The sequence below is a fragment of the Mobula hypostoma genome, chromosome 19, assembly GCF_963921235.1.
Source record: "Mobula hypostoma chromosome 19, sMobHyp1.1, whole genome shotgun sequence".
Classification (NCBI taxonomy): Eukaryota; Metazoa; Chordata; class Chondrichthyes; order Myliobatiformes; family Myliobatidae; genus Mobula; species Mobula hypostoma.
In genome coordinates, this window is record NC_086115.1 from 41,347,763 (window position 1) to 41,419,851 (window position 72,089).

The 72,089-nt window shown below is 41.6% G+C and overlaps 1 protein-coding gene across 1 annotated transcript; it reads right to left on the reverse strand.

The window, feature by feature from the left end:
- Positions 1-1,063: 1,063 nt before the first annotated feature.
- On the reverse strand, positions 1,064-34,737 carry valopa (vertebrate ancient long opsin a). Its single transcript, XM_063071761.1, has 5 exons — positions 34,407-34,737; positions 19,476-19,686; positions 10,700-10,817; positions 7,542-7,781; positions 1,064-1,282 (listed from the first exon to the last, which is right to left on the reverse strand). The coding sequence occupies exons 1-5, from the start codon at positions 34,636-34,638 to the stop codon at positions 1,064-1,066; spliced, it is 1,020 nt and encodes a 339-aa protein (XP_062927831.1). The 5' UTR covers positions 34,639-34,737.
- Positions 34,738-72,089: the final 37,352 nt, after the last annotated feature.

Genomic DNA, 72,089 nt, shown 5'->3' on the forward strand with positions numbered 1-72,089 from the left:
ATTGATGCTTTGCTACACACTTGAGTGCTCAGTGGGGGATACCGATGCGTTTTTTGCTGGTGGTGGGGGGGGTGGTCATTGCTCTCTGCTGCTTATGTGTGGGAAGGGGGAGCTGGGGGGAGGCTTTGGGGTTCTAACATTTAACTATCATTCATTCTTTGGAATAACAATAAACTAGAATAAACTAGAACTTGAACTTGGTACCTTTGAAGTGTGTTGAAAATGAGATGAGGGTGGGTCTAGTGAAGCCTGCTCTGTAGCTAGCTCCAGAATGTACTGTTTTCAGAAACTAACCCCAAAATACCATTTGAACCCTTTTTCTCTTTTTCCTAATGAATGATTGCTTAATGTTAGATTTCAAATGGCAGAATTGGTATCAAATCAACATTGCAGATCTGACCACCTTGAAAACTTCAGTGCAGAAACTAATACTGCAGTAGTCAAGCATTTGGCTGACTCACATTATATTTGAATGTATGCTTCAGCTATCATGTTCATACTCAATTAATGTGAATAATTGATCTTCATTTCATGGTACACAATTCAGTAGCTTGAATCTATGATTTCATGTCACACTGAGTTCAGAAGTCTTTGCAAAAGCTAGGAAGCGGTCTGTTGGCTTGTACTCAATTCATAAAATAATGTTCTGATCTGAAAAGCTAATTGCTCCTTTTAGTCTAAAATATATGATATTTTCAATCCAATACCTATTATGTCATCTTAAAACTCTTGTAATAATTGAAGCTGCAGTTTCTACTTTGAAGGGTGTGTACAAAAGCAGAAGAATCACTTCAACCACCTAGTTCCAAATAGCAACAAATTACATCTCTACGTGAAAATTATGATTAACAGATTAAGCAGCAAACATGATAGAACCCTCTCTTCTACAACTATCGACAAATCTACACATTGCTTCATTATATGAAGCTTTATTATTGGCATGGTCAATGTTTTCTTTGTGAAAGAAGTGAATATTGAAAACTTGGATTACAGATCATTTTCATCCAATTTGCAGATAATGGATTACAACAATTTAATGCAGTGTGTTACTGGTGCCTTGCATTTAAACTGGGCAAACTTCATTCTCAGGTGATAGCAGCTGAGCAAAGGTATCACGTTTGCTACACTCTTCATGTTTTGTTGTATTAACATAAGAAGTCTTCACTCTTGCAACAGTGGACATTTTGCTCTCATTATTGTTACCACCTTGCCTTCGACGGTCTGCTGTTGGGTTGGTGTCAGATTCACTGAGGCTGAACATTTGCAGGACACATTGCCTAAACTGGATGAAGATAAGAAAAGATCTGTAAATCAAATGTAAGAAAAGGTTCAATAATTGCTGTCTGAATTTTGACCTTTATACTGTACTGTTATTCTGCCAAACATGAAAGCAAATTGAAAGAGGAAACAATTGCTATAGCATTTGTGGAGGAAGAAAGAGTCAGTTTCTAGTTGGTGAATGTTTCTCCAGAAGAAATGCATACATTTTCATCAAAAACAAACTTTAACATTTGCTATGAAGTTTTCTTTCTGAAAACATTACTGCCTTATTAGGTGGGAAAAAGTGCTTCTTTGGGTTAATAGTTGAGATTGATAAATAGAGTCCAAAATAAACTGGAAATACATATTAGATTGAAGATGACTATTAATACTTTAAGTTCTGATTTTTTAAGGCAGGTCTACCTTTTGTTTCTTGTTACAGAGTGTAACACAGTATGATTTGAGGTTACTTGTCAGCCACACAAATTGAGAATTTTTCAAAGATATCATGTAGAAATAAAATCCCACATCACTTTGCCAGCAGTTTCAATTTTACTTATGTTTAACTGAAGGTTTGAAAGATTTGCTTGAAAGATTTTATTGGATTTAGCTAATGCTTTGTGGCAACAGCATTACATCTTGCAATCTCTCTGAAGTACTCTGATGAATTTGCACTGCCAGGCACTTTTATGTTTCAAGGTTTCACACACCAGCTTTCAACTGAAAGGTGAAAAATTGAATTGCTTTCAGATCTGCTGCAGAGCCTTCCTATGACCTGTGACGACAAGCAGAAGGGAGCCAGCTAGGTGGGATCTGCTGTTGCAGAATTTACATATGCTGGTGCTTTGATGTTTTGACCTAGATTCATAATATATATATGCATCTATATTTTCGTTGTATTGAGACTGCAGTCTAGCATTATAGGAAATGGAAGGAAACGTTGAATTTCTGTCAGTGAAACAAGTTGTTATTATCACTGAGAGCCTTGAGGTGATGGATCAGAAACACACATGTGCACAACATAAAAGGTAAAAGATCATCTCCTGAACAATCCACCTTCCCCACGCTATCAAGCACTTCTTGCCCTATCTCTGGCAGGGTTTGTGGGTCTCACTCAGAAAAGCAGGAGGAAGTCTTACCCCCCATAGCCTACAGAGGAGAAGTCAACATGGGTCTCATCAACCACTTCAGAATGAGCAAACCTGGACTGGAAACAATTTGTTTGCATTCTAAGAAGAAGAGAAGATCCAGATGAAGATATGACTAGATTAGAGAAGATAAACTCCCTTAGGAGTTTGCAAAGATTCCACAGGACATGCAAATCTTTAACAAACCTCTATAGATGTATAGTGAAAATATATTGACTGACAGCCTGGTATGGAAACACCATGCCCTTGAATGGAAAATCCCACAAAAGGTACTGGATACAGCCCAGTCCATCACATGTTAAGCTCTCCCCACCACTGAGCACCTTTACATGAAGCACTATTGTGGGAAAGTGGCAACAACGTAGTCTTTTACACACTGGTTGAATGCTCAAGTTTTTGCAGTTTTTCATTGATTCTGTTATGGTTATTATTCTATTATGGATATATTGAGTATGCCCACAAGAAAATGAATCTCTGGGTTGCATCTGGTGATATATGCGTGCTTTGATAATAAATTTACTTGGAACTTTTACTTTCAACTGCCCACATTACACCTCAGTCTACTTTTATATTATCAGTTTCATTATACTTTCTGCATATGCTACAGTTTGACGGAAAAGGGTTCTATGTCATAGAAGGTGGAAAGGAAGTACACCTTGTGGGATGTTATGCAGCCTGAAAAAACTCAGCAGTTACACCTATCATAGGATGAAAAATTCTGACCATTTTATTTATCATTTGGAATAATGAATATAGGTTGGGAATGCAATGAAACAGCAACACAAGTATTTCTGCTGGACATCATGACCAGTCTGAACCCACAAAACAAAGTCCTGGTGGAGCTATACAGGTGTTAATTCAGAAAATCAGTAGTACATTTAATGGTACAGGTGTCCGTGTTTTGGATAAGGTCACGGAGGCAGAAAAGTAGGAGGAAGTCTTACTCCCAACAGCCTACAGAGGAGAAGTCAATGCCCTGACATGGTGGTGCCAAGAAAACAACCTCTCCCTCAATGTCAAAAAAACAAAGGAGTTGATCGTGGATTACAGGAGGAATGGAGACAGGCTAGCTCCTATTGACATCAATGGGACTGTAGTTGAGAGGGTGAGTAGTTTTACGTTCCTTGGTATACACATCACCAAGGATCTTAACTGGAATGTATATACCAGCTGTGTGGTGAGAAAAGCACAACAGCAGCTCTTTCACCTCAGACACCTGAAAAAGTTTGCCATGAGTCCCCAGATCCTCAGGACTTTCTACAGGGGTCCCATCAAGAGCATCCTGACTGCCTGTGTCACTGCCTGGTACGGGAACTGTACTACTCTCAATCACAAGGCACTGCAGAGAGTGTCGTGGACAACCCAGCGCATCTGTGGATGTGAACTTCCCTCCATTCAGCACATTTACAGCAGCTGCATAAAAGGGACGCCGAGGATCATCAGGGACTCCAGCTACCCCAACCATACACTGTTTCAGATGCTTCCGTCTGGCAAACGGTACCACATCATTAAAGCCAGGACCAACAGGCTCCGGGACAGCTTCTTTCACCAGACTATCAGATTCATCAATACACGTTGATCTGATTGTGTTTCTGACTGTACATTGCATCTGACTGTACATACATGTATTCAAGACAATTATGTATACCATCAGTGTTTGTACATAGTGACAGAGACGCAACATGAAGATTTTTACCCCCCGTATGTTGCGAAATGGATGAGAGAAATAAAAAAAAATCTAATTCTAATTCCTTGATACCTCCAGATATCTTGAATCTGTTGACCTCTCTATATGAAGGTAGATCATGTCAATAATAGGTTAGCAGTACACAACTTCTTCACAAACTGACATAGATAGTAAATCTGTAATAATGACTTCTTCAGCATAGCACCACAAAGAATATGTGAATATTAACTGAATTTCTTAAATGTAGACAAATAAAATAATCAATCTTTTATTGAAGTAAATGGCATAAAAGAACACATCCCGCAAATCATCCAGATATTTGCAGGCATTTCGTAATTGCTTCCAGTTCTGACTATTCTATCAGATGCCAAGCTGCCTTTCCCACACTACTGTCAATAGTCTTGATACCATTCAAAACTCTGCTGCTTACATTCGAACAAATCCCAAATTCCCAGCATTCTGTGTTTGGAGGTTAAACAACGTGTAATTTTTAAAACTGATTTACTGTAACTCAGGTATCACTTGATGGGCTAATTTTGAATGCAAATGAAATCAATTCTACCACTCATATTTGCTTAGCTAGATCAGTAAATTTTGACAATTCTGGACACTGCGTTTACCATATCTTGATGTTGTATTTTGCCACAGTGTCAAACTGTGCTGACTTGGAATATTCTCACTTTAAGAACTTGCCATGGTTCTTTCTTCCTTATACAAATGACAGTGTGTGACTGCACTCAACAGATAATGACTGTTGACTAAACTCACTGTTCCCACACTACCCACTTAGAAAATGACGGAAAATAGAGTGGGAGAGAGGTAAATAAAAGCTGTATGGGTGTGAGAGAGAGGAGAGTTTCACACAGGTAGAAGATTAAGTTTGCTTTTCCAGTCAAATTTTTAACATAAAGCAATCTATTTTTTCCAGTTAATTCACATATAAATAGGGAGCAGAAGTAGCCTATTTCAATATTTGACACAATAATTCCATTACGATTGTAACAATACACCATATTCTTTTCTAACCTTGGCAAGCACTGGCCCCCTTACTAATCAACTATATATCTAACTGTGCCTTCAAGGACTCTGCTTCTGTTGCCCATTGAGAAAAATAAACAGTTATTTTTACACCAAAACCCTTAGTTCTAGGCTCTCCCACTGGAGGAAACATAATCTCAACATGATTCTGTCACAATCTGCCAGATCTTTTATCTTTTGGGTATGAATCTATATTCTTCAAAAAAAATTCTTGGAGCTGGTGTGAAATTGTAAAATCCTTTATGATTTAATTCATAAAAGTGTTATTAAAATTTTTAATTAAACTGACACACAAGAAGGGTGATTAAGAAGGGTTATGGCAGCAGTCCCCAACCACTGAGCCGCGGACCAGTACCGGGCCGCAAAGCATGTGCTACCGGGCCACGAGTAAACGATATGAGTCAGCTGCACCTTTCCTCATTCCCTGTCACGCACTGTTGAACTTGAACATAGGGTTGCCAACTGTCCCATATTTCCCGGGACATCCCGTATATTGGGCTAAATTGGTTTGTCCCGCTAAGGTAGAGCATTCCTATGAAACCTTTCGTGCCGAAATGGTGTGAAGCAAAGAAGCAATTACCATTAATTTATATGGGAAAAATTTTTTGAGAGTTCTCAGACCCAAAAAATAACCTACCAAATCATACCAAGTAACTAACATATAGTAAAAGCAGGAATGATATGATAAATACACAGCCTATATAAAGTAGAAATAATGTATGTACAGTGTGGTTGGGAAGATTAAGCCAAAACCGACTTGTGGAAAAAAAACGGCATGTACGTGCATGTGTACAACACATATACGCGTCACGCATGCGCACACAGGTGCCCGCGCAAGGCTTCACGGTCATGGTAGTCTTTCTCCGGGTAAACACAAGTGTCCCGTCAACACACACAAAAAATGCTGGTGAACACAGCAGGCCAGGCAGCATCTATAGGAAGAGGTACAGTTGACGTTTCGGGCCGGGACCCTTTGTCAGGATTTGACTGCTACTTTTGTCCCTTATTTGGGAGTGAGAAAGTTGGCAACCCTAACTGTAAAAGACATGTTGAGGTGAGTTTAACCCCACTTGATTACCACCTCCCCCCCCCCCCCCACAAGGTCGGCCGGTCCGCAAGAATACTGTCAATATTAAATTGGTCCGCAGTGCAAAAAAGGTTGGGGACCCCTGCGTTATGGAATGGTTGTTTTTATTAGTCGAGGTACTGAGTTCAAAAGTCAAGAGGTTAGGTTGCAACTTTATAAAACTCTGGTTAGGCCAGATTTGGAGAATGCATACTGTTCTGGTTGCCCCACTATAGGAAGGATATTGAGGCTTTGGAGAGGATGCAGAAGAGGCTTACCAGGATGCTGCCTGATTTAGAGGGTACGCGCTGTCATGAGAGGCCAGATAAACTTGAGATGTTTTCTCTGGAGCGCCAGAGGCTGAAGGTATATCTGATAGAGGTTTACAAGATTATGAGAGGCATAGATAGTGGACACTTCGCTTCTTTTTCTCAGGGTGGGAGGGGGTAAGTTCAAAGGGGATGTGAGGGGTAAGGTTTTACTCAGAGAGTCATAGATGCCTGGAATGTACTGTCTGGTATGGTGGTAGAGGCAAATACATTGGAGGCTTTTAAGAGACGTTTGGACAGGTACATGGATGTAAGGAAGGTAGAGGGATATGCACATGGTATATGTAGAAGGGATTAGTGTTTGGGTGTTTTTGATTTGCTTTTTAGCTGGTTTGGCACAACACTGTGGCCAACTGGCCTGTTCCTGTGCTCTTCTGTTCCATGTTCTAAGTTTCTACAAAGTGCACGGGGATTTGTCAAATGACATTTGTTATGCTGTTATGTTGTTGTACCTCTTCAAGCCTTGTAGCGCATTGAGCAGCATTTTTGCTGTTTCCGTAGCAAAGTGACTGATTTTTACGAGGCCGAGTTGCTAGCTCGATGCTCAACCCAGCACGGATGGAAGGCGTGCAAGGAGCCGTCCAGATTCGAACCCACGACCATTTGTCTGTAAGTCCAGTGCTGATGCCACTATACCACCAGCTGGTGTATTTGTTATGTATTTTCTCCATTTTGGCAATAGTTATATGAAAAGTTGTCTATATCTTATTTGTATAAATGCACTTGTACCCATCATAATTTCAATTTGTATAATTAATATGTTGTGGTAGGGACATTAAGTAACATTTGGCTTTCCATATTTAACACCATATTCAAAATACTGTGCTACAACAAAGTGTGTGCAATAAATTTGCAAAATATTTTCGAATGCACATGGTGTAATCACTGCTGCACAGTTCTATCATTGTTATTTGTATAGCAGCAAGTTAGACTCTTATCACTGTTACTGACAGCATATATATTAGCAAAAGCAACCTTGTTTCACTGAAAGCCTGGGTGAAATAATATCGTACCTGTTTGTTCATAAACACATAAATGACTGGATTATAAACTGTAGCAGTTTTTGAGAAGAAAGCTGGTATTGCGGCCAGCCGTGGATCTAACTCGATGGCTGGACAGGCAGTCACAGTTATGGAGAAAGCAGCGTATGGGGACCAGCAGAAAAGAAAGGCCAGTATCATAACAATAACCATCCTGGTGACTTGTTTTTCTGGTTTTCTTGCTGCTCCCAGTCTCCCTTGTGTACTTGATACCTACAGCAAGAGAAGGTACAGTATAGTCAACTGCTCCATCCTTAAAGTTGTCTTGCATTTTGGTTATTTTTCTGTTTTCTTTAATTCACACAAATTTCAAGGCAAAAAAATCTGTAAACGCTTGTAACCTTTTTGATTGCAGATTTCATATTTTTCTCCATGTCAACTTTATTACGAGCCTTTTGAAATATTGGAATTTGAAACAGTGTAGGGAAGTGTATGGTCATGCACTTTGGTGGGAGGAATAAAGGCACAGACTATTTTCAAAACAGGGAAACAAATTCAGAAATCAGAGCTACAAGGGAACTTGGGAGTCCTTGTGCAGGATCCACTGAAGGTTAACTTGCAGGTTGAGTCTGTGACCAGGAAGGCAAATGCAATGTTAGCATTCATTTAGAGGACTAGAATAAAAAAGCAAGCATGTAATGCTGAGACATTATAAGGCATTGGTCAGACCACATTTGGAGTATTATGACAGTTTTTGGATCCATATCTAAGAAAGGACGTACCGGCATTGGAGAGGGTCCAGAGGAGGATTACGAGAATTATTCTGGAAATGAAAGGGTTAACGCATGAGATGTTTGAAGACTCTGGAACTGTACTTGTTGGAGTTTAGAAGAATGGGGGGGGGGTGATCTCAATGAAACCTATCGAATACTGAGAGGCCTAGGAAGCGTAGATGTGGACAGGATGTTTCCAATAGTGGGAGTCTCTAAAATCTGAGAATACCACCTCAGAATTTAAAGAGATGCCTTTAGGACAGAAATGAAAATGAACTTCTTTAGCCAGAGTGTGGAGAATCTCTGGAATTCATTGCCACAGTCACGTGTGGAGACCAAGTCACTGGTCAAGTATTCCCAGGGCTATTCATTACTGAATGAACATTCTGAACCAACTGGGAATGAAACTGAAAATGCTTATATCTTGTTTTGAAGTGCTGAGGCCTGAAAGGAAATCCTGTCAGGTGAGAGCCAGAACAAATGCTACCAGGAAAAAGCTGAGAAAACCCTTCACAGAAGGCAGAGCCTCATCCCAACACTTGTCATCTGAAAAAACCGATCCTTCTGTGCTTTTGAATATCCTTGACATTCAAAGTTTGAAGGTCTACAGCTTCTGCCCTCCATCAGATTTCTGAACGGAGACCGATCCTATGTATACTACCTCACTACTTTCTTCGCTCTCTTTTTGCTCTACTTACTTAACTGAATTTTATATATATTTCTTAATGATATATATAGTGCATAAATTATTTCTTAATTTTTACATTTATTATGAATTGCAATGCACTGCTGCTGCAAAACAACATTATTTCATGAGATATGCCAGTGATACTAACCTGATTCTGATTACAATGTTTGGAAACAATGCAGATCAAATTCTTTCCATTATTTAACTAAGCACGTAAATGCTCTAAGTAATCAGTACCAATGCAGCAAATAAAAGTAATTTAAAAATGCAATTACCTTATTTCGAACTGATCACCCCAGCAACATTTTTATACAATGTCACTGAACGTAAAGGAATGCTGGTTGACTTCAGGAAGGGGAGGGAGGGTGAGCACGTGCCAGTCTACATTGGTGAGTCAGCAGTGGAGAGGATCTGCAGCTTTACATTCCTGGGCATAACTTATCAGGCGACCTATCCTGCGCCCAACATATAGATGAAATCACAAGGAATCTCTGCCAGCATTTTTATTTCTTAGAAGGTTAAAGGGGTTCGGCATGCCACTGAACACTGTAACAAACTGCAGATGTACTGTTGAAAATATTGACTGATTGCACCATGGTCTGGTATGGCAAAGTGAACATAAGAAATGGTAGAATATAGTGAACTCTGCCCCCTGCACCACTGGCACTTCCTTCTCCACCATCCGAAGTACCTATGCAGGCCGCAGCTTCAAGAAGGCAGCATGTGTTATCAAAGATCCCTATCTTCTTGCAGCTGCCATTGGCCAAGAGCTACAGGAGCCTGAAGTTCCCACACTGCTAGTTTCAAAACAGTTGCTCCCTTCATCTATTTGTTTCTGGAACCAACCTGCACAAGTATAATGACTACCTAAGAAGAGCAACATCATGATCACTTTTCACTACAATGGACTTTATTTCCTAGTTGTTCTTTCTTGTATAATTTTGTTTAATTTCTGTTTTCAGTTTTCATTTTTTTTGATGTGAATGCTTTCTTGTGACTGATGCCATGTGCCTGTGATGCAGTGTAAGATTTTCATTGGACCTGTACTTCTGCACATGAAATTAAGCTCAACTTTTGACTTCCTTCCTTATAGCTGCAGAATTGCCAATCAAATAATTATCTTTTAACTTATCCATATAATGTAGCCTTGCTGAAGGCCATTATTTATTGCCTTTCTGCTGAGAAGGCAATTAGGTCGGGAGTTGGATTCGTCTAGAGTTGTGTGTAGACTGTACCAGGAAGGATCATAAATTCATCTCTGAGGACAACAGTGAACTAGATGGGCTTTTGTGCAAAGCCAGCTTTTATCAACACCAATTTCTTAATTTCAGATTTATTTAATTACTGGAATTTAAATCTGCCAAATGCCGTAATGGGATTTAAGCTCCTGTCTCTGGAGAAACATCTCAGATCTCTAGATGCCTTTACAGTCAGTTAACCATTAAGTTACATTTTCTTGGGCCTCAGTCCTAAACCATGTGCAGGCCACTAGTGAAGACTCCAGTATAAACTATAGCAGCACGGGTATCTATGAAGGAATCTCAAACTTGCTGGCACTTCTGAATTGTATTCTATATGTAACTTCTGGTATTTTGCAGTAAGCTCCAGCCCAGTTTGAATAAAATGATAAGGTCAGATTTTTATTAAGAAAATCAACACACCATAAAATTAACATTCTTGAGATTTATGATTATGCCAAAAGGTAGAATAATTTACTTTAAGTAATTTACCTTCCTTAGTTTCCTCAACAGCTTCCCATATGACACAAATATAACCAATAAAGGCATAATGAAGCAAGTTGTAAAAAGGGCAATAATGTAGGTGTGATCATTGAATTCTCCAGAATACCTACAAGAAATAAAACAGTTATATAGAATATCAGTGTTTTAACTACTATTATGCACAGATGTTAAAAACTAGATATAATGCAGCACTGCTAAAATTTGATAGTAGCCTTACAACACACACAAAAATGCTGGAGGAACTCAGCAGGCCAGGCAGCATCTGTGGAAAAAAGCACAGTCGACGTTTCAGGCATCTGCAGATGTTCCCTCATTTGTGAAAGTAGCCTTAAACACTACAACATTTTTACTGCAGTTAACGTATTGTTTTACATGGCTCAAGTATGATAAATTGTGTCCTTTACATATAATATCACATTAATAACTTCTCTAGTTCGAAAAGGACATCACATGTCCTTCCAATTACAGGAGCTTTCTGTAAAGAATATTCAACATGATTCCATATCACTTAGCAATCTAATGCCCTAATCTCATCCTCCGCTGTCAGAACAAGGACAGAATTCTACTTCGGATGCGCTTGGCGTTGTCATCCTAACGAGTGAGCTACAGATGAAGACAAGTAAAGACCTCTGCTTCTTAGCTCCTCACTCTGTCTCTACTCTGAATATCCATGATGTCCTAACCACACTGTGAAGGAAGGCTTCGCTTTGTGAGTTAGCCACAAGTAAAGGTCTTAGTCCAGAACTCAGGGTTTTTGTACTTTGATGATGATGATGGTGGCATCTGTCTGTCTCAAAGGACGATGGGTGTCCGCTAGGGGGCAAGCCTGGACCGAAGGTATGAAGATCCTCGGATGCCCAGTCATCAAGATCCCTCTCGCAGCCTCAGCAACGCAATCCAAAGCAAAGCTTATGAAGCAATACATTTGGCAGCAGCTTGGCTGCAGGAGCTGCTGGAAGGACATCCGATGACATTCAGCTGCCTTAGGGGCTCCACTCAGGATTTGCTGTCTGGGTTCACTCCCATGTCCTTCGTCATTCCTGAGGTTGCCCACAAGGCAGTGGGGCTACTTACCCATCACTGGGGATCTGGTTCACGAGCACCGGGGTGCGTCCACACGCCAGTGGGCCTGCCTGCTATGTGTGCAGGGGCCAAACCTCCTCCCCATCCTCTGTAGTTGGGCCTGAGTCTGAAAGGATTGCAGTTTTCCATGTGTCGCCAGCGAGGAGGTACTACATGAGGCTTGATGTCGGGGAGGCTGTATACTGGCAGGGAGAGATTTACACATTCAGCTCTCCTTTTTGCAAGGCTGCTAGCCAGAAGTGGAAAAGCTGAAAGCAAGAGGAACCAGCACTACCCACGACCACACCGGACGCGTCACTACAACCATTTAACACGCTACTTTAATAATGAGATAATCAATTAATGATGGTAATCCATTATTAAATAATTATCTCATTGGAAGAATTCTTGTGAAAGTATCTTCATATAAAGCCGGTCATTAGTTTAAAAACAATGCCTTGCATTCACTGACATGGATATATATTTTCAGCGAAAACTGCAGCCTGGAAAATTTAATCATGTCGAGGCGGTTTTCCAGTAGTTGAACTGCTGAACAGATTTACCTGGAGGGTCTTTTTTGCAACTTTCTTTCTCATTTACAATTGAAACTTCAGGATGTTGCTGTGGCTTTCATCTCTGTATCTCCTGAACATTTCTCAAGGGGGAGGCTATGGTGGGCATTAAGATGGGGTAACAGAGCAATACCAGCTGTATTGCCCTAACATTGACCTAATACAGTCAATATGGCTGAATGGCACCCTTCTATGCAATGACCATTCTGAGGTAATTTCAACAAGCTTGGAAACAGATCAGTCTGTCTTCACTTCAGCTTATGTACAATCCATCTCACTTCGTATAAGTAGACTTCATTAAAGTCCTTCTTCATTAAACAATAGTTACTACCCTCCTTCCACCACACCGTTCTGTTTCTATTTGTAGATACACTGCAGAGCAGGTCTTTCTGGCCCGATGAGATTCACTGCCTAGCAACCCACCTATTTAACCCTAGCCTAATCACAGGACATCTGAGAGAGGGAAAACACCGATTTCAAACCTCCACCGCCTTGCGGCCATACCCACTCATGGGAAAGGCTTCAGGAGTAAACCCTGAGGACAAATCCGGAGCTGGAGTCCCTAAGGCAGTCCGATGTTGCCTTCAACCTCGTTCTGGCAACTCCTGCGATGACACCGGTGCCAAGCTATATCGGCCCTTGCACTTCCCTTGGACAATATCAGTGTCGTGGAGAGGGGAGACTTGCAGCATGGGCAACTGCCGGTCTTCCATACAACCTTGCCCAGGCCTGCGCCCTGGAAAGGATACTCCAACGTTGCCTGACCGCAACGGCACAACACAGAAAGACTTTCCAGGCACAGATCCATGGTCTCGTGAGACTAACGGATACCACCAATAATCATAGGATAATTTACATTTATCAATTAACCTACTAACTGTCATGTCTTTGGGAGGAAACTGGAGCACCCTGAGGAATCCCATAATTCTTGGGCGTTATTACAAATTCTTTAGATTGATTAGCAAGAACAAATTGAAGGAAGGCAGGGGCAAGTGGAGCGGCCATTGTTGGAGTTGACAGAGTGGAGAATTTGAGGCTTTAGCTCTTCGAGGCTTCAGCGAAGAGAGGCTCCAGTCAGCAAAGCCAAAAACAAAAGCTGCAGGTAGAGATATTTCCCCCTTCTTTACATTTACTCAGTCAGAACAGCTGAGATGCCAGGCAGGATAGTGGAATGCTCCTCTTGTAGTTCCTAATGACTACAACTGTGAGAAGTGCATCCAGCTGCAGCTTCTAACAAACTGTTTTAAGGAGTTGGATCTGGAACTGGATGAACTCCAGATCATTCAGGAGTCTGAAGGGGTGAAAGATAGGACATATAGAGAGGTAGCTACACCCAAGGGGCAGGACACAGGAAAATGGGTGACAGCTAGAAAAGGGGAAAGGAGTAAGCAGCCAGTGCAGAGTACCCCTCTGACCATCCCCCTCAACAACAGGAATATCACTTTGGATACTGTTGGGAGGGATGACGAGAGCAAGGTCTCAGTGGGAGGGTCTCTTGCAATGAGTCTGGCTCTGTGACTCCAAAGGGAAGCGGGAGAAGAGACGAATTGCAGTGATAGGGTAGTCATTAGTTAGGAGATCAGAAAGGAGGTCCTGTTGGCAAAAACAAGACTCCCGGTTGTATGTCGCCTCCTAGGTGCCAGGGTGTGGGATATCTTGGATTGAGTCCTCGCATTCTTAAGTGGGAGAGTGAACCGCCAGAGGCTGTGCTCCATGTAGGTACCAATGACATTGGTAGGATGAGTGATGAGGCTATGCAAAGGGAGTTCCGGGAGATAGGTGCCAAGTTAAAGGGAAGGGCATCCAGGGTTGTGATACCAGGATTGCTACCCAGGTCACATGCTAGTGAGGCCAGAACTAGGAAGATTGTACAGTTTAATAGGTGGTAAAGGAGTTGGTGTAGGAGGGAGGGGATAAGATCTTTGGATCATCGGGCTCTCCTTCAGGGAAGGTGGGACCAGTGCAGAAGAGACGGGTTTGCACCTGAAATGAAGTGGGACTAATATCCCAGCAGGAAGGTTTGCTAATGATGCACGGTGGGGTTTAAACAAGATTTGCAGGGGGATGGGAACCAGATTGCCAGAACAGCTAGTGGACAGATTATGGAGACAGATATTGGTAAGACCTCAGACAAAGTCGGGAATCAAAAGGTTGAGCATGGTGCAACTAGTGTCCTGAGCTGCGAATACTTCAATGCAAGAAGGTATCATAGGTAAGGCAGATGAGCTCAGGGCATGGATCAATACCTGGAATTATGATATTGTAGCCATTAGTGAGACTTGGTTGCAGGAGGGATGGGATTGGCAGCTCTATATTCTGGGGTTACCATTGTTTTAGATGTGACAGAATGGGAGTGGTTAAAGGAAGAGGGGTGGTGTTACTAGTTGGGAAAAGGTCACAGCAGTGCTCCATCAGGACAGACTGGAGAACACGTTTAGTGAGGCATCATGGGTGGAACTGAGAAATAAGAAATGTACGATCACGTAAATGGGGCTGTATTACATACCCAACAGTCAGGGGAATTTGGATCAAATTTGTAGAGAGATCACAGACTGTTGGAAGAAACACAAGGTTGTTATAGAAGGTGATTTTACCGTTCCAAATATTGACAAGGGATCCCATACTATAAAAGGGCTAGATGCTCCTCTGACTGGAGGCCTGTGACCAGTGGCACACCGCAGGGACTGGTGCTGGGTCTGTTGTTGTTTGTCATCTATATCAATAATTCAGATGATAATGTAGTTAACTGGATCAGCAAATTTGCAGATGACATCAAGATTGGGGGTGGTAGTGGACTGTGAGGAAGGCTATCATGGCTGCAGAGATCCCTCATCAGCTGAGGGAAAAAATTGGCTGAGAAATGGCAGGTGGAATTTAATGGAGGCAAGTGTGAGTTTTTGCACTTTGGTTGGACTAACCAGGGTAGGTTTTACACAGTGAATGGTTGAGCACTGAAAAGTGTAGCTGAACAAAGGGATCTGAGAATACAGGTCCATAATTCATTCAAAATGGTATCACATGTAGACAGGGTCATAAGGAAAGCTTTTGGTACATAAATCAATGTATTGAGTACACAAGATTGGATGTTATGTTGAAATTGTATAAGATGTTGGTGAGGCCTAATTTGGAGTATTGTGTGCAGTTTTGGTCACCTACCTACAGGAAAGGTGTAAACAAGGTTGAAAGAGTACAGGGAAATTTACAAGGATGTTGCTGGGTCTGGAGGACCTGAGTTATAAGGAAAGATTGAATAGGTTAGGACTGTATTCCTTACAATGTAGAAGATTAAGAGGAGATTTGATAGATGTGTACAAAATTATGAGGGGTATAGATTGGATAAATACAAGCAGGCTCTTTCCACTGAGGTTGAGTGGGACTGCAATTAGAGATCATGGGTTAAAGGTGAAAGGTGAGAAGTTCAAGGGGAACATGAGGGGAAAATTCTTCACTCAGAGGGTTGTGAGAGTGTGGAATGAGCTGCCAGCATAGCTGCTGCATGCAAGCTTGATTTTAACGTTTAAGAGAAGTTTGGATAGGTACATGAATGGTACGGGAATGGACAGTCATGGTCCCGGTGCAGGTCAATGGGAATAGGTAGTTTAACTGGATTTAGCATGAACTAGCTGTGCCGAAGGGCCTGTTTCTGTGCTGTACTTCTCTATGATTCTATGATTCATGGAGATGACTTGAGCGTCTGGTACTCAACGTTGGAGAATCTGCCTTGAACACATCAGGTGACAATTTGCACAGAAAGAGCACTTTCATTCATATTGAAAGGAAATGGTCAAAATTAGATTACTTACATATTTTCAAACTAATTGAGTTTAATTAAAGATGTTTAAAAATGTTTTTTTCTAAATTGTTCAAATAGTTCGTATTTTTAAATTATTGTAATCATTAAGTCAATTTTTTGAGTATTTCTGAATGTCAAAGACATTCAAAAACATTCAAAGTTTGGCTAATTTTACATTTGGCTAAGTCTGAGATTGTTAGTTAGCCCTCAATTAATACTTTTCAAATGTTTACTAAGTTGGACTTGCTCTTGTCCACATGATGCAGAGAACTTCCACACTCAAGCAGGAATATCAAACTACTTAAACCACTGAATATCAAACTAACACTTCATTAGGTGTTGATCCCAAATAGGTAAGAAAAGACACATCACATCCATCTGTAGCAAAAGCAAAAACATTTCTGCTGGTAGGTTACCTTGGGCCATTAACATACTGTAGTCAAACTCTACAGCTGTCACACAAAAATGTGAACTCATGGTCCAGTGAATACAAGAATTTGACCTGCTCAGAATATTATAATTGTCCCTCGATTACAATAGGTTCACTCTATTAGTAATTTTAAGATTTTGAGATTTTTCAGCTCCAATAATAAAGTAAATTGCGCCGCAATTTTTTTCTGTACATCAAATCACCACCCTTATCCGATGACAAGGTTCAGTATGTCAATTCTGGGAATGAAGTTTCCTTCTGAGCTGGAACAGAAGTACATGTTGATATCTATTACTGTGTCATACTTAATACTTCTCTAGATGAATATGTGCAGTGATAACAATAACAGACGTCTGGGATGGTGAGATTATTTCAACACTCAATAAACCTGAAATTAAAATGTATTCTTGCATTATTGGTTAAAGAAGAAACATTCTTGATTTGTCCACCTCTGGGGAAAAATAATCATTTTGGATGACTAAACACATGCAGAAAGTGTTCAATTATAATTGGCTAATCATATTTGACCCTACCGTTATTCTGCAAGTTTAAAGTCATAATAGCGTCACGCTAACCACTACTGTGGATACATCAGCATCATCCCTGATGAAAATGGCAGAGTTTGTCATCAAAACACCAGTTATACTTGATACCTGTACCTGACTGGAAACCTGAGAAGAGTTTATTCATGTTGACTCCCATATGAAGATTGATGTGGGCTCCGTTTCAGATACCCTTGAATTGCCATCATAGACAGTGAGTTTTGGGTGAAGGCAACAGAAGATCCTCAACTACACTCTCTCACACTCCTTCTCTGCTCTTGAAAATCAATGATGTCCAACATGGCCTCTGTCAAAGGAAGCAAGCACTTAACATTGTGAGATTTCTGCCTGAGTGAGTCTTTCCCCGTCACATCTTTTTTATGAGCCGTCAGCTTATAAACTCAACTAATGAAAGTTGAGTAAATTATTTCTTCTTTGCAATAAAATGTGTTTTGTCTTATGGTTATAACACAGGAGGCCATTCAGCCCATCAGATCTATTCTGGCTCCCAGGGTATCAATAATATTTCTCCTCCTATTTTCCTGTACTGCTGTAAGTTTTTTCCTCTTACATTCCCCTTGGACTTGTTTTGCCATTAACTTACACTGAAGGATAAGCTTTAGAGCAAACTAACATACCGCCATGTCTTTGTGAAGCTGGAGGAAACTGGATGGTCCTGAGGCAAATGTTCACTGCCACAGAAAGTGTGTGCAAATACCGCAAAAACTGATTCCAAAGTCAGGATTGAACACAGATCTGTTGAGTTAGGAGGCAAAAAACCTTGAAAGAATAGCTTAAAACTATTGGCTGAAACACTCCTGAAGTTAAAAATCAGAAGCAAGCTTAAAAGACAGTCTTTTCCTTTCTGTGTAGCTTGGATGCCTTGCTAATTATCTCTAGGCTGAATTCCACGTCTTTGCCCAAACCAATAACCCTCATCACCTAAAAGAGCAAGGCCAATAGGTACATCGTAGCATTGCCAACAAGCTCCTGTAACAAAGTCTAATTCTATCTGCAGTTGGAAGGTCTTATTATTGGCAGGGCAAAATCAATATAACACCTACCCTGAATGCTTGTCAGAACATCTTCACTAAATAAAGCGCGGCTCCGGTAGTGCATTGTAACTTAAGGGCAAATTGGGAATGATCCATATCTGTTTATCATGCTGATATTTCTCAAACCAGTAGATTGAATTTTTAAATGTTTCCAGAGCAAACAAAGACAACCTCAAATCTTTCACACAAACTTGCAAACTTTTGTTGAATAGCTGTCCTTTCTCACAAGTGTCAGAGGCTGGATAATTGTCTTAATGCAAGGTCTCGAACAAAAGCATTGCATAACTCTTTGCCACCACAGATGCTGCCTGACCTGCTGAGCTCCTTTGGCAGCTCAGTTCTAGCATCATTAGCTTGCTGACGGAATGCTGTGCTGTCCCTATGGAGATGTTATTAACATTTCTATCACCAGATTGGAAAGAGCTGGAGACATTGAAATGCACAAGCAGAGTGAACTTGGCTGCCACTGGTATAATCAGATCAGCCATGATGGTATTAGATAGTGTAGTTGCATCAAGGGACTGTGTGGTCAACTCCTGATTCTAGTTCTTCTCTTCTTTTGTGTTGTCAGTCTTCAGTCATGGTAAAAGACAAAAGTTAACTTGCTCCTCACCTAGCACAGAGTAAATGTCACTGGAGAACAAATTGTGAGAACCCTTGCTGATCTTTCCAGTCCTGAATTCAAATCCATCCTACTGGCGCTCAGGTTAAATTCAGCTCACTCAGCAATGCCCAGCACCGGCATTACCATGTTCTGTGCTGAGCAAACATTATACTGAAACTTCAAAGCCCCACAGCAAAATGAAGTTACTATTGGGATAACAAATCAAAACGTTTCAGTGAAGATGATCAATATAACCAGATACCCACATATTTTCCTTCTATAATTCATATAGAACATATTCTACTCAGGACAAAAGCCTTTGCATAAACCTTTCTTCTGAGGAAGTGGAAGATAAAAAGTAAATCTTTTTTATATTGGGACTGAAAATGCCACTATTATGTTAAATAACATGTGATAAGCTTGAGCTATGCTGGCTTTACCATTCTGTGACAAAAATATAGGGAATGTTATCTGACAATCTGAATGTTATGAGTGGGTGAATAAATTCTGATGTTTAAAAACAGATTTCTTTAACAGTTCATAGCTTAAGTCTGTCTGCAACTTGGAAACAAAACTGTAGATTATCCATGGAATGCAAAGTTTCAAATTCAAATCTATCAACTAAGCTCAGGAAAAATGTAACAATTGCAAATTAACATACACTCTTACTAATACTTAGCTGAATGTGTTTCAGTGATAGACTTACCAGTTAGGTTCACATGTGGTGCCAATTGGACTAACAGTGTAACTGCTCCAGCCGAAGGTGGGTGGGATGGTCCAGATGAAAGAAAACACCCAAATGAAGACAATGCCAAGGGCAGCGTGCTTTCCTTGCAAACGAATATTACCCAGTGGTCGGCAGATCACAAAATACCGCTCAAAGGCTAATACTGCTAATGACCAAAGTGCCACAATCCCTGAAAAACAGGCACAGAACCCTAATAATCACATCTGTAATTTCTATTTATCTAATTGTGTTCACACAAGTATACAAAGTATCTAAAGTATACCATCCATACAACATTCCATTATAATTCAAGCAGATTAAACAATTTTTCGTTCAATCATCCCTTACTATGGGACATAAGTATCTCCCACCAAAATGCAGAAATGCATAACTGGAACCAAGATAAATTGGCGATTTACAAAAAATTATAAATAATCTCACTGATATAAAAATAAAACGTTGTGTGGATCACACACAAAATGCTGGAGAAACTCAGCAAGTCCAGCAAGATCTATACACGGGAGAAAGCAGTCGAAGTTTCAGGCTGAGACCCTTTGTCAACAGGATTCACTGGGATTAAGGGTCTCGGCCCCTCTATAGATTGTTTACTCCCCTCTATAGATGCTGCCTGCATTGCTGAGTTGCTCACTGAAGGCACAGTCTTTTCAGTTCAATAGATCCACTTAATCCAAACTAATAATTTCAGTAGATGAAAAGTTGTGGTACTTAATAAATAAGTAAGTAACGTTCTCAATAAATATGACTGACTAGCTAGACTCCTCTCTCCACCCATACAGTCACTGGCGGAAACGTTTTTGATTTAGAATTTCCTTATCAAGCCATCATCTACCACTTTCACCTCCTGTCCTGATAATACTATTAAATCCTAAACATCAAAAATCATTTTAAGGTAAATAAGATGCTTTGTCAGCAAGCATCTCTTTGAATATATGAGGCTCTCACATTGAACCATAGTGAATAACAATGCGTAACATAATTTATTGAATTTGCCAGACCGATCTGCAGAGATCAGAAATGACTGCTCCTCATTTACGTCCAAAATGAACAAGTTGAAATTCCTACTGTAATTAGTCATCAACATCATTCAATGTAAGTAGGTTATTTGATGAAGCACTCAACAAAATGTTCCTTCAATAAAAATATTATCAAGAATATTGCACACTAACATAAATACTATAATTCTCGATTCATGGCATAGAAACAATTCTTGATATGTTCTGCTTGTACTCTTCTTACTCAATCTGAGTTTCCCACCTGCTTTAAGAAGGCCACCATCAGCCCAGTACGGAAGAAAAGCAAGGTAACATGCCTTTCTCACTATGATGACTTGATGGTTCTGACATCCACCATCATGAAATGCTTCACGAGACTGGTCATGACACTCATCAGCTCCAGCCTCCTAGCCAAACCCTACCCAGCGGAGTGAGTTCCTCGTGGTGAGATCAGTCTGAGGCTCTTCCGCTAATTTGTGTTTTTAGATGATGTCACCAAAAGGCAAACCATAGATGAGAAAAGGGGGAAAGCCAAAACTAGATGAATGAAAAACTCCTGAATTAAAGATGTGGGAGTGGAGAATTTACCATTTGCATGATTTTCAATGCATATGATTCTCTTCTAAACACCGGTTCGTCAACCCAGTGAAGGTTGACTAACCCTTCCAGGAGGAGAGCCAAGGAGAGATTTTGGAAAAGAATGATTTGCTCCACCACGTCAAAGACTGCAAATCCCAACTGATTGAGTTGCCACTCTAAGCTTTGAACCTCTCTCAGTAAATAAGCCTGCAGCTGCTTCTTTTACCTTAATGATCACAGAATCTAAATGAAAAGGAATTAATTGGAATGGAGGAGAGGGATATGGGCCAAATGTGGGCAAATGGGACTAGCTTAGATGGGTATTCTTGATTGGTATGAACGAGTCGGGCTGAAGGTCCTGTTGCCATGCTGTATTGTTCTCATTCATTGACTAAGCAGGAGTAGCCGAATGACCTATTCTACTTCACACACTCCGGAGAGTTTCATAACGCCTGGGCCCTCTATGCATGTTGGCAGCATTTCCCCTACAAGCCATTATTCAGGGACATGATTTGAAAAAAAGTGCCTTTCCACTTTGTGAAAAGGTTGAAAATGTTTATGTTTTTGCAAAGACCTAAAAGAAATTGAAAACTGAGCCATCAAAGTTTTTACTTCAGGTGAGGTTGGAAGATTCTTTAATTGGTTAACAGTACACTGATGAACAACAGCAGATGTGAAAGCAGGTACCTGAAATGGTGTTTACCATCTTGGCTAAGTACTGTAAGTATTAGGAGCAGCACTAGTAGATCATTTGATACTTTGTGCCAACACTACCTTTTATCGAAGCCTTGGTTGATCTCCTACCTCAGTGCTACTTCCTAAACTATCACTATATAACTGTGTTTTCTGTATATCCAGAAACCAATCAGTCTCTATTTTAAATGACGGAATTTCTGAAGTCTTCTAGAGTTGAGAATTGCAAAGAGTCACCATCCTCTGAAAGATGAAATTTCTGTTCCTCTTGACCCAAATGGCCTAAGATTCAATGAAATGGTTTCTCTAGCCATTTTTTTTCCTAATTACTCCCTTCACCTATTAGCCTTCAGTGGCTTGTGAACAAGGACACTCAGGTCTCTTTGACCACCTGCAGTTTCACCACATAGCAACTACTCTGTTTTTTTGTTAATGCACCGAAACGGATAACGTCACATTTCATCACGTTATTCCACCTACTTTATTCTCACCCACACACTTTAGCCTATACATTGTCCTTTTCAAATTGTCCTCCCTCCTCATAATCCCATCTAATTCTGTATCATCAGAACACACAAGTGAAATAAAAAGGGAATCAATTGTTGTTCATGGTTGTTGAAAAAAAAGGCTAAAATTATATTAGCTATGTACTTCTGAAATCTCAAAGGTTGTTTCATTAGATTATTATAAAAGTTGTATGTCTAGTATTGACAAAAAGTAGTTTTATCACTGTGAGCTCATGAAGGACTAGACCCAGGTGCGGAGAAATGGCAGGAAGAGAGAGAAACAAGAGTTAAACGTCGGAATCAGAGCCTTGGAGGAGGGACTGAGTGACACCATGGGGTAACTTGTCCTCTCAGACACAAACCTGCTCATCGCAGGAGCTGTGGATAGCAGGCTCATGTCTCAAACAGGAGCAGAGGAAAGGCAGGATCCCCAAGAAGAGATGGAAACAAGATTAAACACTGGAATACCAACAGAGCCTCAGAGGAGCAACTGAACAACACCACGAGACAATTCATTCTGTCCAACACAATGATCCCCTTGCGGCACTGAATGGGAGGCCTCCTTAAGTAATCATAGGCTGCGGGAAACATATGCCAGCCACAATTAACTTGACAAGATTAACCCAAAAACACAAGATGTAACAACTCTAGTTAAGACACTGATTAGTAAATACAGGTGCACAAAAACCCCAGAAGCTCAACGCTCTACAGCAAGCCCCAAGGCTCATGACATGTTTTGGCACATTGGGAAGCACACTAAAATACTGTCTAATCCTGCTCATTATTTTTCACCTAGTAATTTTAAAGAAGAGTATTGTTTAAGGTAGGGGCATAAGAACAAGCAAAGCTTAAATAGAGTATGTCAGCAGTCATGAACAGTAGTGAACGAAGCAGAGAATCTGCTGATGAGTGAGAGATAGTGAGCAGCCAGAGGTCTGATAGCTTGACAGAGAACATTAACAGTTTTGGGCCTATTTTTTTCTGATTTCCTTTCCCCAAAGACGCTGTTTGCTGCTGTCCTCTTCAATATTTCCAGCTTCAGACCCTGACTTTCCATTCTAATTTGTTGCTTTCCAGACTTCTGCAATCTTTCACGCTTACTGTCACACACAAATAGAGTGCATTTATAGTGATCACTGGTTCCTAGTTTCTAGGCGTTGTACAATTTACCTCACACTTCTCGGATCCATCTCCTATCAATTCCAGAATCTTAAACTGCTTGCACCACCACCGTCTATCCCATTCCTGAATCGCAGCTCTTACTCCCAGACCAGTTCCCATCTCAGCAACTAGCTTTAATATATCAACTCTGGAACATCCATGTCACATCATGAACAGTACCGCTAAAGATTTAATTACTTACAGACTGACTGCTCTTAAAGTCAGCAAATATTTCATAGTTCCATCCAAATATTTGCTAGCAAAAATGAACAAAGATAACCATGTGTACAGCAATCCATGTGCAAATACTGCCAGACAGAAAGGATGAAGATTAGATTTATTCACATTAAAAACCTCTGCAAATACTTTGTTCTCTTAATCAATTTGGAAAAGTCACTTTGAATATCATCAACCTCCCTAACATTTTTTCCTTTTGGCAGAAAAGTCTTCCAGCATCAGATAACTGAATTGCCACAACCAGAAACCTAGGCTAATAACTCAAACTCTGATGCCCTTACGGTTCCTTAAGGTTGTCAGATCTGGGGATGGTAGTAGGGATAAGCTCCCACTACCAATTAAATGTTCCCAATGGTGCGTTTCTCAAATAGCCTCTCTCAAATAGCCAAGTCTAGCCCCTGACTTTCACATGTGGCTTACTACGAAGCCCGGCAGAACTGTTTCTTCTGACAAGAGAAGGGGAAAAGGTGGGTTACTGGCACCTTAAAACCAGTCACTTCGGGCAGATGGGGCTTGTCTCGTCGTGGTTGGCAGTTTATCTAGGAGAAGGAAAACTCCAATCTCAACCCTCTGCTGCCATGCGGCTATACCCACTCATGGGGAAGGCTTCAGGTGTAATCTCACAGGAAATATCCGAAGCTGAAGTCCTTAAGGCAGTCCCAGGCTGGGTTCAACGATGACAGGCAACTCCTGCGACGCTGCTGATGCCAAACTGTATCGGTCTCTGCCATTCCTTTGGATTCATCAGCTGGGCGGAGAAGGGGAGCCTGGTACATGGACAACAGCTTGCTCTTCATAACATACTGCCCAGGCTTGCTTGTTATGTAGACAGCTGGCAAGTGACATCCGTGGTCGACCGTGACCAACGGTGAGCCTCGGATACCTTTAATTTAACCCTTGCCTGAAAAATCAAACTACTCATTGGTCTTACTCTGCTGTATTATTCTGTCGTTCAGCCTTTCTTTTGATATGATGTCATGCCACTATATTCAATACCTGCTTGAGCTCAGTTTGCATTGTACAGAACAACTTCCAAGAATGCAGAAATATAATAAGATATACACTCACACTTATGAAAGACAATTAGAGACGTGCAATAAATAACTGGCCTTATTATTTGGGATGCCCAAATGGTAAACATGAATAATTTTAAAAATATGGAATTAATTAGGCAAATTCAGCCTTATAAACTATTTTGCTAACTTCTCCTGGATAGACAACTAACAACACTGATGTCAAACTGGATCAAAACCACAGGAAGGGAAACAGAAAAGAGGCATGAATTGGCCAACGAATCTGCTCCCCATGAACCACAACTAGATTTCAAAATTCAGAGAAATGCTTAGAAAATTACCAAGTGTAATATTGGGGCAGAAGTGCTAAAGGAGGCTTTATTGGGACCAGCGTGCAAGCTGCAATCCTCCAAGCAGATCATGATTCCAAGCTTGCTATATAAAGCAATGCTGTAGTTACCTTAAGGGAAGCAGCTTCATATGTTCTGGCTAGACATTGTATGGACCGCGCATCAAAAGCTGAAATAAATCTAGTTTGAAAATTCCTAATGGAATTTAATGACAATAAAAGAAAACTGCATATTGGCTGGTTGTGTTAAAAGAAGGAGGCTCGGGAGCAAGGTGTAAGAGATTTAGATAATCAACCCAAGGCCGCATTGCGCTTATGTGACAGACACCCTGTGTGTTTAGGGACATTATCAGAGTCAGAGAGCCCAAGGGTTTGGAGACAGAGGGCACACAGTGGTCTCGTAGGCTTAAATCACCATATGGAAGACAGAAGCCCCAGAAGACCTGGTACAGCACAGGAGACTGAGGTCTTATGGGGTTCAAAATCAGCACTGGAGAGAGTGAGCCCAAATGGGTTTAAGGAGAAGCTGCACATTTAGTGCAGCTTACAAGATGGAGGCCTCGCTAGTTTGGGGAACAGTAAGAGAAAGGAAGAGAGTGGTTCATGGGTTTAAGGAATAGCAAGAAAAGCAGAGGCCACATATAGACAGCCATTTTAGGTCTGACACTGAAAGAGATAGTTTATGAAAAATACAGGAAAGAGAGAGACAGGGTGAGGGCAGCAAGGAAGATGGAGGCCACGTGGAAGTAAGGATAGTAGAGGAAACAGATACCCCTTGGGTTTAAAGACATTGTGGGAATTGAAGCCTTTTCATTTCAGGGTCTTTGATGTGAGATGCTCCCATGGGATAAATCCAGTACTGTCGGCTGGGAATTTGCCATTTGAACCCACTGAGATGTCTGCAGTGCTTGAGGAAACCATGTTCTGCTAACATAGTTTAATTTGAGGGGAGGGATATGGTACAAAATATAATTGCAATGGTACAATTCTAAATGGGATGCTGCAGTAGAGAAAACCTGAGATGCACACACTCAAATCTCTGAAGCGAGAACAGTTTGGCTGTTGGCAAGAGACAAAGAATCTTTGGCTTTATGAACAGAAGCATAAGGTTTGTTTTGCTATTTCATGCATAAGGAGGATTTCAGTGGCATAGATAACTATAAAAGAGTGACTAGAATTTTACGGTATATAAAGGAAAAAGTAATGTAAGAGAAGCTTCTCAAACTAGAGAAAACAAGGGAAAGATTTGATGAGAAGTTAGAAATCATGAAAGCTTTTGTGAGAGTAAAGAACAAGAAACATTCTGGTGGAAGAAAGACAACTAACCAAACACAGATTTAAAGACGTACTCCAAAGTACTGAAGAAACCAATCTTTAAAAACATAGAAACATAGAAACATAGAAAATAGGTGCAGGAGTAGGCCATTCGGCCCTTCGAGCCTGCACCGCCATTTATTATGATCATGGCTGATCATCCAACTCAGAACCCAGCCTTCCCTCCATACCCCCTGACCCCTGTAGCCACAAGGGCCATATCTAACTTCCTTTTAAACATAGCTAATGAACTGGCCTCAACAGTTTGCTGTGGCAGAGAATTCCACAGATTCACCACTCTCTGTGTGAAGAAGTTTTTCCTAACCTCGGTCCTAAAAGGCTTCCCCTCCATCCTCAAACTGTGACCCCTCGTTCTAGACCTCCCCAACATCGGGAACAATCTTCCTGCATCTAGCCTGTCCAATCCCTTTAGGATCTTATACGTTTCAATCAGATCCCCCCTCAATCTTCTAAATTCCAACGAGTACAAGCCCAGTTCATCCAGTCTTTCTTCATATGAAAGACCTGCCATCCCAGGAATCAATCTGGTGAACCTTCTTTGTACTCCCTCTATGGCAAAGATGTCTTTCCTCAGATTAGGGGACCAAAACTGCACACAATACTCCAGGTGTGGTCTCACCAAGGCCTTGTACAACTGCAGTAGTACCTCCCTGCTCCTGTACTCGAATCCTCTCGCTATAAATGCCAGCATACCGTTCGCCTTTTTCACCGCCTGCTGTACCTGCATGCCCACTTTCAATGACTGGTGTATAATGACACCCAGGTCTCGTTGCACCTCCCCTTTTCCTAATCGGCCACCATTCAGATAATAATCTGTTTTCCTATTTTTGCCACCAAAGTGGATAACTTCACATTTATCCACATTAAATTGCATCTGCCATGAGTTTGCCCACTCACCCAACCTATCCAAGTCACCCTGCATCCTCTTAGCATCCTCCTCACTGCTAACACTGCCACCCAGCTTCGTGTCATCCGCAAACTTGGAGATGCTGCATTTAATTCCCTCATCCAAGTCATTAATATATATTGTAAACAACTGGGGTCCCAGCACTGAGCCTTGCGGTACCCCACTAGTCACCGCCTGCCATTCTGAAAAGGTCCCGTTTATTCCCACTCTTTGCTTCCTGTCTGCTAACCAATTCTCCACCCACACCAATACCTTACCCCCAATACCGTGTGCTTTAAGTTTGCACACTAATCTCCTATGTGGGACCTTGTCAAAAGCCTTTTGAAAATCCAAATATACCACATCCACTGGTTCTCCCCTATCCACTCTACTAGTTACATCCTCAAAAAATTCTATGAGATTCGTCAGACATGATTTTCCTTTCACAAATCCATGCTGACTTTGTCCGATCATTTCACCGCTTTCCAAATGTGCTGTTATCACATCCTTGATAACTGACTCCAGCAGTTTCCCCACCACCGACGTTAGGCTAACCGGCCTATAATTCCCCGGTTTCTCTCTCCCTCCTTTTTTAAAAAGTGGGGTTACATTAGCCACCCTCCAATCCTCAGGAACTAGTCCAGAATCTAACGAGTTTTGAAAAATTATCACTAATGCATCCACTATTTCTTGGGCCACTTCCTTAAGCACTCTGGGATGCAGACCATCTGGCCCTGGGGATTTATCTGCCTTCAATCCCTTCAATTTACCTAACACCACTTCCCTACTAACATGTATTTCGCTCAGTTCCTCCATCTCACTGGACCCTCTGTCCCTTACTATTTCTGGAAGATTATTTATGTCCTCCTTAGTGAAGACAGAACCAAAGTAATTATTCAATTGGTCTGCCATGTCCTTGCTCCCCATAATCAATTCACCTGTTTCTGTTTGCAGGGGACCTACATTTGTCTTTATCAGTCTTTTCCTTTTTACATATCTATAAAAGCTTTTACAGTCCGTTTTTATGTTCTCTGCCAGTTTTCTCTCATAATCTTTTTTCCCCTTCCTAATTAAGCCCTTTGTCCTCCTCTGCTGAACTCTGAATTTCTCCCAGTCCTCAGGTGAGCCACTTTCTCTGGCTAATTTGTATGCTACTTCTTTGGAATTGATACTATCCCTAATTTCTCTTGTCAGCCACGGGTGCACTACCTTCCTTGATTTATTCTTTTGCCAAACTGGGATGAACAATTGTTGTAGTTCATCCATGCAACCTTTAAATGCCTGCCATTGCATAAAAAGGTTTTCTTATTGGGATGTATGCATGATAAAGTGGTGAAAGCAAATTTAAATGATATGGATAAAAATATAGGTGGTCTGATCAGCAGATATGACACAATAATTGGTGGAGTGCTGGATAGTGAGGAAGATTGTCAAAGATAGAGCAGGATATAGACCAGTTGGAAATTTGGGCAGGGAAATGGCAGATAAAATTTAATCTTGACAAGTGTGAGATGATGCATTATGGGAGGTCAAATGCAAGAGGAAAGCGTAGTGTAAATGACAGGACCCTTAGGTGCACTGATGGACATAAAAGTCTTAAGGAACAAATCCGTCGATCACTAAAAGTGGCAACTCAAATGGTAGGATGGTAAAGGCATATGACATGTTTGCCTTCATTGCTAGGGGCAGTGAGTATAAAAGTTGTCATATGCAGCTGCAGAAAACATTATTTTTGCCCCTGTTTTGGAGGGTTTACATTCCTAGGAAACCGTTAGGACAACGAATTTTCATAATGTAAAAAATTGACAAAATATGTTGTTTCATTCACGTGTAACACCCTGGGAAAGGATTCACTGGTAATATAATGGTTTTTCTGTAGCAGCAGTGTTTGGGTTACAGCGAGAGATAACGGGGCTTTGGCATGTGTGCCATCCAATGAAGGGAGTGTTTTTTTCTTGTTGTGTGCCTGAGAACGAGGTGATCTGGGTCTTTTGTTCAGCGAGAGATGAAGAGAGAAGATACCAGAAAGGAGAGGTCGTAGACAGCAGGACAGAGTGGACTTGGAGTGGGACTAGGAGTCAACAAAGCCCAGGGAAATCGATGGAGGACCAATGGAAGGGAAAACATGAGCTCCAACTTGTACACATTAGATTGTTTCATTAAAATGGGCCCTTTACTTTTTGTTTCCTTTAGTCAAATTAAAAATTATAAGGCTAAATCATTTAATTGCATATGGTTGTACTGTCTGTTATTTTTGTGGTACTGATTTGTAATGGGGGAACCGATCACACAGAGTTCACACAAACAGGAGGTTTTGCACCTCAGATTCCATATGTTTGGCGAGGCCAGAGACTATCTTCCCTAGACTAATGCCATTGGCCAAACCTGAGGGTCACATACGTTTTGAGTTCACTTAGTTCTTTTATTCTCCTTCCATAGGAAGGAAGTGGTGGCTGAGGAATGGGTGGAAAACTGACTTATCAGAATGTTGCCTGAATTGAGACCATATTAGCTAGAAGGAGAATTTGGATAAACTTCAATATTTAAAGGCTGAGGGGTGGCCTCACAGGCATGTATACCTTTATAAAGAGCATAGATAGGAAAGATAGTCAGAGTCATTTTCCCAGAGTGGAAATATTGAAACTAGAAAGCCCAAGTTTAAGGATGAGGGATAAAGTTTAAAGGAGAGTTGTGAGGCAGTATTTTTCTTAAACAGAGTGCCAGTTGCCTGGAACGTGCAGGCACATTAAGAACTATTCTTAAAGAACAGGTGCAGTATATTGCAAAATCTCAAAATATTCCAAACAGCTTTACATCTAATAAAGAAATTTGAAGGGGTGCAATGTCGGGAATATTCTTGTCCATTTGTGTTTAGGAATTCCCTCAGTTAATAATGTGAGAAGAGCAGAGAATTTTGTGGTGATATTGATTAAAGAAGAATTGTTTAGGACTTCTAGAGAGCTCCACTACTCTTGCTAAAAATGAAATGGGATCCTTCACATCCATCTGAGTGGCATCCCGGCTGTGATAGCGTATTTGACGTCGGAGCCCTCTGCGGTGCTGCACTGGAATATGAACACAAGGGATTCTTCAGTTGCTGGAAATTCAGAGTAGGTCACATGAAATGCTGCTGGAACTCAGCATCTATGGAGGGGAATAAATACTCAACGTTTTGGACTGAGACCATTCGTCAGGAGTGTGAAACTAGCTTTTAATGGCTCGACTGCAGAGTGGACCATTGAACTCACAACGTTCCATTCGGGGTTGTGAGTGGTACTGACTGAGCCACACCTGGCACTGTAAAAGACAAAGACAGTGTGACAATGCCAATCTTCAGCAGCCAAGCTAGATATTTCATACCTCTGACTGTCTGTCCATCGAGCAGGGACAGCATGGGATGTCCTAGAGGTTTGAGTGAGAAGGAGAAAATGGAACCTGAGAGGAGATTCCGCAAGCTGACCCCCATTCTCATCTCACCATATCTCCTTCCCCGCCCATCACCCCCCTCTGGTACTCCTCCCACCTTTTCTTATTTCCATGGCCTGTCCTCTTCTACCAGATTCCCCCTTCTCCAGCCCTGTATCTCCTTCACCAATCAACTTCCCAGCTCTCTACTTCACCCCTCTCTCCTTCCTCCCGGTTTCACCTATCTCCTTCTGTTTCTCCCAATCCCACCTTCTAACTCTGACTTCTCATCTTTTTTCCCCTCCAGTCCTGATGAAGTGTCTCGGCCCAAAACATCGACTGTACTCTTTTCCATAGATGCTGCCTGGCCTGCTGAGTTCCTCCAGCATTTTGTGTGTGTGTGTTGCTCGGATTTCCAGCATCTGCAGATTTTCTTTTCTTGGTCAACGTTATTTGGCAGAATGTTTCATTGCCAGAGCTCACAATCGAGCTCACTCACCAAGGCCTGTCCTAGCTCAGAGTGAGAGGGACCCTTCCTATCTGATTCAATGCCACCCCGTGCCAGCTTCAAAATGGATGTGGTGTGGATAAGATGATCATCTACCTCCTCATGGAGTATGTGTTTCTTTAGATTGTCCAGAGAGGGTTGCAGTGGTCCTTGACAAGGTTCACCTAGAGCAACTGTGTAACACAATCCTCTCCGATACATCAGCTCTTCCCAGTGAGGCATGCCAAGGTAAACATCACCTGCTGTTGGAAGACCATCAATCCCATGAATGACACACTTTGCTCTGTCCAAAACTTGTTGGACTTCCAGTGGAAGGAGATATCCACAAATGAACGCCATATTCCAAGTTGATGGATTGGATGCAGAGGGATGTAACGAACCCTGGTGCAGCCACTGCCCAGACTCAGTGAAAGTGGGCCACAGACAAAGGTTCCACTACCATTGTTTATCGATGGGCTGGGACTTGTGTGCAACCATCTCAACTATTTCACCGTCATGTTGTTTAAGGAGGAAGCATGAGTGGTGTTAATGTATTGTAAAGGAATGTGGTGAACTAAGTATAGATAAAGATCAGTCTTGATTGGATTAATTGCATATATGAAGAATAAAGTATATTCTTAGAAAAAGAGATTGTTTCACTACAAAACATTGCATATTCTGATTAAAGGTAGTCATACTGATGCTCACTTTCACTTTCCTTCAGCATTTTCTGATAACACCACTGTTGTTGACAGAATCTCAGATGGAACTGAGGAGGTGTACAGGCATAAGATAGATTGGCTGGTTGAGTAGTGTCACACTAACACCCTTTGCACATAATCACCCAGACCAAGGATTTGATTGTGGACTTGAGGAAGGGGAAGTCAGGAGAACACAAACCAGTTCTCATTGAGAGGTCAGGGGTGGAAAGAGTCAGCAGCTTCAAGCTGCTGGTCATCAACATCTCAGAGGATCAGTCTTGGCTTCCATACATTGATGCAATCACAGTGACTATACTTCATTAGGACTTTGAAGAGATTTGGCACGTCACCAAAGACTGGCAAATGTTTACAGATATAGTGTGGAGAGTATTCTCACCTGGTTGCATCACAGCAAGGTATGGAGGCTCTAATTCACAGGATTACAGGAGGGTGCATTTCAGACAGGCACAGCCCTCGCCACTATAGAGACAACTTCAAAGTGCAGAGGCTCAAAAAGGCAGCGTCCATCTGGGACGTGCCCGCTTCCCATTATTAGAAAGGAGGTGCAGGAGCCTGACGACCCACACTGAGCTTCTTCCCTTCTGCCATCAGATTTCTCAATGGTCCATGAACCCATGAACACGATCAGAATCAGGTTGATTATCACTGGCATGTGACGTGAAATTTGTTAATTTAGCAGCAGCAGTTCAATGCAATACATAATCTAGCAGAGAAAAAATAATAAATAAAATAAAAATAATAATAATACCGCTTTTGCACTGCAGCATTTATTTATGAGTTCTATAACTAGTAGTAAATGTTATGTCTTGCACTGTTCTGCTGCCACAAAACTAATTTTACGAAATATTTCAGTGATAAAGCTGGTACTGAATCTCTGTTTCTCTTTACAATCCAATGATCAGGTAATATTCGTTTTTATTTTGCTTTAACTAATTAAGGTTGCTGGCAGAGTAGTGCCAGATGACATGAGGCGACGGTGAGGGAGAGAGCAGAGGGGCGCGTTGAAATCCGTACTGGGTTGGAAGCTGGGCGCTCCCGTGTTCGCTCGGTGCTGCCCCCCGGTGTTCGCTATCGGAACGATATGTGCTATGTGCCGTGTGCCGTGTGCCGTTGGCAATGTGTTTCGTACCTTGACGCCGGAGGAAGGCTGTTTGAGTTAGGCTACATTCATGAACGGTTGAATGAAAATTAAGCTTGAACTTGAGCTTCATCTCTGAGCATCGCTCCACCTAAACTACAATAAAAAGGCAGTAGGAAGATGACTTGCATTACTGCTTTCACAGAGTGCTAACAATTAGTTCGAGCAACTGACAGCCTTATAGTTTTGCGCGTCTGTGATTTTGCATCCTACAAAGCTCCGCTCACCTGCTCTGCACTTGAGTCAAATTGCAATTGCAATGAACTGTTAGCAGCAAGCTGGCTCTTGTGCTTTGGAAGAATTAGGTTAAGTTCCCATTCTCCCCTGTGGACCAATATTCTGTTCTACTTCCATTCTCACCCGAGGTGGGTCCCTCCAGTGTCTGCCTTTGTCTGATTAAAACAGCTTCTCCTCGCTATCAAGCCAAAACGGCTCCGTGTTCAAACTAAAGGCTAGTAGAAGGTTGACTTCAATTCTACATCGTCGCCGTAGGGTTTTCCTCCCTGTGCTCTAGCGGTAAAAGCGGAACTCCGCCCAGAAGGTTTTGGGACACAAATTTTATATTTCGGCCTTTTGTTTCAACGCCTACTTCAGTCTCTGGGAGCACTAGCTTACAGGACATGCTTACGTTTCTGAGAGCATCTTCTGCCGGTGAAACCTGGCTTAACGGAGAAGGGGTGGAGATTTGAACCGGTCTCAATAACCATGAAGGAGGATCGCGGCAAAGCCGAGAAATCGCCACTTTTGCAGCAGACGGTCCTGAAATGCCGGCGTTATCCTTCCCTTTGACTGCAGGAACAGATTCATTCTCTGACTCTGTAGTATGTTCCGAGGTAATGCACTTTACCTTCACTCCAGGTTTAGTAAACGCACGCGTAGTTTAAGGTCAGCGCACATTTCGCTGCAGATTTGAAGCCCTCCCTCCACACTCCGCGACGAACCGCCAGCTCTGCACTAAGTTTTTCAACTTGAAACTGAGGAGGAAGCAAAGGGATTGCGATTCCTACTTCGGCAGCGTGTTGGGGATTAACCCTCTTTTCGACTGAACTGATACAATCGATCAGGTGATGCATTCATAATAAACTTCTGTTGAAAATACTTGGACTCCCAGAGATCCGTGATAGGCCATTATTCCTATCTAAAGTGCTGCAGGAATTCTGTATTTTCACTGCAAACGCCTTGTGTCAGAAGCACAGAGCACTAATCTTCCATCAAGTAATACAATCAGGCCAACAGAAATGTCCGTGTAGTGTACGTTTAATCCCCAACATAATTACTCACTATTTTCTTCCCTTGTTACCATCACCTGTAACAGTTGACAGCCACCTTACTTGATACAAGAAATAAAGTTGACGCCTAGCGTCTTCAAAAAGAAATGTGACTTACCAAAAAAAGTTACGGAAAATCCTTCCAAAACGCACGCCCATTCTCCCAGGACGAAATATCCATGCAAGTTGGTGACAATGCTCAGAGTCCCGCCGATAATCGAGACGAGGAAATCAGCCAGGGATAAGTTGAGAATGATGTAATTCGGAGGCTGCCTCAGCTGCTTATATTTGTACGTCACCAACAACACGGTGAAGTTTTCAGAAAGTGATAAAAATGTCACGAAAATCATTAAAGTCGCCAGGAGTTTGAAGTTCCAGGGTTCGATGGTGTTCAGGGGACCGCTGAACGGGTCGGCTCGTGGGGATATCGTGTTAGACAGGGTTGCGTTCACAGTACTTCCCCAAGAGGAATTCATCCTTTACGCTTACCAGTTGGAGAAATTCGCCTTCAGCATCCACCAATCACTACAGGCTTGTTAATGTTGACCAAGCTGCAGCCCCAGTAAACAAACAAATAATATATATAAACTATAGATTATTTATTCCTTATCTACTTCGCTGATGAAAATGCGCCCGGAGTTCTGCGCAATTAGTTAAACTATCTTCAGGCAGGAAACATCTGACAGCATAGCCCTTCTTTGAAAAGGGAGGGGTACGGGGACCCTTTTTATACTGAAAGCGATGGCTTGAGGTTACAATGTGCACCACTAGAACGTAAAGGGGACTATTTATGTTGGACCGGGAAACGATGAGCTCCCTCAACACCGTTTCATAAATCTCAAGTAAATTATCAAGATATTTTTTGAAGAGGGAACAGATTTGCTGTAACATCACGTCGCATTACCAATATATATAAAGCAAAAGTGCAGTGTTTACTAACATCCCAGAGATCCGTCTGAAAGGGGAAATCGAACAAGGTTTTGCGTGATTTTGGGGGAATCGGTAACAAGTTTATCACAATGCAATTCAACAGGCTTTAATTCGGTCTGATGGACGGAACGCAATATATATCCAAATCAGAAGACAGGTGGGAGAGTCATATTTCGCTTGTATTACATTCCCAGCTGTAGTGTGCAATTTCAGTTCGGCTCCAACACGTTCTGATAACCATAGAACCATAGAACATTACAGCACAGAAACAGGCCTTTTGGCCCTTCTTGGCTGTGCCGAACCATTTTTCTGCCTAGTCCCACTGACCTGCACCTGGACCATATCCCTCCATACACTTCTCATCCATGTACCTGTCCAAGTTTTTCTTAAATGTTAAAAGTGAGCCCGCATTTACCACTTCATCTGGCAGCTCACTCCACACACCCACCACTCTCTGTGTGAAGAAGCCCCCCCCCACTAGTGTTCCCTTTAAACTTTTCCCCCTTCACCCTTAACCCATGTCCTCTGGGTTTTTTTTCCTCCCCTAGCCTCAGTGGAAAAAGCCTGCTTGCATTCACTATCTGTACCCATCATAATTTTATATACCTCTATCAAATCTCCCGTCATTTAATGACATCAGCGACGTGTAAACTGGTTTGAATTATATTCCATCTCCTATACAATACCGTGCAAAAGTCGTAGGCAAATATGTGTATAACTAGGGTGCCTAAGACTTTTGCGCAGTACTGTAGTGATTTTATGTATTGCACTGTACTAAAAAAAACACATTTCGTGACATAGGTGAGTGATGATAAACCCGACTGTCTCTTTTGTGGACTGAGTGTGGGAAAGGAGCACAGAGAAAGGAATCGGGTTTGGGAAAACGGGAAGGGAGAGGGGAGTGAGTGGGAAGTACTAGAGACACTCAGTAATGATCAATAAACCAGTTGTTTGGAATCAGATTCAACATCACCGGCATGTGTTGTGAATTCTGTTGATATGCGGTAGCTGTACATTGCAATACATAATAATAAAAACTATAAATTACAGAAAGTATATACACACACACACACACACACTAAAGAGTTAGATTAAATAGTGAAAAAAGTGAGGTAGTATTCATGGGTTCAATGTCCATTTAGGAATCGGATGGCAGCCGGGAAGAAGCTGTTCCTGAGTCGTTGAGTGTGCGCCTTCAGGCTTCTGTACCTCATTCCTGACGGTAGCAATGAGAAAATGTAAAGAGGGCATGTCCTAGGTGATGGGGGTCCTTAATGACGGGTGCCGCCTTTCTGAAGCATCGCTCCTTCAGGGGGATCGTGCCCATCCAGGAGCTGAATGAGTTTTTAAACTTTCCGCAGCTTATTTCGATCCTATGCAGTGCCCCCCCCCCCAGCAAACGGTAACGCAGCCACGGTACCTATGTAGAAATGCGTGAGTGTCTTTGGTGACATACCAAAGCTCCGAAAACTCCTAATAAAACATCGCCACTGTTGTGCCTGCTTTGTAACTGCATCGACAGAATCAGAATCAGAATCAGGTTTATTATCACCGGCATGTGACGTGAAATTTGTTAACTTAGCAGCAGCAGTTCAATGCAATACTAATATAGAAGAGAAAAATAATAATAAATAAACAAGCAAATCAATTGCAGTATACGTATATTGAAGAGATTTTTTGAAAACATAGTCGTAGTCACAGTCGTACTTTATTGATCCCAGAGGAAATTGGTTGTGCATAAAACAGAAATACTGTATACTAAAAAAGTGACGTAGTGTCCAAGGATTCAATGTCCGTTTAGGACTCGGATGGCAGAGGGGAGAAGCTGTTCCTGAATCGCTGAGTGTGTGCCTTCAGGCTTCTGTACCTCCTACCTGATGGCAACAGCAAGAAAAGGGCATGCCCCGGGTGCTGGAGGTCCTTCATAATGGACGCTGCCTTTCTGAGACACCGCTCTTTGACCACGTTAGGCCAGGATAGATCCTCAGAGATGATGACACCTGGGAACTTGAAATTGCTCACTGTTTCCACTTCTGGTCCCTCTATGAAGACTGGAGTGTGCTCCCTCCTCTTCCCCTTTCTGAAGTCAAGTGACCTCGCGGGTGTCCCAGGACGGAGCATGTCTGCACCCGCGCCAACCCCCGCCCCAGGCACTCCTTCTCGGCCACCTTTCCGATATCGTCCCGTTGCATCCGACCCTCGCCATTCCCAACATCCTTCGTTTGCACAGTACTATATATTCTGAATACTTTCGTTTCTTTGTGAGGAAAATACTGCAGGGTTTTTATCGCATTTACTCTTCTACAGCCCGAACCTCTTTTCAAACGTCTTCACCGTCATCACTGACTAATATTGATCATGCTCATATTTTAGTAGCATTGGCGATTGGAAGGTACTGAAGTGCGAGGGAAAGCAACATGCAAGGCGGAATTCTAAATGTGACAAGCTGGCAAAAGCATTTTCACTCCTAGTGACAGTTCAGTTCGTTTATACTTACCGGGCTAAGCTGCCACCTGGTCTAAATCATAAACTTTCAGGAGCAATTGACGGTAAGACACCGTGTTGCAACGCTACTCCACTCGGCGTGCTGGACAAAATAGGAATTGTCCTCGTTCTACAAACCTTTCAATTTGTAACATCCATACCTTCTTATTTAACTTTGAAAATTTGTGCAAGTCCAACGCTACACATGTGCAAACAAGAGAAAATCTGCAGATGCTGGAAATTAAAGCAACAGGTACAAAAATGTTGGAGGAACTCAGCAGGCCAGGCAGCACTAGGGTAAAAGTATGGGGTCCTGCTGGAGGGTCTCGGCCCGAAACGTCGACTGCACTCTTTTCTATAGATGCTGCCTGGCCTGCTGAGTTCCTTCAGCATTTTGTGTGGTTGCTACACATGTGCACCAATTTAGGATTGGACTATGATGCCCATTATTATCGTCTATGATTCTCGGGTGACGTTTACCTTGATTTACAGCCACGATGCACCCAGTGATCACCTTATTAGGTACGTACCCAATGAAGTGGCTACTGAGTGTGTCTGCTGTAGTCCACCCACTTCAAGGACTGATGTGCTGTGCGTTCAGAGGTGTTCTTCAGCACACCACTGCGTGAACATTAGACTTACTGTTGCCTTCCTATCAGCTTGAACAAGTCAGGTCATTTTCCTCTGATCTTTCTCATAAACAAGGCGTTTTCACCAGTAGAACTGCCGCTCACTGCATCTTCCGGGGGCGGGGGCGGGGGCGGGGGGGGGTCATATCATTTTCTCTAGAAACTCTAAAGACTATTCTGCATGAAAATCCCAGGAGATCAGCAGTTTCTTCTGGCACCAGCAATCATTCCATGGTCAAAACCACTCAGAAAACATTTCTTTCTCATTCTGATGTCTGGTCTGAACAATAACTACACTTCTTGACTATTACTGCAAGATTTTATGCATCGATTTTCAGCCACATGGTTCACTAATTAGAAATTTGCATTGATGAGCAGGTATACAGGTGTAACTAATAAAGGAAACTTTATATATTGCTGACTATTTAAACTTCCTGATATCCCCATCTGTACAATAGCCCAGCTGAAAGAAATAGGGAACAAGTGACTAAAATAAACTCTACTCGTTTTTGATTGTATACATTTGAAACTAGCCGAAAGCTTCAGTCTAAAGAACACAATGAGATTTGTTGACCGAATGCTTGACCTTAACCCAACAAGAAAGGCTAGTGTAGATGGGCGAAACAGTCGGCGTGGACAGTGTGCAGCTGGTACTGTGCTGTACTGAATTGAATTGACTTTATTTATTACATCCTTCATATACAAAAGGAGTAAAAATCTTTACGTTACGCCTCCGTCTAAATGTTCAATGTGCAATTTATAGTAATTTATAATAAATAGCATGTACAACAGGACAGTAATAAGATGGTTAAATATGAACAGTCAATATAACATAGAAATACAGTTGTGTCAGCATGAATTAATCAGTCTGATGGCCTGGTGGAAGAACCTGTCCCAGAGCCTGTTCCTCCTGGCTTTTATATTGTGGTACAATTTCCCGGATGGCAGCAGCTGGAACAGTTTGTGGTTGGGGCAACTCGGGCCCCCAGTGATCCTTTGGGCCCTTTTTACACAGCTGTCTTTATAAATGTCCTGAATAGTGGAAAGGCTGGGGCACTGTGCATTAAACAAAACATTGAAAATGATAGGGAAACACCAGACAGGATTGTGTGAGGAATGTCAGGAAGAGGAGTCAGTAGAACATGTAGTTCTGAGTTGCAGGAAGTATGGGATACAGAGAGAGATGATGAGAAATAAATTAAGGGAGTTGGGGATGCAGGAATTTACATTAAAAGGGTTGCTGGGCATGGGTGAGAGCACAAGTCCGGGTATTTTTAGCGTTTTTAAGGGGTACAGGGGTTTTTTATAGAATATGACGAATAAACAGGAATAGGATACTAGGATGGTCAAAGATGGGAGGGTGAAGTGTAGGTTTGTATGTGTGTGTGTGTGTGTGTGTGTGAGATTGGGTGAAGGGATTTAGAATGTATGTCTAGTGCACATTCTGGAGCAGAGGGTGGCGGTAATGCACCATTAAGCTGGATGCCAACCGCCGTAAAACAAGATACAGACAGAAGTTCACTACGCTGTCCGCGCCACTCTCTGCAGTCCTACGGTTGAGGGAAATACAGTTCCCATACCAGGCGGTGATGCAGCCACTCAATTGTGCCCCTGTAGAAAGGGCACAACTTCATGATTCCAGTAATCTAACTTCTAAAATACTTGGTGGCAACTCGCTTTGTTCTGGTGGAAACGTGTCAATCGTCCCATAATTGAATGTCCAATCTGGGCGCTGAACAACAATGAGAACGTTTGACTATATGTTTCTGTCAATCTCTTAGTCTCCACGAGAAAAAACATTAAGGGCGGTAGAACTTTCCATTCGCATATCGGCGAAAATACGATACAAACAAAACCAGAAGAGGCAGGGAAAAAATACTTCAGCCGCTCAGGTAGAAACAGTCAATATTTCAGTACTGAAACAATGTCTTCCCACAATGCTCTGATTTGCCGAGACTTCAGATTTCTAGCATCTACAGTTTTTTTTAGTTTACTTTAATTTTTATTTACTGCACAAATAGCGATGATGCATCCATTAGAACAGCAATACCCATTTCACGTGTGTGTATAGCCTGCTAGTGATTTTGAAATCATGTTTTTTGGATTTCAGGGAAGATAAGCAAGCGAATATTATTATTACAGAATTAGCTTGCCATCCATTATACAATGTTAAATTTTGTACGAAAACAATAATCCTAATTAATTTAATAGTGCCCAGTCCATTTTTCCCAAACAACGGGTAATCTCCTTAGCCTTCTCTTGCATTCTCCCAGTGACAAGCAAGAAGGACAAAGCATAACAAAGCATCTCACTTTGAAACCAGGGACATATGTAGGACAGACAACCATTTCATTGTTTTAGCAGTGTGTGATGCCTGATTAGTATTTTTCACCCTAACAGCGAGAGGAGAGGGAAATGAGTTAATAAAATAATCCATTTCCACTGTGCACATCTCTCTTCTTTGATTCCTGTAAATGAGACTCATTTTCAGCACTGTATATTATAAAATATCCTTCTATCAATGCATGCCAGCTAGCAAGCAACTCATTCCTTGGCCTAGTTTTTCCAAGAACATGAAAGGCAGTAGATTTTAAAAAATCCTTCCCCTTCCCCCTTCTTCTATTTCCTACTCTGGCCTGTTACATATTCTCACCTGCCTATCACCTCACCCTCGGTCTGCTCCTCTCTCTTTCAGATCTACTCTCCTATCAGATTTTATCCTCTCTAACCTTTCAGCTTTCCTACAAACCTAGTTTCACCTATCACCTTCTAGCTATCCTTCTTCCTCCCCCCCTTTTTTTTATTCTGGCACTTCCCCCTTCCTACCCAGTCCTGAAGAAGGGCTTCAGCCTGAAACACAACTGTTTATTCATTTCCATGGACGTTGTCCGACTGCTGAGTTCCTTGAGCCTTTTGTGTGTGTTGTAGTAGATCCACAAAATAAACTCTTATCTAGACAAAAGACATCAAAGGTGAACTAGCTCTGTGGCTGTGGACTCGCTTTTGGGGATCAGCAGTTCATGTTTGTGTGTTCTTTGTTTACTTTTATATCGTTTGCACTATTTGTTCTTTTTTCTCACATTGGTTGTGCGAGTTTTTTTTAGCGGGTTCTATTATGTTTCTTTGTTTGGTGGCTGCCTGCAGGAAGACAAATTTCAAGGTTGTATATGGTATACATACTTTGATAATAAATGTACTTTGAACTTTGAATTGGATGTTCGCCAACACTCCCTTGGGCACTAGCTGTTAGTGTATAAGTTGTACCCTAGTTTGCCCTCTCAGAATGAATCACCTCAATTTTTTCAGGATTAAATTCCATCTGCCATTAATCTGTCCAATTTTCTAGCTGATCAATATCATGCTGTAGACTTACACTATGTTCCTTGCTATCAATGTTACCACCAATTACCATGATATCTTCAAACTTGTGAATTATATTTCCAACATTTATATTCATGCTATTAATGTACTTTACAAATATCAAAGGCCCCAGCACCTATTCTTGCGGTACACCACTGGTCACCCTCCATCACCACAGCATCCCTACATCACCACACATTGTCTCCTACTACCAAGCCAATTTTGGATCTATTTTGCCAACTCACCCTGGGTCCCATGGGCTCTAATATTTTGGAACAGTCTACCACATGGGATCAGAGGCCTTACTAAAATCCCTGTAAACCATTCTGCATCTCCTAACCTCATCATCAATATGCTTAGTTGCCCCTCCAAAATATTCTATCAAATCATCAAGGCCAGATTTCCCATGAAAACAGAGGTAAGATAAAGGACTGCCAATTAAAAGTAAAAGAAGTTTCATTATTATCACTCTCTGGACACTAGTCTATAGAAACATCCTATGTCATCTCAATCAACCAACTAACCCTAAGTTATGTTCCAGCAAAACCTACAGTTCTGTTGTAGCAAAAAGCTACAATCATCTTATTCAACATTCAAACTCTCTCTGAAGTTGTCTGGCCAAGATGTGCTTATCAATGGAAGGATTCAGAGACTTGACAACTATGCAGCTGATCAGCAGTTTAGCTTTTCATACCTAGAATTAAATACAACAGTTAAAATGGCTGAAAAATACCGTTTCTCTTTCGAATGACTCCTCCTGCAGCTCTTGTGACTCTGGGTATGGAGGCCAGTTAATTCCATTGGTACTAAATATCAATACCATTGCCTGATGGGGCCACTGGGAAATACAACACACTAAGGCTTAGAATCAGATCTAATATAGCTACCAATAACCATGCCATCACTGCCACACTTGAGATGAAGTTGAAGATGCTATTTGCCAATGGAAGAACAATAAACTATTCTAAATTGTGGCAGAGAAGAACTTTAATCGCAAGTTCACTATTTCATCTCCCTTTGGGAGGATGCACATGCCAGGGGATACAAGTGATGTCATATTCGTGACAAATTTCAAGCATAAAGACAAATCTAGTCTCCTCCCAGTGGTGAAAGAGCTGTTTCTTAAATTGCAATGTGGATTTTGCCCATCTAGAGAAACTATGGGCATGAATTTTATCTTGTGTCATCTTCAAGAGAAAATCAAAAAGTAGCATCTTTCATTATCCAAAGGTGTTTTAGACCTCACTAAAATCTCCAATATCTCAATCAAGAGAGAATTTGGAGAATCATTTGTAAATCTGGCTGTCTGCAGGAATTTGTCTCTTTTTACCTGTTTCATGATTTCATGCAAGTTATAATTTTAATCATTGGGCCGCAGCAGATCTTATCACTGTGCAAGGCAGTACCATGGCCCTAATACTTCTATCAGACTATTTTTGTTGCACTATACCTTCAGCAAGGTTCTAGCCAGAAAGGGCTGACTACAAGACAAATGGCCAACTGTTCAAATCATAGAGCTTCGATTCAAGAAACAAGATCGTCCTGATTTCATCCATGGAACTGTGGGATACAGATAACCCTTGTGGCTGTGTATATTTGGAGGTGAAGCTCAGAGTCATTGACAAGTTGTTCAATGAATGGGCCTTACACTTAACAGTGACAAAACAACAGTGCTCTACCAAATACCCTCTGACAATAAAGATTCACAGTAAGACCCACAAAAGCACATCACTTTGCATGTCTTAGGAGTCATGTTAATGAAGACAGCTATCAACGATGAATTTTATTGGTGCTTTAGTGAGCCAACACAAAAATAGGCCATGTGATGAGAAGTGTGTTTGAACATTAAGATGTCAAACTCAACAGAATGCTTTTGCTCTATTATGTGGTTGTGATTCCTGTCTTCTTTTATGTATCTGGGTTATGGACTACTACATAAGGCACTTCAAAGCACTGGAGAGATATCATTAATTCTGACTCTGCAAAATCCTCAAAATGTACTGGTGTGATAAGCAAACCAAAGTCAGGATCTTCTCTAATGTCCACATGCTGACCACTGAGACTCTAATTGCAAAGAGTCAGCTTTGATGTTCAAAGCACATCATCCACAAGGCCTACACCAGAATACAAATTTGTCTCTACAAGAGATTACCAAAAGGAGAGAGAAAGCAAATCAAGAATATGTTTCCAAAGCTGCTCAAGAAAGTGCAACATTCCCAGAAGCTGCTGGAAATCAGAAACCCATGACAGAATAAACTGGATGGGGAGCATTCCAGATGGTATCAAGAAACTGAAGTTCCAGTTCAAAAGTCAGAAGGAGATCACTATATCCTAAAATACTTAACCATAATTCTGCAAGAGATGTGATTGGAAGTCGTGCATCAACAACACTAAGATCAATTGTGTGCAATTCCCGAAGGATCACTGGGGACCCGAGCCACAAACTGTTCCAGCTGCTACCATCCCGGAAACGGTACCACAGCATTAAAGCCAGGACCAACAGGCTCTGGGACAGCTTCATCCACCAGGCCATCAGACTGATTAATTCACGCTGACACAATTGTGTTTCTAAGCTATATTGACTGTTCTGTTGTATATCTTACTGTACATACTTTTTATTACAAATTACTATGATTTGCACATTGCACATTCAGGCGGTGATGTAATGTAAAGATTTTTCCTCCTCATGTATGTGAAGAATATAAGAAATACAGTCAATTCAAATTCAAATCTCCACCACATTTCCCTACAGCATAAATGTAGTTTCATCTATAATGGAAGCTCCAGGCCTTTAACTTACGTCTATTAATCTGTGTTCTCTTCCAGTATTTTAACAGTGATCTGCACTAGTTTTCAAATTGGCTGCTTTGTATCAATATTAAATATTATGGTGGTAAGCCCAATGCTCAAATCAACAACCCTCATTGTAGTGGAACCATCGCAGGTTAGAATATTTTCCAGCTACATAAATGCTGTAATTATACGAGCAAGTCAAAGGCTGGGTTTCCTGCACAGTCCTTCTTTAAATAGATTGTCTTATCCATCAGCTAACCTTCATGGCAAATGGAAAATGCTCCACTGATGTGATTATGTTGTAACTTCATTCCAAGGGGAAAATTTCTGTAGCCATACTAATGAGGATCTTACAGGGAAGTTCTGTATTTATTGCAAGTCAGCTTGAGGAAACGGTAGTGAGCCACATTTTAGAAAAATTTGTCCTTCTAGTGAAGGTACCCCCAAAGTTTTAAGTGTAAGCAGTTCCAGGGTTTCTACTAAGAAAAAATATTTCCATGTCAAGATGATGTGTTTACCTTGAGAAAAATCTTCAGTTGGAAGTGTTTCCCAGTGCCCTGGTCTGGGTCTCCTTGTCTTTCTTCTTGGAGGAGGTTATGGTTGGGGGAAGGGGAAGTTCGGAAAGTGCTGCTGAATGACCCTTGGCGAACACCTGCCATGCAACTTATAACTAATACATGCTGCAGCCATGATCTGTTGGTAGTGGAGCGAATGCAAACTTCAAGTGATGTATGTGCTATCAATCAAGTGTTTGCAACTGGCCTCTACTATGTTGCTTGAGCTGTACTGATCCAGACAAATAGAGAGTAGTACTTTACACTCATGATTTGTGTATTGGAGATGCTAGAAATGCTTTGATAAGCAGTGAATACAGGAAACATGGGTACTTTAGCATGTGGTCATCTATATGGCTGGTCCATTTAAATTTGTGGTTGTTGATAACCCCCATGATGTTGATAGTAGGGGAGTAGGAATAATAATGCTCTTGCAAGTCAAGGCTAGATAGGTAGATTTTGGAGATAGTAATTTCCTTACATTTGGATAACACAAGCTGCTTAGGCCTTATTCTGTGTGGAACTTGACCTGGTTATTTGGTCGGCAGAGTTCCATGCATTATCCATGAAATAATATGCACAGATGATAGAGCCTGTATAACTTTAAGGTCAACAATCTTGATCACACAGTATAGTCTTAATACCTGCCAGTTTCAAACATGAGGGAATTAATATTGTGATCACTCTCTTTATCTCTTCTCTAGAGGACCCAGATATATAATGGTTCATGTCCACACTTACCTTAAAGCTGATGCACATTTAGCTGTAGAAAGTTGTAAGCTCAGCCAGCTCCATGATGGACACTAGCCTGCCAAGCATCGAGGCCACCTTCAAACGGTGATGCCTCAGGAGGCTGCAGCCATCATTAAGGGCCCCAGTCACTCATGTCGCGCCGTGTTCTCATTGCTACCATCAGGGAAGGAGGTACAGCAGCCTGAAGACACACGCTCAATGATTCAGGAACAGCTTTTTCCCCTCTGCCGTCAGATTTCTGAATAGACAATGAACCCATGAACAGTACCTCACTACTTTTTCTCTCTACTTACTACTTACTTAATTGTAACTGTTTATATATATATATCTTATTGTAACTTATAGTTGCATTTATTATTAAGTATTGCAATGTGCCAGAATTGACATATGCCAGAACCCTGATTCTGATTCTTAAGTCAACTGGCAATTCATATTTTGCCCTTCCCTGGGTATTGCAGATACACCAAGTGACGAATTTCAATATTTTCACTGAAACCTTCTTTACAGAAGCCCAGATGTCTCACACATTGTTTCCCACCGAGGACTAGACCATAAAACAAACAGTAGGAGCAGAATTAGGCCATTAGGCTCATTGAGTCTGCTCCATGATTTGATCATGGCTGATTATTTTTCCTCTCAACCCTATTCTTCTGCCATAACCTTTGTCACCATTACTAACTGAGTACCTATCAAAATTAACTTCAAATATACCCAATTATGTGATGTCCACAGCTGAATGTGGCAGCGGAATGCACAATGTCACCACCATATAGCTAATGAAATTCCTCTTTATCTCTGTTCCAAAGGGAAATCCCTCTGGTCGTAGACTCCCCGCTATAGGCAACATCCTCTGCATATCCACTCTATCTATGCATTTCAATGTTTGGTAGATTTCAATGAGATCACCATTTATTCTTCTTAACTTCAGCGAGTACAGGCCTAGAACCATCAAACATTTCTCATATATTAACCCTTTCATTCCCAGGATCATTCTCACAAACCTCTTCTGGACCCTCTCTAATGTAAACATACCCTTTCTTAGAAATGGGGCCCAAAACAGCTCACAATACCCCAGATGTGGTCAGAACGATACTTTATAAAGCATCAGCATTATATCCTTGCTTTTATATTCTAGTCCTCTTAGTGAATACTAACATTGCCTTTGCCTTCTTTACCACTGGCTCAGCCTGCAAGTTAACTTTTAGGGAATCCTGCAATAAGACTCCCAGGTACTGTTCAACTTCCAATTTCTGAATTCCCTCCCTGTTAGAAAGGACCTTTATTTTTTCTACCAAAGTACATGGCCATACACTTCCCTACACTGAATTCCATCTCCCACTTCCCCAATCTGTCCAAGTCTTTCTGCAGATTACATGCTTCCTCAAGACTCCTTCGCCCTCCACCCATTTTTGTATCATCCACAAACTTGGTCACAAAGCCATCAATTCTGTCATCCAAATCATTAACATATAACATGAAAAGTACTGGATTCAGCACTGCCCCTGTGGAACACCACTAGTCATTGGCAGGCAAACAGAAAAGGCCCCCCCATTCCTACTCTGCCTCCTTCCAGTCAGCTAATCCTCTATACATGCTAGTATCTTTTCTGTAATACCATGGGCTCTTATATTTAATAGCTTCTTGTACGGCATCTAGTTAAAAGCCTGCTGAAAATCCAAGTAAACATCCACTGATTCTCATTTGCCTGTCCTGCCTCTTATGTCCTCAAAGAATTCCAAAAGATGTGTCAGGCAGGATTCCCCAGGTTGAGTGAATTCGGCCTTTTCTCCTTGGAGCGATGGAGGATGAGAGGTGACCTGATAGAGGTATACAAGATAATGAGGGGCATTGATCGTGTGGATAGTCAAAGGCTTTTTCACAGGGCTGAAATAGCTAGCATGAGAGGGCATAGTTTTAAGGTGCTTGGAAGTAGGTACAGAGGAGATGTCAGGTGTAAGTTTTTTTATGCAGAGAGTGGTGAGTGCATGGAATGGGCCTTCTATATATTGGCGAGACCCGACGCAGACTGGGAGATCGTTTTGCTGAACACCTACGCTCTGTCCGCCAGAGAAAGCAGGATCTCCCAGTGGCCACACGTTTTAATTCCACATCCCATTCCCATTCTGACATGTCTATCCACGGCCTCCTCTACTGTAAAGATGAAGCCACACGCAGGTTGGAGAAACAACACCTTATATTCCGTCTGGGTAGCCTCCAACCTGATGGCATGAACATTTGCTTCTCTAACTTCCGCTAATGCCCCACCTCCCCCTCGTACCCCATCCGTTATTTATTTTTATACACACTTTCTTTCTCTCACTCTCCTTTTTCTCCCTTTGTCCCTCTGACTATACCCCTTGCCCATCCTCTAGGTTCCCCCCACTTTCCTTCTCCCTGGGCCTCTTGTCCCATGATCCTCTCATACCCCTTTGCCAATCACCTGTCCAGCTCTTGGCTCCATCCCTGCCCCTCCTGTCTTCTCCTATCATTTTGGATCTCCCCCTCCCCCTCCCACTTTCAAATCTCTTACTAACTCTTCCTTCAGTTAGTCCTGACGAAGAGTCTCGGCCCGAAACGTTGACTGTACCTCTTCCTAGAGATGCTGCCTGGCCTGCTGCGTTCACCAGCAACTTTGATGTGTGTTCCTCATGTAACGTAAGTATTTTCACCTGATATTGTCCTTAAGACTTGCATAGTTTTAATGTAATTATATAACTGGGGAAAGAGTTCCAGCATCTGCAGAATCTCTTGTGATTATGGAGAAAGGTTCTGCTGTTCAGAGTTCATAATGACATAAAAAATGGAGATTGGTTTATCATGATCCCTGCAGGCCTTTGTAGTGAGCCGTAGAGCATTGGGCTCCTAGTTTTCTCCAGCACCTACATTTGCTAAATGTTGTCTTAACTACAGTCATTATGTGCTTTCTGTTTAATCTGGTCAAGTTAATTGTGAATAGCACGGCTTATCCACATTCTGTGATTACTGAAAGTGGACTCCCGATTAGCGCTCATCTTTGGGTCCTTGTGTGTGTTTCGAGAATGATTCATCTCTCGGTGTCACTCAGTCAAGCCAGCAAGGTTCAGTAGGAGTTCCAGTGAATAAACTCTTGTTCCTGTCTCGACATGGGAGTTTGTCATTCCTCCGCACCTGGATTCAGTCATCTGTCAGCGCACAGCGTGACAATATTTTCAGTATGTGTGAGATATTTGTAACAAATTCGGTGCAGGCCTAAAAAAATTTTGCAGCTATTTGAAATTGGCTTCTGAGACTGAAAGTCATGCTTTGTAATGTTTAGTTTGACCTGAGAAATGTATTGAAGGTAATCCTGTACTTGATACTAATAAGCATAAAACAAACATTGAAGCAGGGTGCTTCGAGGAACAGGATTCAGTACAAACAAATTCATGTTCCTTAGGGAAATCAAGCTTATCTAATGTAGCTTTCAGTTGAACATTTGGTAACCATGCAGCTTCTTATTAATATTTGCTAAGCTTTCAGTCTGTGAAATATTGGACTGTATACTGTAAATCTGACCATGTAGACATGGAAAGGACAGCATGGTAGTGTAGCAGTTAGTGTCATGCTTTCCAGTGTCAGCTGTAGGATCGGGGTTCAGTTCCTGCCACTCTCTGTAATAATATTACCAAACAGAAACATGAATAAAAATTGCAGACATGAAGATTGGAGTACTAATTAAGGCTGCATTACTATTTTTGAATCAGGCAGATATCAAGGGAGAGAACAGTTATGTTAAATCTATTAGGAATGTGCTAATGAAATATTGGACTTGAAACAATTATATTAGAGTCAGAACATTAATTACGAGATAGAACAAGGAAGGTTTGAAGCGTGTAAAGGACAATTTCACTGAAGCAAAACATTTTGTAACAGAATGTGAAACAACTGATGTGGCAGTTCCAGAAAAGGTGAAGCTCAGTTTGTGAGAGGGCCAGCAGGAATGATAAAAGAAAAGCTTTATGTGCAAATGAAGAAAGTTCAAAGTAAATTTTATTATCAGAGTACAGACTGTATATCTCACCACATACAGCCCTGAGATTCCTTTTCCTGCAGGCATACTCAGCTAATCTGTAGAATAGTAACTATAACAAGATACAATGAAAGATCAACTAGAGTGGAGAAGACAGCAAGCTGTACAAATGCAAACATAAATAAATAGCGAGAATATGAAATAACAAGATAAAGAGTCCTTAAAGTGGGATAATTGGTTGTGGGAACATTTCAATAGATGGGCAGATGAGTGTAGTTATCCCTGCTTGTTCAAGAGCCTGATGGTTGAGGGGTAGTAACTGTTCTTGAACCTGGTGGCTCTTGTACCTTCTACCTGATGGCAGCAGCGAGAAGAGAGCATGGCCTGGGTGGTGAGGATCTTTGATGATGGATGCTGCTTTCCTGCAACAGCATTCCACATAGATGTGCTCAATGCTATGGAGGGCTTACCCATGATGTACTGAGCTGAATCCACTAAGTTTTCTAGGATTTTCCATTCAAAGACGCTGGTGTTCCCATACCAAGCTGTGATGCAGCCAGTCAATACACTCTCCACTACACATCAATAGTTTGTCAAAGTTTTAGATGTCATGCTGAATCTCCGCAGACTCCTAAGGAAATAGAGGCACTGCTTTGCTTTCTTTGCAATGACATTTACACACTGGGTCCAGGACTGATCTTCTGAAATAGTAACACACAGAAAGCTGAAGTTCCTGACTCTCTCCACCTCTGATCCTCCAATGAGAACTGGCTCATGGACCTTTGGTTTTCCTCTCTTGAAATCTACAATCAGTTCCTTGGTCTTGCTAACACTGAGTGAGAGGTTATTGTTATGACACCACTCAGCCAAGTTTTCAATTTCTCTCCTTTTGCTGATTCATCACCATCCTTGATTTGGCCCACAACAGTAGTGTCATTAGCAAACTTGTATTTGGTGTCAGAGCTGTGCTTACCCACAAAGTCATAGGGACTAGCAGTGAATAATGCATAAAATGTAATATTAAAATGGTAAAAAGGTAAAATAATTCACTCTAATTACTTCCTTGTTCTCAGTTAGGTTCAATGTACTCCATCAGAATCTGGGATTTCATTAGTGAGGGCTGGCAGCCAGTTTATGTGGCAGCAAATACCTTAAGGATCTCCCAGATGTTTATAAAGGAAGTTTCAGTTCTTTCATCAAGGATGTGTCTTGAATGAAGATTTCCAGTTTGATATCTCACTTTGGCCAACTTGTAAGATATGGTAATACCTAATGTATCTAACATTAAGCATTTCCAATAACTCCAAACATATCTAGCTGTCATAATGATTTTTTTTCTGTGGACCAGGCTGGGAAAGCTGGAGATTCCCTGCCTATGAAAACAGGAAGGCATGTTCAGGCATGTTGAGGAATGTCGTCTCATTTACCACTGATGGCGGTGTGATCAGTGCTGACTTTCCTTGCCTTTATTGCTAGGTTCTTGATTCAATTGGTAAGCAGGCTAACAAATGGCCCATTTGCCTTCAAATGAGCGAACTACCTGCAGAAGCAGCAAGTTTCAGCAACTCATCACTGTTATTAAACCAAAGCACAAATCCAATCAACTTCAGCCTCTTAATTAGATTAGATTAGATTAGAATAGATTCAACTTTATTGTCATTGTGCCGAGTACAGATACAAACCCAATGAAATGCATTTAGCATCTGACCAGAAATGCAAAGAATAGTGTTATTTACAAAATAACTGTGAATTTAAGAAGTGCTACAGCACACAAATATAAAAGTACTGAGACAGTACAATACGGATGCAATACTGCTTAGCGCTGTGATGAGAGGTTCAGCAGTGTCACAGCCTCAGGGAAGAAGCTCTTCCTGTGCCTGCTGGTGCGGGAGCGGAGGCTCCTGTAGCGTCTAATTGGAGTACACATTGCCATCAGCACAAATAAAATTCGAGAAGAGGGTTAGTTTTATTTGTCACATGTACATTGAAACATAGAGTGAAATGTGTCATTTATGGCAAATCAAATCAGTGAGGGTCATGTTGGGCAGCCCACCATGCTCCTGGCACTGTTGTAGCATGATCACAACACACTAATTCTTTGTTAGACTTTGTGCATCTTTGGAATTTGGGAGGAAACCACCTGGAGGAAAGCCACATGGTCATGGGGAGAAAGTACAAGCTCCTTGCAGGCAGCGGCAGGAATTGAACCCTGATGTTATAGCTAGTGCTGTAATAATGTTACATTAACCACTGCATTCCATGCTATTCAGATCATTCAAACTAAATACAAGAGTTATTGATTTTTCTGCTGCTACAACATCATCAAGGCTACCAATCTATTAAGATATGTAATTACCATCCCTTCCTTTGCTATATTCTCTGAAAATTCCAGGGTATCCAGAACTCTACTGCCTATATCCTGATTTGCTCTGGTGCCTGAACACCCATCACCCATGTTTGCTATTTGGGTCTTAGTTAATATTAAAATTCATAGACTTGTTTTCAGATCAATTAGATTATCACTACTATTCTCTCTCCCATCTCCTCCAGACTTACAGATGTCTATGATACATGCTCTGCTCCCATTCTAATCAAGTATAATCATCATCAAATGTCGTCACTTTACTATTGCAGGTTGTGACTTCAGCTATCAAGACCATCAACTCTGTGATTCTCTCTGTCTCCCTCCCCTTTTCTCTCTTAAGATTGTTTCCTCACTAAACTTTTGGTCATTTGCCTGCAACAAGATCCCTAGCATTGCTGATATTTACTAACTTTCCTGTGTAGTGCTTAAAGGTGGTTTTACTATATTCAAGATGATATACAAAATATAAAATTATTATAATTTCAATCACTTCCCACATGAAACTGGACTAGGTAAAGAAAGCTGTTAAAATTAAAAGTTATGTTTCTTCTCTCTCCCGTTAACCCATTGCAAAGCGTGCACATTGGCCTGGGTAGGTGTCTTAAAATAACATACTGCTTGGTCATGAAACATGACTGACAGATGTTTAACTCTAAAGTCACTGATAAGCAGAGCAAACATCAATAATCTGAGATCATCCTTAAATAAAAGATCAGAGTGTTGAGGATTTTATTGGATTAGAATATCTCCAAAGCATTGGCCTGGACAGGAGTCTTAAATAACATCATATTGCTTGGTCATTATACATGACTGACAGATGTTTAACTCTCAAGTCAGTGATAAGCAGAGCAAACATCAATAATCTGAAATCATTCTTAAATAAAAGATCAGAGTGTTCATGAGGTATCTAGATGACCCTTCTAGTTTGGTAGTAATAAACATGCTTTCTCTTGCATGTGAGCACAATCTTCAAGTATAGAGAAGGTCCTAGAGTTCAGACAGCTGAAATGGACACATCACTAGCGGCACCTTGATCCATCAATCTTCTTTGTTCTCAGCTTAGTGTCAACAGATTATACATCATGAATTAATGAAGCCTGTAAAAGTATTGGAGTAAAATCTGATGTTCTGGCACAATAGATGTCACGAGCCCAAACTAGTGACTGCAGCATGTGGACAGTATGCCTATGATCTAAGTCACAAGGGACTCCACATTGTAGGTCTTTAGTGCACTGACTTACTGCAAGTGCACACAAAGAAGGCTGGTCACTAAATGTACAATGACAATATGACACAACAGCTACCAGTTCAGAGCTCAGACCTCCAGTCAATGCCCTCTTTCTGAAGCAGGAAGGACTTCCATCAGCTATGCACAAGTTAAATACAGGTTTATCTTTTCATTGTATTGCTGCACTTCTTTGAGTGTCTGAAGCTTTCTAGAACCAATTCAAGTAGCTGGCATCTCCAGTCAAGTCGTTCCTATCTGTTGTTGTGTTGCACCCTATGACTAGAGGTGAAGGGCAAGACATTGCTGTTGAAAGATAGATGAGGAAGGTGCGAAGACTCCCAGTAGGAGACCATATCTACTTTGTGGATTCAGTTAGCAATTTTACAAATGTATAGAGTGTCATAGCATCCTACAGCATGGAAACTGGCTCTTTAGCCTAACGTTTCCATAGTGACTGTGTTTCCCAGGGAGCTATTCCTATCTGCCCATGCTTGGCCCATAGCCCTCTGAAACTTTCTCATCAATCCGTGAGATGTTTCAACTTCTGTGTTTGTGTGAAGATTTCAATGACCCAATACTTCCACCTTTCCCATGGTATATTTTATAGGGTTGCTGAACAATTTATGCAGAAGCTACAGCAGTATACCAATGGGGGAAAATGGGTAACTATTACCAGATGGGTTACAATTGTTAAATGGTTAACTATTGTAACTATTGTTAGACAACTCATGGGTCTCACAAGTAAGACTATGATATAAGTGGTGATAGAGCTGATGATTATTGTACTGCTGTTATGTTTACAATGCATAGATCAGTCCAACTGAGATCTGCAGTACCTGTCAAAATGGGGTGAAGAGTTTTGTTAACCTTCTGCATGCTGGAAAACCTCACAAACATGAGGCACAGCCCTCTCCACCAGCTCTATGATAAACAGCTATGGAGCAAGAGGAGGAAGAGGAAGGGAAGAGCTAATTTCAGACAACTACTTCCCCCAGGCTCTTCGTGAAGAACCTTTTCACTAATCCTGTGGAAACTATAGAGAGAGTGCAGAGGAGATTTACAAGGATGTTGCCTGGATTGGGGGGTGTACCTTATGAGAATAGGTTGAGTGTACTTGGTCCTTTCTCCTTGGAGTGACGGAGGATCAGAGGTGACCTGATAGAGGTGTATAAGATGATGAGGGGCATTGATTGTGTGGATAGTCAGAGGCTTTTTTCCAGGGCTGAAATGGCCAACATGAGGGGACATAGTTTTAAGGTGCTTGGAAATAGGTAACGAGGGGATATCAGGAGTAAGTTTTTCACACAGAGAGTGAGGAGTGCATGGAATGCACTGCCAGCAGCAGTAGTGGAAGCAGATACAATAGGGTCTTTTAAGAGCCTCTTAGATAGGCACGTGGAGCTTAGGAAAATAGAGGGCTATGCACCAGGGAAATTCTAGGCAGTCTCTAGAGTAGGTTACATGGTCAGCACAATATTATGGGCCAAAGGGCCTGTAATGTGCTGTAGATTTCTATGTTTTATGTTCTAATCAAAACCTCTGTTTGTCATAGATCTTATAGGCATCCATTAGTCTCGTGAGACCATGGATTTGCGCCTTGGAAGGTTTCATTAGGACTGGGCCTGATGAATGGTCTCAGCCCAAAACATTGACTTTTTATTCCTATCCATATATGCAGCCTGCCTTGCTGAGTTCCTCCGGCATTCTGTGTGTGGAATTCACCATCATGATATGGTAACAGGCCAGGCTGAAGGAGTAACACACCATAGCAAAGGTTATGATGAAGGGACATTGACTTGAGACATTAACTCTGTTTCTCCCTCCACAGAATGCTAACTGATTTTGGATTTCCTTGGATTTCCAGTATCTGCAGGTTTTTTTTACTTTTTAAGAGCATTGATAATTGCCCTCTGAACTCAAGCAGAAAATACTGAAAATACATATCATGTCAGGCAACTAACGTGGAATGAGAAAGAGAGTTAGTGTTTCAATTTATTGACCTTTCAGCAGAACACCAGAGCTTTATTCTTCTCTCCACAAATGCTAACTGGTCTGATGACATTTTTAGTACTTTCTGATTTTATTTCTGATTTCTTGATTTTCAATAGCATTGCCACTGACAGACCTGTAGGGGTAAGAGGCTGAATGCTGCCCGCTGGAGAGACAAAAGTAGGTTTGTGCTTCCTAAGTCACTGCCACTTCCTGAGTGTGGCACTGTCCATCTCAACAATTCAATGGACTGTTTGAGGACAGATTGCAGCAATATTAAGAAACTCTGCAAATGAAGTTCATTAGATACTCCATATGCAAGTCAGCAGTCTGAACTTTCACTCAGATGTACACACCTGTTGTACACACTCGGTGGCCAGTTTATTAGGTACACCTGTACACCTGCTCATTAATGCGGTAATCTAATCAGCCAATCATGCGGCAGCAACTCAATGCATAAAAACATGCAGACAAGGTTCAGTTGTTCAGATCAAGCATCAGAATGGGAATGAAATGTGACGTGGGATGATTGTTGGTGCCATTCAGGGAGGTTGAGTATCTCAGAAAGTGTTGATCTCCTAGGATTTCAAAGTTAAAAGTAAACTTATGATGGAAGTACATATATGTCAACAGATACAGCCTGAGCACGTGGCCAAGTGGTTAAGGCATTGGACTAGCGACCTGAAGGTCATGAGTTCGAGCCCCAGCCGAGGCAACGTGTTGTGTCCTTGAGCAAGGCACTTAATCACACATTGCTCTGTGACGACACTGGTGCCAAGCTGTATGGGTCCTAATGCCCTTCCCATGGACAACATTGGTGTCATGGAGAGGGGAAACTTGCAGCATGGGCAACTGCTGGTCTTCCATACAACCTTGCCCAGGCCTGTGCCCCCGGAGAGTGAAGACTTTCCAGGCGCAGATCCATGATCTCGCAAGACTAATGGATGCCTTAAATTTAACAGCCTGGAGACTCAGTTTTTGTGGACATACTCAATAAATCCATAGAATAATAGCCAGAACAGAGTCAATAAAATACCACACCAATTTGGGTGTTCATCAGATATGTAAAACACAATGAACTGTGCAAATACAAAAAAAGAAAGTAAAAATAATAAATAAATAAGCAATGAATGTGAGAATATGAGATGAAGAGTCATTGAAAGTGAGTCCATATGTTGTGGGAAAATTTCAGTTATGGGGCAAGTGAAGTTGAGTGAACTTATGCTCTTTGGTTCAAGAACTTGATAATTCAGGGGTAATAATTGTACCTGAATCTTGTAGTGAGAGTTCTGAAGTTCCTGTACCAACTTCCTGATGGCAGCAGTGAAAAGAGAGCATGTGGTGAGGGTCACTGATGATGGATGCTGCTTTTCTGTGACAACACTTTGTGTAAATGTATGCAAAGGTTGCAAAGGCTTTACCTGTGATGGACTGGACCGTATCCACTATTTTTTGGAGGATTTTACATTCAAGAGCATTGGTGTTTCCATTCCAGGCTGTGATGAAGCAAGTCAAAATACTCTCAACTACACATCTATAGAAGTTTCTCAAAGTTTTAGAAATTACGCACACTCCTGCCTCATCATAAATGCACTTACATCCTGGGCCCAGGACAAGTCCTCCGAAATAATAACACCGAGGAATTTAAAGTTGCTGACCCTCTCCACCTCTGATCCTCTGATGGCTCATGGACCTCTGGTTTCCTTCCCCTGAAGTCAATAATCAGCTCCGTGGTCTTGCTGACATTAAGTAAGAAGTTTTTGTTATAGCATCATTCAGTCATATTTTCAACCTCCCTCCTTTATATTTTCACACACAACATTCTCTAGAATTTATGGAGAATGGTGTAAAAAATAAAAAGCATTCACTGAGGAGTAGTCCTGTGGGCAAAAATGCCTTGTTAATGAGAGAGGTCAGAAGAGAATGGCCAGACTGTTTCACCCTGACACAAAGGTGAGGTGACAGTAACTCAAATAACCTCATGTTATAACAGTGGTGTGCAGTATCTGTAAACACACAACACGTTGAACCTTGAAGGGGATGGGCTACAGCAGCAAAAGACAAAGAACATACACTCAGTGGCCACTTTATTAGGTACAGGCAGTACCCCTATAAAGTGGCCTCCGATTGTATATTGGGACTGGACACTTCTTGTAACAAGGGGGGTGCAATGGCCCTGCTAGTAGAGCTACTGCCTCACAATGCTGGAAACCCAAGCTCAATCCCAGATTCAAGGGCTGTCTTCATGGAGTTCCCTTGTGTGCTCCAGTTTCCTCTGACATCCCAAAGGTATGAAAGTTGATAGATCAATCGACTATTCTAAGTTCCCACTATTGTGTGAGGTAGTGGTAGAAGCTGGGGGGAATGAACTTAATGTCGAATTATCGTAAATTAATTTTATCCACCATTAACTGGATGAGACCCATAGACTTGATGAGCCAAGGGCTTGTTTCTGTGTTCTATATGCCTGTGACTATGTGATTCTCTAAAGAAAACTAAGCTGTTGACTAAAAAGCCGGGTATTGTTTTTCAAGTGGAATAGACACCTCTTCCATTGGACTAAAGATAAGCAGCAACTTCTGTGCAAAGCCTAAGGTACCAGTATGCTTTGCATACCACCTCAGTGCTTTCCATAACAAGAAGGAAATTTTTTTGTCCCAAATGACTGGTCACTTCAAGACAGAACGTGAAGTTTCTTATTAGAGTTCCTGCAAAGTGGGGCCAGGAACACTCAACCAGTCTCTTCTTCCTGGCTCCCAAGGTTGTCATCAGGGGGTGGCAGTGGGGATAAGCTCCCGCTACCTATAAAGTTCTCCAAATAGCGTGCAACTCTAATAGCCTCTGACAACCAAGTCCAACTCTTGGCCTTCCAGTGTGGCCTAGTTACTAAACTCAGCGGAACCATTTCTACTGACAGGAGAAGGGACAAAAGCAGGTTACTAGTGCCTTAAAACCAGTTGTTTCAGGCAGATGAGATCTATCAGCCATGGTTGGCAGCTCACCTGGAACAAGGAAAGCTCTGATCTCAAACTTCTGCTGCCTTGTGGCCATACCCACCCATAGGGAAGGATTCAGGAGTAAACCCTGTGGGAAAAACCTGGAGCTAAAATCCCTAAGGTAGTCCTACTTTGAGTTCAACACTGACTGGCAACTCCTGCAACACCGCTGGTGCCAAACTCTATTGGTCTCTGGCATTCATTTGGATTCATGGCTGTGGGGGAGGTGGGGCCTGCTCCATGGGCCACAGATTGCTCTCCATATTGTACTGCCCTGGCTTGCGTATCATGTAGACAGCTGAGATGTAACATCCACGTCAATCCAACCAATGGAGGGCCTAAATCTGAATAGCCTGACTATTGTCTTTAACGTTCAGCTTCTGAATGTGATAATACACAGATTACAGATGGACCCCAGCAGCCATTAAGTGTGCAGGCAGTAGACAGAACCTTGGGCTTGGTGGGAGGAGAGAATATGAGAATAAATTTAGTTTGACTGCAATTTCTGGAAGGATGGTCCAAGAAAAATTTGCAAAACAAAAAACAAAAACTTTCTTGCTCATCTTTAGCTTCCAATGAATGAGAGAAAAAAAAACTTTTTTTCCAGAACAGGCACCCCATACCTTTATTGTGTTGCCAGAGTTCTTGAGTAAGATCCAATTAGACATACAGTAGTGAAAGTCTCCTAATTTCAGGGTAAGAATCTGATTTAAGTATGTCAACCAAGTGATATACTACTCCAAGAAGCAAGTTATAGGCCTTAAAACCTGCCACAATAAAACTGCAGTTAAAGAAGCATGTAGATTCATTTTGTGATTACATATTATTATGCTTTGCTTAAGCTTCTCAAATTGTTCACTTCCATTATGGGAAGATCAATATTGATGGTATTGTGACTGAAGCATGTAATTCTAAGGTGAGTGTCTGTCAGATAATTGATCTGGAGTGAAATTATGTTCAGAAAAAGAAAGTCTTCTGTAAAATAATTCGTGATTGCTATTCAAAAAAGGGTCTGAGGGATGAAGTAATTATATTTTTGAAAATTAGGTACTAATTTGTTTGAACTAATTGATTGCTAATCTGTTTTAACTAAGAAATTTGAAGTTAATTGTATTTTCCAACAATTTTGTGTGTACACATCTCTAAAGGAACTCCATAATTTCTTAAAAGCAAAATATATCCAATTGATTTCTGTAGAATGTGACAAGTAACATTTGAGGCATCCTGATTGACATACACAGGTGAAATTTTGGAAAAATTGTTTTGGCATAATATTTCCTGACATTCTGGTGTGACTGTGGAGTAATATTAGCCATGGCAACTGCCTAAGTATGTTATGTAGGACTAGATGTTAATATCCCTTATTTGCACTCCTGTGACGTGCTGCCTCGACTCTGTGGGGTGGCCAAGTGAGTGGTGGCATCTTCTGGGTGATCAAGTGGGTGCCCTCTTCCCTCAGTGTTTCGCTGATAGGCCCACGACACCTCCGGAGGGTTCAGCAGTGAATCCCGGCGTCCCGGGCTCCCCCCCTAAATGCCTTTCACTCACTTGGGAGCCCAGATGGAATCCTTTGTCTTCATCCAGAGCCACTGACTACCCTTTTCAGCAGCTCTGGAGAGGTCTTTGACTGCTTGTCAGTGTGTCTTCCCTCGCACTCCCAACTCCCGGAGTAGCCTTGATGTTGATGTGGCTACAAATCCTCTGTGGCCTACTTCGACTGGTCAGACTGTTGCTTTCCAGCCACGTTGTTGTGCATCGGCTGTAAGCTCAGCATACCTCAGCTTCTTGTGCTCGTGGGCCTCCTCCACTGCATCCTGATGTAAGCGAGATGGGGTGAGGCCGACCATAGCACAGGTCTGGTCTGAGGTAATAAGCAAAACAAATAGCCTGATGTCCTTAAATGAAAGGCCTGCCTATTGAAGGAACAAGCCTCTAGATTATACTTAAGTTGTTGAAACAAGGCCCAACTTCAGGCCAGTCTGAGAAATACTACTTGCTATTTTGGAGGAATGAGGAAAAGATATTATGGCACAAAGAGGTTATGAAGTAGAGCTTACTGCCTGCAGGGATGATAGGAATGGAATCAACTGAGGCTTTTAGAAGGAAATTGGATAGGCACTTAAGAGCAAATAATTTGCTAGGTTACATAGGAAGAGCAGGAGAATGAGACTGAGAGGCCTGCTTTACTAGGAGCGGGCATTATGTATGATGTGTCATAACAGTTCTGTGGTTCTACGCCTCAACCACAGACAAATTATTTTCATGCCTTTCCCCTCCCACATTCTGTTCTTCAGATAGTTATGAATAAATGTTTAATTACTTCCTTCCACCACGGTTCTACTGCAGAGGCTGCAAATGGTTTCATATTAGAATGTCTGCTGTATAATTTTATCTGTAACTCTGTTTTGTATGATGAATACTTTTGAAAGCTAACCCATGTTTGAATCAGGTATCAGGGGACTAACTTCCAAGCATTGTCTGTGGTGTCCGGAAACAACCTTAAGAGAAATAACTGCAACAGTCTTGTTTCCTAATGGGAAGTACTGTAGATTACTAATGCTGTGAAGTTCCAAGAATTTAGTTTGATGAAATAATTTCAGGAGTGGTGTTACTAAAAGACATTTTTCATATAAAAGGTGTCAGCAATTACAGAACGAGACAATAGTCTTAGGCATATACGCACACACACACACACACACACACACACACACACACAAATATATATATATATATATATATACACACACACAGACACACAGACACACACACACACAAATATATATATATATATATACACACACACAGACACACAGACACACACACACACACACAAATATATATATATATATATACACACACACACACAGACACACACACACACACACACACACACACACACACACATAGAGAGAGAGAGATAGGATGCCTAAGACTTTTGCACAATTACTGTATTTGACAACATGGAACGGACAGCAAATCTGACGGCACCAAAGGATGTTGGGCATTCCGAAGGTGGAGCACAGCAGGAGGGGTGATAGACAGGTGGCACAGGAGGAAGGCTAGGGGTGGGTGCGGACACACCCAGCCTTGAGACACCAGGCAAGGTCATTTGATTCCAGACAACTGGTTTTTTGATCATTATAGAATGCCTCTCTGGTACTCTGCCTCTCTGGAGAGATTGTGACTAAAAAAAAACATCAAACAACAGGAATTCTGCAGATGCTGGAAATTCAAGCAACATACATCGTCTCGGCCTGAAACGTCGACTGCACCTCGTCCTACAGATGCTGCTTGGCCTGCTGCGTTCACCAAAAAAAAACATCATTTTTTGAACCTCGAGCGATGCACAATGTAAGTGCTCGCAGTGGTGGATAGTGACTGAGCAGCCCCATTAGCAATCTCATTAGAGGTCTCTCAGCCCAGTATGGCAGTGCACAGTAGGACCATGTTTATTTGGTTGAGTCCTCTCCCTCCCAAATTACTTCCCCTAACTTCTCACCAACTGACTTATGGAAGCGAACGAATTCTACTCGTGGAGGGAAATTTTTGATTCTAAAGATGGTCCAGTGTGGCGAATTTTGAAGATGAGGTGTGAGACGGAAGAGGAGAGTTCTAGGCTTCGGCCTACAGACAATACTGGTAAGGTTAATGATGAAGAATTACAGTCTTCTGAGTCATTTCACTGCTCTAGTGCAACAATGGACAGAAAAGCAGACCATCTTTACAATGAAGGCTAGTTATCAGTGGGTTTTACATGGACTGGTGATCCAAGTTGTCCGATTCCAACTTACAAATGCAACAATAGCTCCAACAAAATTGAAAAGACACTTAATTACAAATCACAGCCGTGTGACATGCAGAAGTGCTGATATTTTAAAAGGCTATTGGAATTTCAAAACAAACAGAGTTAAGCTTTTGTTAGTGAAGTCACAGCCAGTAAAAAGTTTCAGGAAGCGAGTTATTTAGTAGCAGAAACTATTACCCAGAAAAGAAAAAGTTACACAGTTGGCAAGAACCTAATAAAGCTACCATGTTGTAACATTTTAAAGATGTGTAAATGATGGTGGAATTCAAGAAGAATTTTTGTTGCAAAGAATTGCTGAAGCAAGCAAAGGCCAAGATATATTTAATATCTTTTCTTCATATGTGGGAAAAAAAAGTCTGTCTTGAAGGAATTATGTTGGCATCTGTGCTGATGGTGCCCCATCAATGGTCCGCTCCATCAGGGGTCTTGTTTCAAGAAAATATTGTTATTGTCACAACACACTGCTTTCTTCACAGAGAGGTGCTGATGTCAAAAACACTTGGAGATTAGATTTCAAAAGTTCTGGATGATGCTACAAAAATGGTTAACTTCAGTAAACAAAGACCAGTTCACCCGAGAATGTTTAAAAAACAGTGTGACAACCTGGATGAAGAACACAACAAGCTCCTGCTACACACACAAATCCAGTGGCTGAGCAGAGGAAGAGTTCTCAAGAGGGCATTTGAGCTGAAAAGTGAATTGCAGGAGTACTTTCAAGGAAATAGTAGACAAGATATGTATCAATTGAACAAGGCCCTGGAGAAAACTTTCTGACTTCACATGACAAAATTCCTGATATAAATGAAACCTAAATCAGGAAAAATCATGTTGCATGAGGAAATCTTGGAATGTTTCCACTGCTGCTTGGACTTGAGAGTGAGGAAGGATATCAGAAAGTCTCGAGTCTTATTGAAAACCAGCTGGAAGAACTACAGAACAAAATTGAACAGTGCTTTTCCTCCCTTTCAACACAAGTGTATGACTGGGTGAGGGACCCTTTCTCTGAATCTTCTGCTCAGCCTCAGAACTTGACTTTGAGAGAAATGGAAGAATTTAGTGAGCTGCAGTCTGATTGTGCACTCAAAATGAGATTTATTGACCTGTCTCTGGACAAGATATGGATTTCTGTGAAAGAAGGGTATCCTGCCATTCATTGGAAAGCAATGAACATTTTGCTGCAGTTTCAACTTTTTACATGAGTGAGCAAGCATTTTCTTGTTTGCCTAAGACTTTTGCACAATTACTGTATTTGTCAACATGGGATGGACAGCAAACAATGTTGGGCATTCCGAAGGTGGAGCACAGCAGGAAGGTTGTGGGACAGGTAGCACAGGAGGAGTGATAGGGGTGAGTGCAGACACAACCAGCCTTGAGACACCGGGCAAGGTCACTTGATTCCAAACAATTGGTTTATTGATCAAAATCTGCTCCTACGTCAAATAGTCAAAGGCTCACTTTTAGAATCCAGCTCTTTGGTTCTGATCAGGTCTGAGATGAGTGGTCCTGGTGAAACCCAACCAGGTGGTTTGTGAGTAGCTCACCGGTAAGTGCTACAACTTTCATTACTTGCTTAATGATTGCAAGTGAACTGATTGAGAAGTAACTAGCTGAATTACATTTGGAAGCAGGACGTATCTCAGCAGTTTTCCACATTGTGGGATTGTGTTGGTACTGGATATCTTGACTTGGATTGCAGCTAGCTCTGGGATGCAGAATGTCAGTACTACAGCAGGGATGTTGTGAGGTTGCATATCCTTTGCTGTATGCACAAGGCTCAGATGTTTCTTGATATCACATGGTGTTAAATGAATCACACACACACACACAAAATGCTGGGAGAACTCAGCAAGGCAAACAGCATCTATAGAGCGGAATAAACAGTCAATGTTTTGAGTTGAAACCCTTCATCAGAACTGGAAAGGAAAGGGGCAGCATAAGAAGGTTGAGGAAGGCGTACAAACGTCAACTGTTTATTCTGCTCTATAGTTGCTGCCTGACTGTCGAGTTCCTCCAGCATTTTGTGTGTGTTACTCAAGATTTTCAGCATCTGCAGAACCTCTTGTGTTAAATCAATTGACTGGTTTCTGTCTCAGTGGGGGTCTCAGGAGGATGTTAAGATAGAACATCCACATCGCACTTCGAGTTCAACGTGGTTGTGAATGCTTCAACCTTGCACCTAGCACTCATGCTGGGCTTACTATTGGTTTGTTCATGCAGCTTTCTCTGCACACTAGCTGCTTCATGGTCTAGCACCTTTCATGACTAGACTGGAAAGTATACAGAGTTTCAATATGTTGTAGTAGTTGTGGGATCTAGCTACAGCATTCCCATAGAATCAGAATTAAAACGGTATTACAAACAAGGTTACTTGTTATGTGATATACCAAACAAATGGACTAACACTCTGAAAGTAGGAGAAATTTCAGACTGTTTCACTTTTATAAAATGCACTCACAATGCAACAAATGACCTGTAAGTCCAATTAATTTGGGAGTTTCAGCTGAGGAATGAAAGAGCAATGTCTCTCTGATCATTGAAGGCATTCCAGGATAGAGCTATGCACTTATAAGTAAAAAGACCCTGCACAGTCTATTGGTGAACCTGTCTCCTGTCCGAAAATTCCCAGAAGCTTTTCCTTTAAGCATTGGGCCGCCTCCGTTTCATCTTTTGCTGTGCAACCTCTCCTAAGATTTTTCCTTGCTCTTCTAAATAACACATTAGAACCAGAATCAGGTTTAATATTGTTGGCATATGTCGTGATAGTCTTTTTGGTGGTGGTACATTACAATATATATTAAAAACAAAACTATAAATTACAATAAGAAATATATTTTTAATTGTAGTGCAAAAAGAAGACAAAAAAAAAAAAATATTGAGCTGGTGTATAAGAGTTTATTGCCCATCCAGAGCTCTGATGGGGGAGGAGATGAATGCTGCTTTTTGAGACATTATCAAGGATGCATCTCACCCTAACCATGGACTTTTTACTCTCCTCCCATCCAGTAGGCACTGCAGGAGCCTCCGCTCCCACACCAGCAGGCACAGGAAGAGCTTCTTCCCTGAGGCTGTGACCCTGCTGAACCTCACATCACAGCGCTAAGCAGTATTGCATCCATATTGTACTGTCTCAGTACTTTTATATTTGTGTGCTGTCACACTTTTTATTCGCAGTTATTTTATAAATAACACTATTCTTTGCATTTCTGATTAGATGCTAACTGCATTTCATTGGCTTTGTATCTGTACTTGGCACAATGACAATAAAGTTGAATCTAATCTAATCTAATCTAACCACTTTTCGAAGATGTCAGATTCAAGGATGAATCCCAGAATATCATCCAATCCACCAATTCAAAGCAATCCTGTAAGGAAGCCTCTGCCTCCCTTGACCATACCTTGTTGATTTTCAGAAGGCCTTTGACTAGGTCACACATGAGGCTGCATACCAAGTTAAGAGCCCACAATATTACAGGAAAGTTATTAACATGGTTAGCACAATAGCTGATTGGAAGACGGCAGTGAGTGGAAATAAAAAGATCCTTGTCTGGTTGGCTGCCAGTGATTAGTGGTGTTCGTAGGGGTCGGCGTTGGGACCACTTCTTTTTATGCTGTATATAAATGATTTAGATGTTGAAATAGATGGCTTTGCTGCCAAGTTTGCAGATGATATGGAGTTTGGTGGAGGGGCAAGTAGTGTTGAGAAAACAGGTAGGATGCAGAAGGACTTAGACAGATTAGGAGAATGGGCAAGAAAGTGGCAAATGAATTATACTGGAAAATGCATGCTCATGCACTTTGGTAGTAGAAATAAATGTGTGGGCTATTTTCTAAACAGGGAGAAAATCCAAAAATCTGAGATGCAAAGGGACTTGGGAGTCCTTGTGTGCAGAACACCCTAAATGTTAACTTGCAGGTTGAGTCAGTGGTGAGGAAGGCAAATGCAATGCTAGCATTCATTCCAACAGGTCTGGAATACAACAACAGGGATGTGATGCTGAGGCTTTATAAAGCACTAGTGAGGCCTCACCTTGAGTATTGTGAACAGTTTTGGGCTCCTCATCTTAGAAGGGATGTGCTGACATTGGAGAGAGTCCAGAGGAGGTTCACAAGGATGATTTCAGGAATGAAAGGGTTATCATATGAGGAACATTTGATGGCTCTGGGTCTGTACTTGCTGGAATTTATAAGGATGGCGGGGATCTCATTGAAACCTTTCGAATGTTGAAAGGTCTAGTCAGAGTAGATGTGGAAAGGATGTTTCCTGTGGTGGGGGAGCCTAGGGCAAGAGGGTACAGCCTCAGGATAGAGGGGCATCCATTCGAAACAGAGGTGCGGAGGGTGGTGAATTTGTGGAATTTGTTGCCATGTACAGCTTTGGAGGCCAGGTTGTTGCATGTATTTAGGGCAGAGATTGATACATTCTTGATTGGACATGGCATCAAAGGTTAAGGGGGAGAAGGCCAGGAAATGAATTTGAGGAGAAGGAAAAAAGGTCAGCCACGATTAAAAGGTGGAACAGACTCGATGGGCCAAATGGCCTAATTCTGCTCCTATGTCTTATGATCTGTGGTCTAATCCTCACCACTGGTGCAGCGGTCTTTAGTCGCTGCCTGTTTGCAGAGATTAGAAGTAGAGCCACTTTCCAGACTGCGGCAGTACAGTAAGGGTTCTTGATGGTGGTATAATAGTGGTCAAGTGCGTTGGCTCCTCTGGTTCCATAGGTGACATTTTGAAGATAGTTGTTCAGAGACTTCTTCAAGTTGGCCTGGTTAAATTCCTCCGCAATGATGGGGAAGGGATGAATGTGCTCGATTTCATGTCTTCTGATCATGGTGCTCAGTTCCTCCAGTGCCCATCTGACATTGGCCAAAGGTGGAATGTACATCACTACCAGCACAATGGTGGAAACCTTCCGCGGCAGACAAAACGGGTGACACAACCGCAAGATGCTCCAGGTTGGGTAAGCAAGCAGGACTGAGGCAGAAGCACCACATCTTTGCACCATGATGAGTTAATCACAAAGCACGCTGCACCTCCTCTGCCTTTAAAAGACTCAGGTGTCCTGTCTTTTCAGTGGATAGTGAAGCCCCCAGGCTGCAGTGCTGCATCCAAAAGGGCAGGGGTGAAACAAAGTACACAGAAGTCCTTGACGTACCTTTGGACCTGCTATCTTGCACTGAGGTCTTCAGTTTTATTTTCCAGAGACTGTACATTTGCCAGCAGGATAGTCAGGAGTGGAAGGTCTAAGGCCTCTGCATGTCAATTGTACCTGTAACCCAGTACACCTTCCATGCTTCTATTTTCTTGAAGGAGAAGTGCACTTACAATCTGAAGCTGCCATCTGGGGTCTGCCGAATTTCAGGATCGATACATACTTTATAGTCTTAAAATAATGTTACTTCCTGCAGTACTATGGCTGTGGCTGTAGATTTCAGCTGCAGTAGTCTTAAATGGGAATATTTGATGATTCCCATCAGAACTGCACTCAAAGAATCGGGACTGTCTTTTTCTGCATTATAATAATCATTTCTCATTACATTCCCTCTCAGCTAAACTATAAAATAATTAACGTGTTTCATGTGTCAGTGAATGTGATGTCAACAGCATTATTTTATACGACACAGCACACTCATCGTCATTCAGTAAATTTATGCCATATGCAATCAATTATAGGCATCAAGTGCAGGGAATCAAAGTGGACACACGTAGTTTAGGTACCAATGCTTTTCTGAAATTGGGGTATAAACTTGATGGACAAAATCTGACCTATTCAAGGTCTCATTTTTCTTTTTGTTAAAAATCTCTAATTCTACAGTGACTTTACCGATAATAAATTTATCATTTATTCCATCTCTTGTTTTCTTTAGCCTAAAGTGATTTCGTAATGATAGTACAGTCCCTCTACAATTGGAAAATTCAGTGCAGATTGGCACAATATTTTGCTGAACATTAATGTTCTCTCTATGGGTTTGATTGATTTCCTTTCTGTGACTCACAACTTCCCATTCTCCGGTGCTGCAGTTTTCTAGACATAACAATCTTAAAGAAGAAAGTATCACCCTTTGCCTGAATATCTTTCAACTTCAGGGTCTGAACAATCATTTTAGAAACTTTAGAACTGATCTATAGTGCCCTTTTTCTTTATGTTACCTACCCAACTTCCACTTCATCGTCTCCAATTTGGAATTGGTTGGTCATGTTTGTTTTGCCCTCCCTCCAAAGTACTTTGTTGTTCCATTTGTCTCCAGGCACCATTTTAGCTGAGATTACGTTTGTATTTCAATGCACGGGTTTCACTGTTTTACCAAAAGCGATTTACTTAGGGAACTTTAAAAGATAAGCAGGTGAGTTGTCTTGGACTTCCTGAACAATATTTTCTTTCAATCAAAAAGAGGAACATATTATCAGACTATTAAAAAATTACAGTTTAAGGAATTTTGCTTTGCCTAGATTGTCTGCTGTATTTCTCACATTAGAGCAGAAATGATTCAAATTCCAACTGACATAAGTGTTTTAATATTTGGAGTTTAGAGAACTATTTAATATAATGCCAATCCTTTATGAAGAATAATTTATAACAAATTTTACTCTCATTTCACTCTTTTATTGCATATTTCTATTATTTGGTGTTCTTTTTGGCTGTCCTTGTGATATGTGGTAACAGAATCAAATAAGGCATTAAAGCAACTCACATCAAAGTTGCTGGTGAACGCAGCAGGCCAGGCAGCATCTCTAGGAAGAGGTACAGTCGACGTTTCGGGCCGAGACGCTTCAGGACTGACGAAGGGTCTCGGCCCGAAACGTCGACTGTACCTCTTCTTAGAGATGCTGCCTGGCCTGCTGCGTTCACCAGCAACTTTGATGTGTGCTGCTTGAATTTCCAGCATCTGCAGATTTCCTCGTGTTTGCATAAATAAGGCATTAAATTGATATTTGATTTGATTTAAAAGTCTCAGATCATCATTCAGCCAAAAGTTTTTCTCTGATGTCGTGACTACAATTTTTCTTTTTTTTGTAATTTATTTTTTATTGAAGTTCATCATCAAACAAACATTTCCATAAGATGTATTTCAGATATTGTACATATATATCATATAATCATATTTGCCACAAATCTCCACATTATATTTATCTGAGGTATACACCCACAGAAAAGAGAGGAAAGAAAGAACATGCAAAAGGAGAAAACTGTGTACAAGTAGGGAGTGATTTTTTACAACCTATTCATTGATTTGTGAGAATAAAATCGGGCCTATGAGGTATTATGTAGTTGAACCATTTTTCCCAGTATGAATCAAATTGTTCCAACTTATGATTAACAGATGCTGTTATCTTCTCCATTTTGTAAATGTCCATTGTAATTTCCATCCATGCGTTTAAAGTTGGGCTCTCCTGTGATAACCATTTCCTGGTAGGAGTCTTTTTACCAGCCACCAGCAGTATGTTCATTAACTATTTATCCCTTTTCAACCATTCCTGAGGTACATATCCAAAATATATGGTCTTACTTTCTAAGGGTATTTCACATTTAAAAATGTCTTGTCGAGCATTGTGTATCCCACTCCAATAGTCTTTGATAACTCCTTATCAGGTGAAGACAAAAGCATATCACTCTCAGCAGGCTTCCAGCTCTGTGAAGTGTGGTTTATTTGCAGATCGTAACATGAGTGATTCCTGAAGGGAGGGAGCATGCTTTCACATGTACTTTGAGATGCAGGAAAATTGCTTCATCACAGAAGGGATATCCTCCTACCTCCTACCTTCCCATTCACCTGGCATCACCAATCACCTGCTAGTTTGTACTCCATTCCCTCCCCTTTTTCCCCCTTCCTTTCCAATCTTGATGAAGGGTCTCTGGCTGTAACGTTGACTCTTTATTCCTTTTATGTATGTTGCCTGACCTGCTGCGTTCCTCCAGCGTTTTGTGTGTGTTACGCAGGATATCCTCTGTTAAAGAGGCAATAGAGACCTTGAAGAGCCATATTCAGACTCTCCTGACAGTCAGTTGAGGCAAAGTCTCTGTGAGCTGTGATCACATTATATAAATGAACTCCCTAGGTTAGTCCTGCATTGCTGACAAATACTGTACCTCTGGCCAGTCCACTTGTTCCTGTAGATTGCTGGAAAGGTGGATGAGATCTGTTCCTGTAGGGTAGACACATTTAGTGAGTTCTCTAACATCATGAGGAATAAGGCACATACCACTATCTGTGGATTAGAAGAATCCTAAGGTTAGTAAGTTGTGACTGAGGTGACATTGAGTTTCACTGTGGAAGAAGTATCGCAGCTTGTAACTGAGGCTTTATGAGATCACCAATGTGAGTAGCAACATCCCTCTAGAAGCACAGGCGGCAAGGGGTACTTTGAGATGCATGGATATGAGCATGGTTTTCACAGCAACCTCGATGGATGAACTTCAGTGCTGCGTCATTAAGTGCCTTCCAGAATCTGGTCCTCAAGAACGCCTGTGAGGGCCTTTTGCCCACACATTCAATCAATAATGCAATGTTGGGTATGGATGAAAAAAAAAGCAATCTAGGTATCTGAAGATGTAACAAAAGATCTTTGGTGTGAGCAATTTCTGGAGTAAGATTTGAGGTTGTGGAAAGGTGTAATGTCTAATTATGCATACAAAAGATTCTGTAGATGCTGGAAATCGTAAGCAACACAAATAAAGTACTGGAGGATCTCAGGAAGTCAGGAGTATCTATGGAGAGGAATAAACAGTTGATGTTTCGGGCTGAGACCCTTTGTTATAGTCTTGATATCATGGGTGAGCCCCTTCATAGATGCTGCCTGACTTGAGTTCCTCCAGCACTTTGTGTGTGTTGCTCTAATTATGAATGCAAATTTAGTGTGATTGGTTATTAAGTAACATTATTTTTCAGAGTGTTCGGGATTAATAGAAGCTGGCTCTGCTGTGAATGAGTAGACTGCGTTGAAAATCATTGGTGATACATTCTGGGTGTTGTGTTACTGATGATATCATTGAGGTGAGCACAGTGCTGGGAAGCATCCTCATGATCACAAAATTCTTACCCAAAGTACATGTATCACAGTGCTAAAATGCACAAGATTGCTTCATTTGGCATTAATACGATTTTCAAAGTTGTAATCGTGATTCTTTTGGCAATGAACCTTTAAATCCAGGTGTTTAGATACAGAAAGAAATCTCTGCCACACAAACACTATTTAAAGGGACAAACAAGAGAAAGTCTGTAGGCGTTGGAAATCCAAGCAACACACACAAAATGCTGGAGGTACTCAGCAGGCCAGGCAGCATCTGTGGAAAAAAAGTACAGCTGACGTTTCAGGCCGAAACCCTTCAGCAGGACTGGAGAGAAAACAGCAGCTGAGGAGTAGAATTGAAAGGTGGGGGGAGGGGAGAGAGAATCGCCAGGCGATAGGTGAAACTTGGAGGCGGAGGGATGAAGCAAAGAGCTAGGAAGTTGACTGGTGGAAGAGACAGAAGGCCATGGAAGAAAGAAGAAAGCGGATGAGGAGGAGCACCAGAGGGAGGCGATGGATAACTTGAGAGAGGGTCAAACAGATGGGAAATGGTGAAGGGGGAAGGGGGTGGAGGCGTTACATGAAGTTTGAGAATTCGATGTTCATGCCATCAGGTTGGAGGCTACCCGAACAGAATATAAGGTGTTGTTCCTCCAACCTAAGTGTGGCCTTTTCCCAACAGTGGAAGAGGCCATGGATGGACATACCAGAATGGGAATGGGAAATGGAATTAAAATAGGCGGACATTGGGAGATCCCACTTGTTCTGGCAGACAGAGCGTAGATGCTCGGTGAAGCATTCTCCCGATCTACATCGGGTCTCAGTGATATACAAGAGGCCACACCAGGACCACTGAACACAGTATATGACCCCAACAGACTCACAGGTGAAGTGTCGCCTCAGCTGGAAGGACTGTTT

Bases quoted from the DNA above. Each gene is read 5' to 3' on its own strand.
- valopa (XM_063071761.1), bottom strand. From the start codon at position 34,638: ATGATTTTCGTGACATTTTTATCACTTTCTGAAAACTTCACCGTGTTG. The intron at 10,818-19,475 runs GTAAGTCTATCA...TATTTCTTGTAG, and splicing joins ACCACATGTGAACCTAACTG to GTATTCTGGAGAATTCAATG. The intron at 7,782-10,699 runs GTAAATTACTTA...CTCTTGCTGTAG, and splicing joins TGTTGAGGAAACTAAGGAAG to GTATCAAGTACACAAGGGAG.